The sequence below is a fragment of the Petaurus breviceps genome, unplaced genomic scaffold (genome assembly GCF_028583685.1).
Source record: "Petaurus breviceps papuanus isolate PSGF00001 unplaced genomic scaffold, PetGlider_PUasm1.0 138, whole genome shotgun sequence".
NCBI classification, from domain to species: domain Eukaryota; kingdom Metazoa; phylum Chordata; class Mammalia; order Diprotodontia; family Petauridae; genus Petaurus; species Petaurus breviceps.
Window position 1 is genome coordinate 5,829,516 of NW_027185694.1, and position 72,089 is coordinate 5,901,604.

The 72,089-nt window shown below is 35.4% G+C and overlaps 1 long non-coding RNA gene across 1 annotated transcript; it reads left to right on the forward strand.

Annotated features, from left to right (window-relative positions):
- Window positions 1-5,592: 5,592 nt before the first annotated feature.
- LOC138143244 (uncharacterized) lies at window positions 5,593-35,028 on the forward strand. The gene is made up of 4 exons (XR_011163645.1): window positions 5,593-5,700; window positions 26,688-26,772; window positions 28,029-28,131; window positions 33,941-35,028. It is a non-coding gene; the product is annotated as an uncharacterized lncRNA (long non-coding RNA).
- The last annotated feature ends 37,061 nt before the right edge of the window (window positions 35,029-72,089 follow it).

A 72,089-nucleotide genomic window follows, 5' to 3' on the forward strand; every position in this document is an offset into this window, starting at 1 on the left:
GTCACATGACTCAATGAAGTTGGCTCTTCACAGAAGTAAACAAACTTGGATGTTACATACAGTTGATTTTTATCTTGGAATATAATCTATGAGTAAATTAATAGCACTAATAATTATAAAAGAATGTATAAAATCATATACCAAACTACTATGAACACTGCCACTCAACCCAGGAATTTCACTTTAGTTGGTATTATGAGTGGGCAAAGGGAGGTAAATCAGTCACTTCTCACACATGTTCAATTCACAAATTCATCCAAGTTAGTTATCAAATGAAGAGGGAGAAACTTTGGTGTTTGGGTTTTGGCTCAGACTCTGGCAGAGAATTTTGGGTCTGGTACAAACTGGAGCTCAAAACTGCTTCATTCTTTCCCTAGCCTTGAATGCCCAGTTATTGGTAGGAATCTCTGTTTACTACTGGCCTCAGCTGAGAGGACCCATCAGCTAATCCTAGAAAGGAGCCTGGCCATCATCTTTCCCTTTTTAATGCCTCTGTCTAAGCTTGGGAGCAGTACTCTTAGTTCTGGCAATTGTGCCCCTCTTCATTTGCTGCTTATCAGGCAAATCACCAGTAATAGGGTGAGAAAGGAAGAGAGGAGCTACTATGCTCTCACTTTCAAGTAATTGATAGATGGGAGGGCTACTAGGTGGCACAGTGGATAGAGTGCTGGACCTTGAGTCAGGAACATCTTGAGTTGAAATCCAGCCACAGTCACTTACTAGCTGTGTCATCTTGGGCAAGTCACTTAACCCAGTTTGTCTCCATTTCCTCATCTGTAAAATGAGCTAGAGAAGGAAATGGCAAACAATTCTAGTATCTTTGCCAAGAAAACCTCAAATGGGGTCATGAAGAATCAGACATGACAAAAAAAAAGGCTGGACCCAACCTTCTTTTTAGACTAAGACAAGAAATGAAAAGATAAAGCACTGAGAGAAGGGAGATCTCATTTGCCCTTGGCACTGTCAGAAATCTTTGTTTTTTTACCACAAAAAGTGTTACTGTGACTCTTTTAATACATATAGGGCCTTTCTTCCTATCATTGATCTCCATGGAACATACATACATACATATATATGTGTGTGTATTTGTCTGTCCCAAAGTAGCAAAAGTTCAAAGGGTGTGAAGAGAATTTTCTATAAAACAATTTTGATATTCATTTTTAAAATTTTGAATTCCCAATTCTCTTCCTTATACCCTTTCCTAACACTTCCCTGAGATGGTAAACAATTTGACATAGATTATACATGAGCAATCATATAAAACATATTTCCAAATTAGTCATATCATGAAAGAAAACAAATCAAAAAATGAAAAAAAATAAAGGGACAAAATAGTATCATTAAATCTATATTCATATGCCATCAGTTCTTTCTCTGGAAGGGAAGAGTATTTTTCATCACAAGTCCTTTGGAATTGTCTTGGATTATTGTATTGCTGAGAGTATTTAAGTTATTCACAGTTGATCATTATATAATATTGTTGTTACTGTGTACAATGATCTCCTGATACTGTTTACTTCACTATGCATCACTTCATGTAAACCTTTCCAGTTTTTCTGAAATTCTCCTGCTTGTCATTTCTTATAGCACAATAGTATTTGTTTTCAATCATATACCACTATTTGTTTAGACATTCCCTGATTAATGGACATCCCCTCAATTTCTAATTCTTTGGCACCACAAAAAGAGCTACTATAAATTTTTTTGGCAAGTAGATCTTTCCCCTCCTCCCACCTTTTTGCTAAAATCTCTTTGGGATACAGATCTAGTAGTGGTATTGCTGAGTCAAAGGGTATGCACAATTTGATTGCGTTTTGGGCATATTTCCAAATTTCTTTTCAAAATGGTTGGACTAGCTCACAGCTTCACCAGCAATGCATTAATACACTAATTTTGCCTCTTACCCTCCAACATTTCTCATTTTCCTTTTCTGCCATATTAGCCAATCTGATAAGTATGAGGTGGTACCTTAGAGTTGTTTCAGTTTGTGTTTATCTAATCAGCAGTTATTTAGAGCATTTTTTTTCATATGACTATAACTAGCTTTGATATTTTTTTTTCTTCTAAAACCTTCCTGTTCACATTCCTTGACTGTTTCTTAATTGGGGAATGACTTGTGTTCTTATAAATTTGATTTAGTTCTCTATATATTTGAGAAATGGGGACTTTATCAGAGATACTTACTATAAAATTCTCTACCCTGCCCTCCCCTCCATTTCTGCTTTCATTCTAATCTTGGTTGCATTGGTTTTGTTTGTCCAAAACCTTTAAAACTTAATACAATCAAAATTATCCATTTTAGATTTTTAATGCTCTTTATCTCTTGTTTGGCCATAAATCCTTTCTTCTGAACAGCTGAACTATTTCTTGCTCATCTAATTTGTTTGTAGTTATCACCTTTTATGTCTAAATCATGTATGAATTTAGACCTCATCTTGGTATACAGTGTATGTTTTTCTATAACTAATTGCTGCCATTTTCTTTTGGAGTTTTCCCAGAAGTTTTTTTTTTTTTTGTTCAAGTAACGAATTCTTTTCCCAAAAGCTTGAGTCTTTGGGCTTATCAAACACTAAATTACTATGGTCATTTACCATTGTTTATTGTGTACCTAATCTTTTCCACTGTTCTACCACTATATTTCTTATCCTATAATAGGTTGTTATGATGATTACTACTTTCTAATATAGTTTGAAATCTGTTTTGGCTACCTTCTTGCACAATTTTTTCCATTTATCTTTTGATATTCTTGACCTTTTGTTCTTCCAAATGAATTTGATTATTATTTTTTTCTAACTCCACAAAATATGTTTGGTAATTTGATTGTTATGGCACTGAATAAATAAATTAATTTGAGGAGAATTGTCATTTTAATTACATTGTCTCACCCTACCCACGAGCAATTGATATTGTTGTTTGTGAATTGTTTTAAATCGATATGCAAAGAATTCTAAATGAATTACTACGGAAACATGAAAGTGGCAGAATGTGGACTAAAGACTAAGAGGGGATGGAGTTTAAGGGAATCAAAAGTGGAGAAATTAATAGGCTAACACCCTCACACATAGGGATGAACTCATCCTTAGTATTTATCTCCCAGAATTTCACAATATGAAACTTTAGGCATCCTGACCAAAACAAAGAGGAAGTAGAATCAAATCACCAAATTTAAAAGGCGCACAACAGAGAAGAAATCAAAAGAATTTTCAGAATCTACTATATAAGGTCATATGCTAATAAAACATTTTTAAAAGATGCATTCCCTACAAAAATTTAAAATACTTAAATTCCCAAAACATAAAATGAAATCTTAATCAATCCAGTTGGCTCTTAACTCCACTGTCTAATTTAAAATAAACCAAAAAAGCCCTTAATCTTATATACATTTACATGGACCATAAATATGATATGTATTATTGTCCTTCCCTTGTTTCTGGTTGTCTAGTGATTTTTTTATTCAGTTCTGACCTTTGTGTCCCTTTTTGTCTGATTTCCTACATATACATGCATATGGGGCATGTATATGTGTGTATGTGTATATATACACATATATGTGCATACTTACATCATGTGTGTGTACATACACAGAAAGATGGAGAGACATCTTCATCCCAAATGTTCAAATGGATTATTTATGCCCAATCTGTGCTAGAGTCTTTTGAGCTCATATCAGACTGCTCAGCTACAGAAAAATAAACTTTACCTTGACTCCACCATCATGATGTCATTGTTCCTCTTACTTTAATGGGAACCTGGCTTCCCTTGGGAAAGAGGAGGTTTGAACATGCCACTTAAACCTTACATGATTAGCCTGTTTGACAAGGGGTTTGGGGAATGAGTTCAATGGGAGGTAGATTGGAATCCTGTGGTAGTGGAATTTAACTGATAAAAGATCTCTCTGATAGATTGCATAGTTAACCTCTCTCAGAGTTTGAGATAGAATTTGTAACTCAATTGATTTCGTGTGTTCTTCCAGATGTCTTTCTGCTTAGGACTGCAAAGCCATAGACTTTCAGCTTCTTATACCCCAAATCCAATAAAACTGACTTTTCTATGAGTTTGGGGTAAATGTTGTAAATAGAGGAAATTAATAAATTAACTAGGCTTTTGCTGCTTGTGCTTCATATCAATTATACTAAAAAACACTTCACAAGCCCTGAATCAAGTGCAAATACAGTGAAAATTGTGGAGACATGGTATGTTAACAACAGAGGAAATTTAATGGATCTGGGGAAAAGGGTGTAAATTGTAGAAAGATGTACTTTGATCATGTAAATAACCATTCTTACTGTGCAGGGTAAAAAGCAGTAGAAATACTAGATAAAAATCTGTTTCCATGACCTGAAAATAGGATTAACATACTTGCATCCTTCACAGGGAATAATAAAAGAATTTCTGATTATTCAGGGAAAACAACCAAATAAAAATCAGGAGTAAGAACTTTTTTTGTCTTTATATATAATGAAGGATAACATCCCTCTCTCTTTTTGGTATTTGCAAAGTCAAAAGTCATTGACGTTATCATGGAAAGATTGAAAAAAAGATAATGAAAAAATAATAATTGAATGTCCCTATTTTTGGAAGAACTGGCACAGATTGGAAACTAATCTGAATTTGGAATATTATGATTTTTTTCAAGCAGCAGCCAAACATTTGTAAGTTTGTCTTGAATCGTTTGCTAAAAAATGTGACCTGTTTCAAATAAGCTGAGTTTAAGTGAATAAAGAAAAAAAAAGGAGCTACATCTTCCCTCATACATCTTCACATGCCATCTCTCAAAAATCCCATTTTTCAATCTGTAAATGAATCAAACCATATGGATTAAATCTACCTCATAATACATAAGGGTATAAAATTAAGTAAGAAGAAAGTTGGCAAAAGAATCTTTCTTTTTCTTTTTAGAATTTCCTTGGCTTCAGAAACATAGTTGATATGTTGCTGGACTGAAAATGTCACTGAATTTTATTCTCTTTGATTCATGTTTATTTGCATACACATTCTATTGCTGATTGGAATCCTAATCATTTAAGTAAGTTAAGTATTTTCTCCAAAAGCATTGCCATTTGACTCCCTCCTCCCACCCCACCCCCCACATGCATGCAAAAACAGCCTGAAAAACATGTTTAAAAATTGGTTTCTCAACATGGTGCTGAACTTCTATGTCTCCTTTTTGTATTTTTAAGGGTGTGTTTTCAAGAAAAGATTTAGATTCACAGGAAAATTTGTAGGAATAGTAATAGTAACAATTTACTTATGTATTAAACTTTGGTTTCTTAAACACTTGCAACAACTGTGTGAAGTAGGAAGCACAAAGTTATTATCTTTATATAAATTATTTAAATCATTTGTATTTAAAGTTGAAAAAACTAAGGGAGGGCTGAGGAAGTTAAATCACTTGACCAAGGTCACTGAGCTAATAATAAGTGTTGGTGCACTTAAAGTTCTATCTTACAGCTTCATGTTTATTGCTCTTTCACCACACATTGCAAGGACGTTCCATAGTGTAAATTGTCTTGTACCATGCAAGAAATAGAAGCCTTTCAGGTCCCCACCCTTTTTTGTCACCCAATTTTGTCACTCATATGTGGTAGAATAAAAATAACAGTGTGTATATGCTATAGAAGGAGTTAAATAGGAATGATATTGCAAAACTTCACCATGAATAAAAGTTTCCAGGGGCCCTCCAAGATGAATGAAGCACAGGTTAGATTTTTGGTTTATTTCTTCTTTTTAACTTATTTTCCAAAGATGCTCTTATGCATGGGAGGCTCCAGCCTTGGCATAGGAAATAAAACTATGTTTTGAGGTTTATTGGCTCAAGGGATTGATAATTAAATGATTGTCTTTTGGGTTTTTTTGGCATTTGATTTCTGGTTCAATTCTGACTTGAGTGCCTACTGATTCCCAAGTCATAATTATTTACATAATCTATAGCAGTGATGACAGTAGAAATCACTAGTTATTTCTTGAATGATAACCTGTATCATCTACTTTGGCTCTCCGTAAGAGAAGATGAGAGGTGAATGAATGAATGAATGAGTCAATGAAAGAAGTCTTTATTAAGCATTTACTATGCACAAAGTATTATGCTAAACTCTGGGGATATAAGTAATATAAGAAAATCCCAGTTCTCAAAGAGCTCACATTCTAAAGGCAGAGACAGCACATATGGAACTGTGTTGAGTTTACGTTGCATCATACAATCTTAGAGTTCAAAGAGACCTTAGAAACTCTCAAGTCCAGTCCCTAGCTTATTGATATATGTATGAATTCCTCCCATCTTCTAAAGAAGTGGTCACCAACACCACCCTTGAATACCTCTACTTGAATATTTCAGTGCCTTCTGTTTAAAATTCATCCCTTCTTGGTTATTGATATGACTGGGGAAAGAGTATGTTTGCACCCTAATATTGCTATAAAAATAAGAAAAGTTCACATGATCTTTGCAGTGAACTTCTTAAAACTGGTTTTCCTATACTTGGGTCCATGTCTGATTATATCCAACATTACTTTCCTTAGCTCTAGCCCAAGATGTCATAGTGACTTCCTCTAAAGGTAACTACAATTTGTACTATTGCCAAACCTTTCTTCATTGTTGGTCTGAAGTAAATCCAGAGTGGAAATCCCTCTTATTTATCCCCATTTTGAAAGAGCTTAGGTTGTCAACAAGGGTAGGTATGAATTTATTCAATGTTTTGTTTCTAGCAGAATGAAACTGTCAGTTGAATTCTCCCATCATTAAAATATCTTCTCTAAATTCTACTCTTGTGATTTACATTAGGAAAATATGTTCCATAAGCTCTAACTTCTCAGGTGGTTTGTAGCACAACTTTCCACAATGATGTAACTTTTTAGTTTCCCTCTTTTTATCCCTACTTAAACATACCACCATGATTCCATTATCAGGTTCATGAACTTATGTCATGATGAATATATTCTTGAAACTAAACATAATTCTATTACTCCTCCTCGATCTTCTGTATACTTTGTCAGGATTAGAAATATAAAGCAAGAAGGATGCTCAGAAGTCATCCAGTCCAACCTTCAAATTTTGCAGATAAAGAAACTGGAGCCTATTGAAGTTAAGTGGTTGTCCAAGGCCACAAAAGGAGTAAGGTCTAGCATTGAGTTTGAATTCAGTTCCTCTGCCTCCAGACAATACTCTCTCCATTCTACCACCTGGCATTCGGAGAAAAGTAATGTCACAAGTTGAAAATGTCAGCAATAAAATGCTCAACTTTTTCTAATCAATCAATGAATCAACATATCTTTACTAAGTGTACCCTTTCTACGTAGCCTTGTGTTATAGATAGGAAAAGATAAAGTACCTGTCTTCAGGGATCCTAGGATCCAGTTGGAGATAGATTAGTACATAATTGAACCTTAATCAAATAAAGTACAATAATTATATTATACTTGTGGAAGGAAGAGCTGAAACTAACAATTTTTGCACTTTAAGTTCTGTCATGAAAAACATTTTTGTTATTGGGATAGCTGGGGGTCAGCTACACTGAGCAGAGATCCCAAGATATCACATGGCCTCCATTGGGGTTAGGTCTCAGAGGATCTAAACTGTGTTGCTGTCACTTAAAAACAAAACAAAACAAAAAATGAATTATTCTTGCCAAATAGGTGCTGAGTCCATTTTTTTTTTTGCAAATTATGTCAGAACCCTCTAAATTTGGTGCCTTATATCAAAGGTCTAGCTGTTTCACCCTAGTTGGAGCCCTAGTTGAAAGCAATAAGGAAGTATTATAGATTGACAAGATTTTTGACCAGAGAAAGGGAAGGGAACTGGCATTTATTAAACACCTACTTTGTGCCAGACACTGTGCTTTCTTACAAATAGTATCTCATTTGGTCCTCATAACAACCCTGTGAGGTAGATATTATTGGAATTTTATTATAGAGGAAACAGGCAGGCAATGGTTAAGTTTCTTGCCCATAGACACAAAACTAGTAAGTTCTTTTTTTTACATTGAATATCTTATTTTATTGAAAAATTTAGATAAGAATTAACTTTAGTATAACTAAAATAACACTTTTTCTTTCAATTTTGATTTGCAGTAAAATTTAATTTATTTGGATGTAGTTGTAGGGAAGGTAAGTCTCATTTTTTTAATCTTTTTTAAAATTAATTTGTTTGTTTCCTTTTAGTTTACAGGATTCAATTCCACAATTCCTTGAGTTTCACATTTTGTCCCCCTCCCTCTCCTCCCTCCACCCATGGCGGCTTATAATCAAGTATAGGATCTGTAAATACTTTCACATTATACATTAGTCAGGTTATAAGGATGGATTGTACCAGCTGGAATGAAAAATGGTAAAGAGGACATAAAACCAAATAAGAGAAGGAAAAAGATCAGGTATTTTGCTTCCACTTGGATATAAACTTAGTTCTTTCTCTGGATGCACATATTTCTCTCCATCATGAATCTTTTGGGATTGACTTATATCACTGCATTGCTGTGAAGGGTCCAGTCTATCAAAGCTGGTCATCACACATACGTTGTGTCTGTAATTGTGTACACATTTCTCCTGGTTCTACTCTTCTCACTCAGCATCAGTTCTTTTAAGCCTCTCCTTGTAAATATGAAGACTGTCTGCTCCTCATTTCTTATAGCACAATAGTATTCCATAACATGCATATACCACAACTTGTTCAGCCATTCCCCAATTGATGGGCACCCCCTTAATTTCCAATTCTTTGCTACCACAAAAAGAGCTGCTATAAACATTTTTGTACATATGGGTCTTTCTCCCATTTCTAAGATCTCTTTGGGATATAGCCCTAGGAGTGGTATTGCTGGATCAAAGGGTATGAAAGTATTTATAGCCCTTTGGGCATAATTCCAGATTGCTCTCCAGAAAGGCTGGATCAGTTTACAACTCCACCAGCAAAGCATTAGTGTTCCAATTTGCCCACATCCTCTCCAGCATTTGTGATTTTTCTGTTTTGTCATCTTAGCCAATCTGACTGGTGAGATGTGGTACCTCAGAATTGTTTTGATTTGTATTTCTCTAATCAATAGTGAATTAGAGCATTTCTTCATGTGCTTATAGATAGCTATAATTTCTTTCTCTGAAAACTTCCTGTTCATATCCTTTGACCATTTATCAATTGGGGAATGACTTGTATTCTTATAAATTTGACTCTATTCTCTTTTTTTTTTTAGAAATGAGTCCTTTGTCAGAGACATTGGTTGTAAAGATTCTTTCCTAATTTCCAACCTCCCTCTTAATCTTGGTTACATTGGATTTGTTTATACAGAAACTTTTCAATTTCATGTAGTCAAAATTATCGATTTTACATTTTATAATGTTCTCTAATTCTTGTTTAGTCATAAAGTCTTTCCCTCTCCACAAGTCTGATAGGTAAACTATTCCTTGTTTTAGGAGACTGCTTACAGTATCAACCTTTATACCTAGATCATGCACCCATTTAGACTTTATTTTGGTATATGGTATTAGATAATGGTCTATGCCCAGTTTCTGCCATACTATATTCCAGTTTTCCCAGCAGTTTTTGTCAAATAGTGAGTTCTTATCCCAAAAACCAGGGTCTGGAGGTTTATCGAACAATAGATTACTATAGTCATTGACTTCTGAATCTCGTGTGCCTAATCTATTCCATTGATCCACTCCTCTATTCTTCAGCCAGTTCCAAGTACTTTGATGACTGCTGCTTTATAATACAGATTGAAATCTGGTATAGCTAGTCCACCTTCCCTAGCATTTCTTTTCATTAATTCCCTTGATATTCTGGACCGTTTATTCTTCCAAATGAATATTGTTACTATTTTTTCTAGCTCTATAAAGTAGTTTTTTGGTAAAATAATTGGTATGGCACTAAATATATAATTTAATTTAGGTAAAATTGTCATTTTTATTATATTAGCTCGACCCAGCCGTGAGCAATTGATATTTTTCCAATTAGTTAGATCTTACTTTATTTGTGTGAAAAGTGTTTTGTAGTTATGATCATACAGGTCCTGGGTTTATCTTGCCAGGTAGATTCCCAAATATTTTATAATGTCTATAGTAACTTTGAATGGGATTTCTCTTTCAATTTTTGCTGTTGAATTTCATTGGAAATATATAGGAATGCCGAGGATTTATGTGGGTTTAATTTATATCCTGCAACTTTGCCAAATTTATTTATTGTCTCAAGTAGCTTTTTACTTGATTCTCTAGGATTGTCTAAGTATATCATCATATCATCTGCAAAGAGTGATAGCTTGGTCTCTTCTTTGCCTAATTTGATTCCTTTGACTTCTTTTTCTTTTCTAATTGCTAGTGCTAACATTTCTAGTACCAGACTGAATAAGAGGGGTGATAGTGGACACCTTTGTTTCACCCCTGATCTTATGGGAAATGCTTCTAGCTTTCCCCCATTACATATTATACTTGCTGATGGCTTTAAATAGATGCTACCTATTATTTTAAGTAATGCTCCATTTATTCCTATACTTTCAAATGTTTTTAATAGGAGTGGATGTTGTATTTTGTCAAAAGCTTTTTCTCCGTCCTTTGAGATTATCATGTGGTTTCTGCTAGTTTTATTGTTGATATGTTCAATTATACTAATGGTTTTCCTAATATTAAACCATCCTTGCATTCCTGGAATAAATCCTACCTGATCAAAGTGCATTATTCTTGAGATAAGTTGCTGTAGTCTTTTTGCTAGTATTTTATTTAGAATTTTTGCATCTATATTCATGAGGGAGATTGGTCTATAGTTTTCTTTCTCTGTTTTATCTCTTCCTGATTTAGGTATCAGTACCATATTTGTGTCATAAAAAGTATTTGGTAGGACTCCTTCTTCACTAATTTTCCCAAATAGTTTGTAGAGTATTGGAATCAATTGTTCTTTAAATGTTTGATAGAATTCACTAGTGAATCCATTTGGCCCTAGGGATTTTTTCCTAGGGAGCTGACTGATGGCTTGTTCAATTTCTTTTTCTGAGATGGGATTATTTAAGTAATTTACTTCCTCTTCAGTTAATCTGGGCAACTTGTATGTTTGTAAATATTCATCCATTTCCCTAAGATTGTCAAATTTATATACAGACAATTGGGAAAAATAATTCCTAATTATTGTTTTGATTTCCTCTTCATTGGAATGAAAATTGGAATATCAATTTTGTTGTTTTTTTCATAAAACCAGCTCTTGGTTTTATTTATTAATTCAATAGTTTTCTTAATTTCAATTAAATAATCTCTCCTTTGGTTTTCAATATTTCTAATTTAGTATTTAATTGGGAATTTTGAATTTGTTCTTTTTCTAGGTTTTTTAATTGCATGCCCAATTCGTTGAGCTCCCTTTTCTCTAATTTAATCATGTATGCACTCAGGGATATAAAACTTCCCCTAAGAACTGCCTTTAATGCATCCCACAGATTTTGGTATGTTGTCTAATTATTATCATTTTCTTGAATGAAATTACTGATTGTTTCTATAATTTCTTGTTTGACCCACTCAGTCTTTAGGATTCAATTGTTTAATTTCTGATTAGTTTTTAGTCTGTCTTTCCCTGGCCCTTTATTGCATATAATTTTTATTGCATCATGATCTGAGAAGGATGCATTTAATATTTCTGCCTTACTGCATAGAATTCTGATGTTTTTATGCCCTAGAACATGGTCAATTTTTGTGTATGTGCCATGAACCACTGAGAAGAAAGTATATTCCTTTTTATTACCATTCAGTTTTCTCCAGAGATCTATCATACCTATCTTCTCTAAAATCCTGTTCACCTCCTTAACTTCTTTCTTGTTTATTTTGAGGTTGGATTTATCAAGTTCAGAGTGGGGAGATTAAGGTCTCCCACTAGTATAGTTTTGCTATCTATTTCTTTCTCTAATTCCTTTACCTTCTCCTCTAGGAATTTGGATGCTACACCACTTGGTGCATATATGTTAAGTAATGATATTGCTTCATTCTTGATGGTGCCTTTTAACAGGATATATTTTCCTTCCTTATCTCTTTTAACTAGGTCAATTTTTGCTTTTGCTTTATGTGAGATAAGGATTGCTACGCCTGGTATTTTTTCACTTTAGCTGAGCCATGATATATTTTATTCCAACCTATTACCTTTACCTTGTGTGTATCCCTCTATTTCAGATGTGTTTCTTGTAAACAGCGTATTGTAGGAGTATGATTTCTAATCCATTCTGTTATCCATCTCCGTTTTATGGGAGAATTCATTCCATTCACATTTACAGTTATGATTGTTATATGTTTCTTTCCCTCCATCCTATTCCTGTCCCTGTTAATGTTCATATTTTCCCTCCCTTCTCCCTTCCCCCCTTAATAGTTTTCCTTTTGACCACCTCCTCCCTCAGTGTTCCCTTTTCAGCCCCCCTCCCTTTTCCTCCCCTTTCCCTTTACTACTTCCCTCCTTACGAACAACTCCCACCCCCCCCTTTCTTAACCCTTTCCCCCTCCTACTGCCTGTAGGATATTTTTATACTTAATGAAGTATGCTATTTCTTCTTCACATCAAGAGTGACAGGAACAAATCTCATGTGAAGCTCCTCTCCTTCCCCTCTTTCCCTCTAAAATGATACTTTTTGCGTTTCTTCTTCAGAGAGTCCTATGCTTAACTGGTTGTTATTCCCTCCTTGTACCAGAACCAATGAGGGAAAAGCTCATATGCTTCCCAACTCCCTCCCTTTTTTTCCTCTGCCATACGGTTTTTAGGCCTCTATGTTTGGCATAATTTACCCTTTTCCACTTTATCCATTCCCTTTCTTCCATTGCAGGCCCTTTGTAGCCCTTAATAAGATTTTTTTAAATCGTCATTTTGTGTATTTTATAGTCTGCTATTTTGTTTTTGAGAGAATTATTCATTTTGCCTTCTATATCTCTCATTCAGTTTTCAAAGTTCCTTTTGATCTCATCTAGGAGAGCCTTCTGTGCTTGGGACCCATTCCCTGTTGAAGTTTCAACTTTGGGTGTGGAGTCCACATTGTCTCCCTTTGAGGTTGTTTCCTCCCTCTGAGGATAGTAGGACTCCAGAGTCTTTGTCTTTGTAGTCTGCTTTCTACCCATTTTGAGGCAGGGTCCTAGCCACTCCCTTCCTCTAGTATCCCAAGCCTTTACTGTAGAGGGTTTTGCCCTGGGGCAAGAGTTACTATGTTTTCAGGGTCAGAGGGGGCATTTGGAGCAAGTGAGGTTCACTCTGTCATCCTGGACTTTGGAGTTCCTGAAAGGGGCTTTTTTAAAAATTTCTGGGCTATGAAGTGGTAGCCCCAGGAGTGTTTGCTGTCCAGGACAGGGGCCCTTGTGTTTGCTTCTTACCTTGCTCTTTCCAGTCCCAGCCATTTGGTGATAGGCCTGGTAGTGGACCTTGTGGTTGATGGGAAGACTTGCCCTCCGAGTTGATCAGGCCCCTTCTGGGCCTGCCTCTGCATCTCTAGTAAGTTTCTTAGACCAAATTTGAGTTTAGGTCTTCTTGCCTGCAGGCCCAGAAGTCTATCCACTGCACCTCTTAGCTGCCTATAATGATTATGCAATTTTGTGACTAAAATGAAAGAAAGTGCCACCATGTAGAAACTGCATAATTCAAAGGAGTCAAAAGTCCTCGTCTTTTTGTAATTCCAATGTTACCAACTCATTTAACTTTTAAGTAAATCAGGTTGGCTTCTGTCAGAGAAAACTTGCTGTTTGTACACTGGGGGGAAATAGGCCTTCTACTTCTCTTCTATGCTCTGAAGGAAAAAAAAAAGTCTCCCAAGGTCATTTTCTCCACTAAGCTCCTGCATCATGGGGAGAACGCTATAATTTAGAAATTAGCAAAGAAGGCTGCTAATGAAACTTCAAAATCTGTATCACACTTACCAGGGTATAAAGTATTATATGGTCTGCCAAGAAGAAAAGAGCCATTCATTCCTAACCAGCAGATCCATACCTGCATGGCCATGTCATTGTGGTTCTTCATGACCACGGCTCTCCTCAGATGTAGCAGAAGGTCCATGTCCGAACTTGGGAGTTAGGATATGTTTACCCTCAGAATCCCTCCATAGATGGGATATTCAGAGTTTGCCCAAGGGTTAGAGTGAAGGTCTTCATAGATAATGTGACCTTGTGTTGAAACTTAGAGAGGACATTGTCTCAACTAACCCTTAGACTTGTTCTATCTCAAACCCATCCTTATATCTGCAGGAGTGAACTGAAGCATTTTACTTAGGGTATGATTCTGCTTCTGTTCTTCAGGTGTGTGTGTGTGTGTGTGTGTGTGTGTGTGTGTGTGGGCATGTACACACATACACATTTATAAATGCCAGTTTATTGATTTAGAACTGGAAGTGATTTTTGAGGTCATCTGGTCTGAACTGCTTATTTTACAGATGAGGAACCTGAGACCCAGAGAGGTCAGGTTATTTGTCATAGGTCACAGAGGCTCTCAGTAGCTTAGTTGAGATTAGAATTTAGATCCTCTTACTCTAAATCCAGCACCCTCTCTTAAACTAGGAGTACAGGGGGGAAATGGAGTTGAGTCTTAATCAAGATTCAAACATGAAGCCTGGCAAGTCTTGGTCAAGTTTCATTTTCTTCTGAAGAACACAGCCCTAGTCAATTTTTGTTTTGGAGGGGGTAAGGTGGGGCATTTGGGGTTAAGTGACTTGCCCAAAGTCACATGTCTAGCTTTGTGTGAAGTGTCTAAGGCTGCATTTGAATTCAGGTCCTCCTGACTCCAGGGTTGGTGCTTTATTCACTGTGCCGCCTAGCTGCCTGTGCCTGTCCTGTCTAGCCCTAGTCAATTTAAAAGCCTCTCTGGGTAGAAATGCTGAAGCTAGGCCTTTGGCACCTCACCCTCCTTTTCAATATTTCTCAAGCTTTCCATTTATTTTGAAATGCTAACCTCAAATACCAAATAAAAGATCTCCCTTAAAAAAAAAAAGTGGGAATCTGAAAGGTTAGACTGCTTGCTTATTTATCCTTCTCACACCACTGTCCACTTGGAGCAAAGCAAATGGTTTGACAACTGTCCATTTATAAAATGTGGCTATTTAAAAGAAAGTAAGACTTTCAACTTCAGGAGGTGGGAGAGGAGCTTTGTAAGCAATTAATATTAATCCAAACACTTGTGCCTTCACCATTTGTGGAAATGTGTGGGGCAGCGTATTTGAGACAAGGACATGCATTCAAACCACATACACTGCACATTTTCAGTCCAATGAAAAGCTATAAATTAGGCTGCCTATTTAGTGGTGCTAGAAGGTGATTTCTCAAAGGATATTCCATTTACTACCATAAAGATTTTGTTGTTCCTGGTGGTTAACTTTTTTTTTTTGGTCATAATGGCTGATTTGTGTTAAGGAGCAAAATTAACTTCACAGCAATGCCCCCATCCTCACTAAGAGCCCTAAGAACAAAAATCTTTGTAAATGTTTTTGGTTTGTTTTTTGGGGAGTGTGGTAAGGCTGGTAAGGATACTTACTGAACTACCTATCATATGAGAAAAAATACATCAAAGCCAAAGACCAATAAAGCCAATTAATAATTAGTTTGGCAGAAAAAAAAAATTATGGACTTGGAAGTCAGGTTTCCTTTATTTAGTCCAGTATTTTGACCAGTTGTTCAGTGTGGGATAGGTCTCGACTCTTTAATCTAATCCCTGAAAAAGTCTAAGGGTCCTTGTGGTAGAATTCTGTGGTAGCTCTTTACCCAACACAAGTTATATCCCACTAAACTGCATGATGGAGTTTCATGAATTAGTGTTTGCAATGTGTTTCAAGACTGTGGTGAAAAGTACCACGGAAAGGAAATAGCATTTTTGCAATGTTTAAAAAAACTATTTTCATTACAGATTATTTTTGGCAATAGAGAAGTCAAGTCTCCGGCTCTTATTCTGATAAACCCAGACTGCTACTGCAATTCATAATGTTGCCCATTCTTGCTTTATATTTATTTATCTGTGAAAAAAAATCCAAACAAACAAAAACTTGTTTTGGTGAGATGTATCCAGACCTCAGCCATTTCTGTGCAGATGAGTCCAGTATTAACTCAGCAATTCAGATGGTTATCGTCCAATCTATAGGCCACCCAGTGTAACCTTTCTAGTCTACTAAGTAAAGAACTAATTGAAAAAGGTGAACCTTAAACAGTGCCTGAAGGCCTACAGAATTGGGCTTGGTGAAACTGGGGGAAGAAACAAATTATTGAGGTCAATATCTTCCAGAGGGCAGGGAGACACCAACTTCTTTCTAGGGGGGTTTAAGTCTTTCTTATTCTCAACATAAATATGCTTCAGAGTTAAAATCGTTTCCTGCAAATTTCCATGTGTGATGCTGGTGCTGCTCAAACACTGGAAACAAGAAGAATTCCCAGTTACATATCCACACTACCTCCCACCCCCACCAACCATGTCTCCCAGTACTCTAAAGCCATTTGTTTATCATTATAAAACAAGTAGGCTTCCACTTTAATGGAGGAGTTGACATAGTTCTGGCCTCTCACAATGCCAGCATCTCAATCTGCACAGACAGTGCCAAGAACAAGCTAAACACACACCTCTGAGGTCATGGTTACCTTTTGATCACAGCCTTTGCAAACTAGCCAAAGCCTTGGGAAGAATTGTAAAGTTTGAGAAACATTTGTAGGATCTGTCAAGCTTCCAAGCTCACTGGTGGGAATACTTTTGTGTTCTTTTCCATTCTGCTGGAGCAGAGTGGTGGGTTATGGACAAGCTCCGAGGCAATTAGAATTCCATAATTCAAATTAATAACCTCATAAAACACTGCAGATTATGTATGGCATTTTTTAAACCTATAACCAAAGGCCATTAGCCTATTCTGATAGCAATTTTGAAATGACTTGGAATTCATCCTGGGCTTGCTAAAAATAAACAAAGAAAGAAATCAAACTTTCAGTGAAGCACTTTACAAGCAAAATTCATATAATGAAGTGTTTTTTGTTGTTATTGTTTTAAATTTACAATTAGATTTTCAGATTAGTGGAATATGGAAACTATTTATTTTAGTTGGTTTTGCCTTACTGGGGGACAGCTTTGAATGTCATCTCTTTCTCATGCTGACCTTTTCTTTCCCATCTGGGGAAGGGGAAATGGTAGACAGAGATGGGGAATGTAAGGTTTGTTTTTTTTTTCTATCATGTTCCTGCTATGCTTCATCACATTGTCTGGTGAAATGAATAAATTAGAGTTTTAACTCCATTCGTTGGATTATGTGTTTTATATATTTCCATACTTTTAATTTAGTAGGGCAGTGCTTTCCATTAGAAGATGGGTCTCATTAAAAGAAATGTTATTATGGAACTGTGTGCATTAAGTTTAATTTTCACTCAATTTAAAAGGAATACTTGGGAGACCAGTGCATCGAAGCACAAGAAAATGATTAGTTGGGGCTCCTTTTAAACAGAAGAGCAAAATGTGTGAAGAGTGGTGCCTCTGGGGCAAATAAAACAATCAAGTCGTCTGAAATGGGGTTGCAGGCTCCGCATAAATGACCGTCCTGCTCTATTTTCAGACCTCCTGCCTTTCTTTAATGACCACTTATCCTTTTCTTGAGGCAGCTGAAAAAAGGAGATGGGGGTGGGGTTATTATGGGAAACCCAGCCTCAACTAGGGCAGGGTCCTAAGGGGAGTGCATTTCAGAATTTCCCAGATTCTCATGAAGAAGGGGCAATGGAGTTGGTTTGCAACAATGCAAAGAATTTTATCCCTGTCTTAGGGATAACCATAAAGGTCACAACCTAATGTAATGACACTTAGCAGATGAAGGTACCTCCACAAAGATGTCCTTGGCTTGGCTCATTTACTGAGATCTAAAGAGCAAAATACTGTTGTTGTTGTTTTTTTGGGGGGGGGTCTTATAGGTAACCGGATTTTTTTTCTTTTATTCTAATATCTGGGTCCAGATCTTGCTAATCTTCCTGGTTTCAGTAAATGATTTATGCATGCTGCATGTTAGAAAGAAAAAGGCCAAAGGAAAGTCTTCTGAAAAGTGTAAGATTCCAGGGATCAACAGAGGAGAGGCAGCCCAGCAGCTTGTGTCTAAGTTTCCAGTGGCTCTGTCCTATTTCATAGTATCACAGAGCTGGAAGGTATCTCAAGAGACACCTGTAGAAGCATAATTATCTAAATTGTCTTACATAGATTAGGATTGTCTTTATCTTCAGGGACAATGGTTCTATAATCTCCTTTGGTAGACCATCCTATTGTTTTATCATTAGGTGGTCTATTTATTCTTTATGTCTAACCAAAATCTTTCCTGCTTTAATTTAAAACCATTTCCTGCGGTTGCTCTTGGTTGAACATGGAGAACATCTGTTTAGCATTTTACTGAAACAGGCCTCCTCATATTTGAAGGAGAAATTGTCAACTTTTAGCCTTCTTTTCTTTTTTAGGGGGAGTTGAGGTTGGGAGTGTGGGGGCAGAATGGAGGGAAGGATTACTAGTTATTTCATCAGCATAATGAAGCCATGATGAGGAAATTCCCTCTACCAATCAATCAATCAATAATGATTTAAACACCTACTAAGTGCCAAGCGCAGTGCTAAGAGATATGAAAGGGGGCAAAAGACCCTGCCCTCACGGAGCTCATAATTTAATGGATGAGATGATCTGAAAACAAATATATGCAACTAAACTATATGCAGGATAATTAGGAAATTATTGACAGAAGGAAAGCATTAGAATTAAAAGGCATTGGGAAAGGCTTTCTGTAGAAGATAGGAATTTTCTTGAGATGTACAGATAGACTTTATAATTTATAGTATTGGAGAGTTGCTTGGAGGTACAAATGATTTAAGCAATTTACCCATTGTGACATAGTCTAAGGTAATGCTTGAATCCAGATTCTCTTGCATCCAAGGCTCACTTTCTGTCAGAATACATCACAACCTCTCTCCTTCTCTAGGCTACCTAGCTTTAATCATTAATCTTTCTTCAGGCAGGATTTTTTTTTTCCACTTGTATTTTTATTGCTCATCTCTAGACTTTCTCAAGTTTCATGCTTTATAATACACCATGACCAAAATTAGAGTAACAGTAATCTAAAAAGTATCTATAGGATTCATCTGTAGTGGTGAGAAAATATGGATCACTAAACAAAACACCATCTCCATTACTGGAAAAGCAACTCATAGTGAAAACATAATGGTGATAGATAGCATAGTGGTTTCCTCACATGTTGCAAATATGCTGAACCACATTACTCCCACCTTATACCATTCATAACTTAATCCCTAGACAAACAATTGTAAGAATTATTTCTAATTTTCTTGAGCATTACTAGCTACACATAGTATTTGACAACCACACAAACAGCTGAACATGTTTGAAAAAAAAATGATTATCTTGGGGTCTAGGTTGATGGGAAAAAAGAAATGACGCCAAACCATATTGCCCTTGGCAGATCTATGAGGTGATGTTGAGTGATCTATGAGCCCTCATGTTTCCTAACGTAGGGTATCTTTTCCTGACTTTAGTAATTGACAGTAATAATCTAGAACAATTAAGTAATGCCCCTGATTATTCAGTAACAACCTTGTTCTAAACAAGCCTTGTAAACAAGAACAAAATACTTGTCAACCCATTAAGGTTTTTTACAAGCCTATCTTTTCCCTAGAAACTACACAAGTAATAAAGTGAATAAAATTAGCATTTTTCACTACCTCAGTTTTAATTGTTACTCTCTCTGGGTGAGTGAACTAATGGCTATTCACAGAGGTATAAGCTCTGTACAAGGGACAACTAGCTAGATGTGGTTTTTGCATAATGTCGATTTTCTCTAAGTAGATGCAGGTATGGCAAAAATAATTATAGTATAGATATAAAAGTACAAAGAAAAATATTGAACATGATAGGTGGAGGGGGCCAGTGAACTTTTTAGTTCTCAAATAAATACCTTTTGAACATCCTTAATTCCAAGACAGAAGAGGAATTTACAAAGAAGAATGGGTGTTGGAATGAGCAGTCATGCCCCCAGCCATGCTAAAACAGGGAAAAAGCCTTCATTTAGTGCCTACAACATGCCAGGCACTATGCTAAGCATTTTACAAATATGATCTTACTGGATCTTCAAAAGAACCATGGAAGACAGGTGCTGCTGTTCTTTTCCTTCTACAGTTGAGGAAAGAGACAGATTTGACTTGCCCAGGGTTACATAGCTAGGGAATGTGCAAGGCTAGCTTTGAATTCAGGTCTTCCTGGCCCCAGGCCTAGTGTTCCAACTACTATATCACTAAGCTACCTAGTAGATGCCTAGTAGAAAGCGCGTGTTGAGTAATAGAAGAGATAAAGTGGGATATGTAAGGTGAAGATAGATTATCAAGGGAATAGAACAAACATTTATTAAATATCTGCTCTATCACAGAACTGTGCTAAATCCTGGGGACTAAAAAAGACTAAAACCAAAACCAAACAAAAAACAATGGGCAAACTGTTGTGAACAAAACAAGGTATGTATGGGATAAATTAAAGATATTTATAGAGAGAAGACACTAGAATTAAGGATGATCAGAAAAGCTTTCATATAGAAAGTGAGTGATGTTAGCTGGGACTTGAAGGAGGCCAGGAGGAGATGAGTGTGATGAGAATTCAAAGAAAAGGTGACAGCCTGTGTCACTGGATCACAGAGTACATCCCGAGAGTAAGATGTAAGAAGACTGGGAAAGGTAGGAAAGGACGATGTTATGAAGTCTTTTTAAGATCCAACAGAAAATTTTTTATATTTAATCGTAGAGATAATAGGGGGTCAGTAGTTTATTGACTACGGTGCTTAATAGTCTGAAAATTCATTTGCCCAGCTTATTTTATAGTAGTTAGATCAATTTTTGTGGCGGCCTTACCCAGATCTATTTCCACAGAGCCATAATCATTACCCTTTCTGTGACACTACAGTTCCTTTTTACAAAGTTTTTTTTTCAATTTTCCTGCTCTTTCTTTTCTTCTTGTTACCCTGATTCACACCTATACACCTGTAATATATAAAGAGAATAATGCATTGTGAAAAAGAATGATAATTCCTCCAACTACCCTGAAGTCCGCTAAATTGAATTTTAAAATGTTGAGGTCACAGGACAGTCAATCAAAGATGCAAATAAGCATATGGTAGGACTAAAGAGAGAATCTAGAACCAAGAAGAATGAGAAATAAAGGTAATTGGAGATATGGTGGAAGGTTGACATTGAGCAAACATTCTGAGTTAGGAGAGACACAGAAGTCAGAGGTCAAGAGAAGAAATAGAAGATCACAGGCAGCAAGCTGTCAGGAGCTAAGACTCAAGCAGAAATTGGAGGTCAAGACAGAATAGTGAGTCAAGGACTGGCAAATGCTCTAGAGAATCAAAGCAGAAACCAAGTACAATAGACAGGAAGAATCTGAAGATGAAGGAAATCCTGCCTCAGACAGGAAGTGTTTTACACTCCTTCTGGAACAGGAGGCATCTATGTGGATAGTAGAATGCAAAGCTGCTCTCCTTGACATTCATTCTTAGCAGTGTCTATTTCCTTTAAAACTTTGTTTGAGATGTACTAGTGAGTAATTGAATGCAAAGTCTATTTTTTTTAATTCGTAAAGTTTCTATTAATATTATTTTTGTAAAAAAAAATGAAAGGCCAATGGATTCTCCTTGATTTTGTTAAAGAAAATAATTATTCATTGAGGGAAAATGGAAGTGGAATGATATTTAAAATGATCTGATAACAAAAGAGAAGTAAATTGAATGTGCTTTTTTTTCCTATTTGCAAATGCTATTGTGGCATTTTGCATAAGCAAAAAGGATTAAATTATTAAGTTTATTCGTTATGGATGAAATTTTAAAATTGGTTTTCTTTCACCCCCTCAGGCTACTTAGAGTAGTGAGGAGAAGGGAGGTGGGTATAAATAAGAAATTAGACTCCCTCAGGGGAACAGCAGGTATGATAGTCTCATAAAATGGAGACAGCCCTGCCAAATTGGGTCATCTGGCAGCCCCAAGAATCAGTCAAACAAAAACAAGCATCTTTGATCTGCTTGAAAGACTGTAGTGAAATACAAACTTGAGTGACCTCTTAACTTTTTCAGCTGAAGAGTCTTCGTCCTTTTCCTTTAAGTTCTGTTTTCTCCTCTAGATTCCCAAACACTTCAGATAACTCCATGTGGTTTTCTGATTGCCCTCTCTCTATTTATGTCCATCCAGCAACATCAAACAAAGTCCACTTTGGTCTCTGAAAGTGCAGTCCTACCAAACCAGATTTCTGATATAGCAGCTGGAAACAGCATAGAATACCACTTAGCTGGGAGTGGATGAGGGGGAGAGAAAGGAAATGGTTCACACACAGAGGGAGACACACATTCAAACTATACCTTCAGGAAGAAAATGGAACACTGGGCAGGAATACAAATGTTTTATCTACCTTGATGCAAAACATACAGACATGTGGAAATGTACACATTTTTTATTGACTTTTTCAATCATTCACATGGTGATGAGCCTATAGAAGCAATCTCAGTCTGGTGCATGGAAGAATTCTATATACACTGGAGAGATTTGTAGCATTACATTTTCTTAGAACACAGCAGAACTCAGGCAATCCAACACACAAAAAATTCATTAAACAACAACTCAGTACAAGGCCCTGTATGATACTGCTGTTTAGGAGCAGTACCCTCTTCTTCCCCATCTTAATAAGGCACTTAACCTGTGTCTGCCTCAGTTTCCTCAATTGTAAAATGCAAATTATAACAGGATTCTTGTAAGAATTAGATCAGATGTCATTTGTAAAACATTTTGCATAGTTCCTGTCACATATTAGGTGCTTAATAAATGCTCATTTCCCTTTAATAATAGCATATATACATATACATACACACATATATACACATACACACATACATACACACAAATATATGCGTGTGTATATATGTACATATATGTATATATATATATATATATGTATTTAAATGTTTACAAAGTGCTTCATGCATTGTTTTATTTTGTCCCCACATCAACTCTGGGAATTAGGTAAGTTTTTGAGGAAGGATTCAAAATCAGGTTTTCCCTACTTTAAATTCAGTGTTTCTGTCTTTGCCAGTTAGTTCCCTCACTGTTAATTTGCTTAACTAGATCAATTTTTATGTGTAGCTGGTATGTTCCAGAGGACATGGTTTGACTATCAGTATATTGAATTCCAAATAATAATAGCCAGTGCTATAATAGGGAACTCTTGTGTTTCTGACTACAGGATGTTAATTAGCCATGGCCTAATTTGGAGGTTGCTGTGAGCTGGTTGCTGTCTAATTCTTCTGCATAAAAAGAAGACAAATCAAATAGAACTACCAATGAGCCAAGATAAAATATTACATACAACTAAAGACTGGGCCACAGAATAGATTCTGCCAGAGTGGGAGGTTCAGACCAGTCAAAGATGTTATTATTGCTATTAATGACTGATATTTGTATAGCACTTTGAATTTTGTAAAGTGTTTTTCACCCATTACATTGACATCCTAACAACATATACACACACATATACAGACACATGTGTATATATGCATATGTGTATTGTGTGCACATACATGTATACATACATACTATATACACATACATATATAAACACACAATATAGAAATGTGTATATATAGATACATACATAATATATATGTAAAATCATTCTATACATCTATGTGTTCTTTGACTGCAGATAGCATCTTTTTTAGAATTCTTGATGAATGCACAGTTAATTAAAAATGATTATTGGCTCATTATGTAAAACAAATATACCTGGCAAATTAGAAAATATACTTCTAATTACATGAGTCACATTATCTAAGTCTTGTTTTCTTTTCACAAAAACATCAGATTGTATATATTCATCTAAGCATAGGGAGAAAGAGCTACACAGTGACTCAAGAACCAGAGACCAAAGTGTCCTTTGGCTTTTGGTTTTAGACACCTCATTAAAGAAACCACACTCCAAATTATGTGAAACTTGGTTAGTTTCTTACAGAGAAAACTTGTATCCATGGTCACATACTATGCATCTCTAATCCATTGTAGAAGAAATTTGTGTTTGTTTGGTTTTTTTTGTCCTAGGGTAGTGTTTTGGTAAGTTCAGACGATCATTGAATTTATGGTCATCACTGGAAATCAACCCAAATGCTTTATTGAGAGTGGAGCATAAGAATGTAGGATGAGAAAGAACCCAAGAGGTCATCTAGCTGGACCCTCTCATTTTAACAATGAGAAATATGAGGATGTCTTGAAGTGTTGTTATGACAGAGAAGCACTGTGATGTGATAGAGCACTGAGGTAGAAATTAGGAGAACTAGACTTAAGTTTAATCTCTGCCATACTAGCTAGCAAAATGGCCTGGATAAGATTATTTTATTTTTTCTAGATTTGCTTCCTCATGAGTAAAATGAAGGTGCTGGAAACAATGATCTCTAAAGTCCCTTTCATCTCTAATAATCTATGAATTTACAAGGGTAGGGAAACTCAGTTGTTCAGATTATAGGCAAGAGAAAGGATAGACCTATAATTAAATATATTGGAAAGGCTAAGACTCTAAGGACCACACCTACCATTTGATAGAAGTTGACCTTGCCCCCACATTTCAGTAGAGCTACTCTGAGAGGTCCTAACCACTTTTTGGGAACAAATGAAGTGTTACTAGGAAGGCATGGTCAGCATGAGTAATAAAGTGAAACTATGTTGGGGAAGGAGAAAAAGTAAGCCAGATTCACAGGTAAATTACCATTTCCAAATGGTGATGTTTAGCTAGAATATTTGAGGACTCTGTGCATCCTACTTTGATTGCTAATCATGACTTGGAAGGTCCCCAAATGTTATACCAGATGAGTGGAAATATGGGTAGGTGCTATTTACACAGCTTGAAAGGTTTTAATTACGTCACAGCAATAGACCATATCTGCTCTCTACAAACCAGCCTAGCTAAATATGAAAAGGTTTATCACCAGTTGGTTAATAATAAATTATTCAGCTTTGGCAACTTATGGAACAAAGAATTAAATAAAATGTCTTCCATGAATTATCTATCATATATCAAGAACTAGGAAAAAAACATAGAGACTACCTAGTTCAATACCTTAATTTTTCATCCAAAGAAATAGAGGTCCTGGGGGCTTAAATTACTTATCCAGCATCATACAGATAATAAGCATCAGAGATAGGATTTGTTCACAGTTCCTCATGCAATAGATTTAGTGTTCTTTCTTCTGTACAATGCATGCTCCCTCCTAAAGTGGAGAATGTTCTTCTGTCTCTGCAGTTATATAACAGAATGATAGAAAAGGGAGCAGAAGGTTGTGAGAATTACATCATTTTTAGACTACCTAGAAACATGAATTTAATGGTTGATAGCCAAACAGTGAGAATCATATCCAATCACAAAACAAGTTGAGATATGACTAGAGGAACTAGACTTTCTCAGTATAACTTATACCAGGAGACGTAATGACATCATAACTTAATATTATGGTTCTCCCTGGTCTTGCAAAATAAGTATTAGTAGTATTTGGTTTTGTCCTGTGCCCCCAACACAACAAGAAACATAATTTCATTTGACCTCTGTTCACCTCTCCTTGTAGTATGCATGATGAGTTTATGCAAAAGACCACCATGAATATTATTGCAGTTTTTAAGTAATCAACATCTATTACAAAATTTAATAAGATAGAGAAATTATAAGAACAACTGGATAAAATCCTCCAAACCATGTCAGTAGATAGATAGAAAGACATGACAGACAGATGAAAAGATAGACAGGTAGACAGACAACAGACATAGAAATTAGAGAGTAGATAGATAAATCTTTTATTACTTCATTTAAAGGTGAGCAAAAAGGAGGATGTTGAACAATATGTTGAAAAATATGGTTCAAGATTGAGAAATAAATAATAAACTACTAAGAAATCTTTTAACTGTAGTGAGAAAACTTTAAGATGTGACTAAGAAGACTCTAAATGTGGCAAGTACTGAAAAGCATTACAAAATGAAATTGACTCTATGCTTTGTTGGTTGGTTGTTCTTCATGCTTGAAGGGGACCAAATGATATAATTTTGTCAGGGTTAAGGTATGGTGTGTCCAACTGTGGTTGCTCAAACCATGAGAGCTCAGAAAACTCTTCCACAGGTTGGACACAAATTGTCTCTATGAGCATTTGGAGCTGAGATGTCTAAATTTGCAAACCCTTGTTTCTTTGAGGTACCGAAATTCTGATTTGCTCATAGAGCACAGTGCCTTCTTTAATGTGGACACACCATGTTGGGCAGTCCTGTAACAGTGTCTCCTATGACTCACAATTGATTTTACAGTTCTTCAGAAAGACCTTGAAAATGTTCTTGTGTAGCTTCCTCTGACCTCTGTCTGAACACTTGCCTTGTGTGAATTCTCCATGAAATAACCTTTTAGGCAAATGAATGTTTGGCATTTGAACAATATGACCAGCCATTTGGAGTTGTACTTTTTTACAGTACAGTTTGCATTCTTGGCAGTTAGGCTCAGGAAAAGACATTAGTGTCTGGTACCTTGTCTTGCCAGGTTATCTTCAGAATCTTCTTAAGAAAATTCAAATGGAAGTGTTTCAGTTTCCTGGCATGGCACTGATATACCATGTAGTTTTCTTATTTGTACAGCAATGAAGTGAGCACGAAGGCTCTGTAAGACCTTACAGTTTGGTAGGCAACCTAATACCTTTTCTCTCCCATGCTTTCCCTCAGAGCCTCCCAAACACTGAGCTAGCTCTGGCAATTCTGCATCAACCTTATCATCTATGATTACATCCCTGGAAAGTACACTGCCAAGGTAAGTGAACTTTCCACAATGCTCAAAATTCCTCCATTTGTTGTTACTAATGGTTCCATATATGGATGGTGTGGTACTGGCTAGAGGAGAATCTCTCTTTTTTTGGTGTTGTTAGGCCAAAATTAGCACAGAATATTCTGTTGCATATCAGTTTCAGAGGCTGTATTGATGCACAATCATCTGCAAACAAAATATTACACCAACTCTCCCTTCATTTAGTCTTGGCTAATAGCCTTTTTCAAATTAAATAATTTACTCTCAGTGGTAGCTGACCTAGGTGCTGTTTCTATCCTCATCAAAGACATCTGACAAAATTGCTGAAAACATCATGCTAAAAATTATAGGAGCAAGCACAGAGTCCTGTTTTGCTCTGTTTGTTTCTGGAAAAGTGGGATGGCATCATCTATCATCCAACACTTGTGCAAGCATATTGCCATGGAACTAGTATAAAATACTGATGAACTTCTCAAGGGAAACAAATTTTGCCTTGATCTTCCACAAGCCTACACAATGGACAATATCAAAATTTATTAGAGTAGTATCTGAATCAACTATGTGAGCAGTCAGATCAGCATCTAGTACAAAGGACAAAATCAGCACAAAGATTAAAAAACAAAACAAAAAGGAAACCATGAGAATGGGAGCCTATAATTAAATACGATAGAAAGCTACAGTGTGACCTATTCAAACAAGTCATTGACAACAAAACTGGGAAATGGTTAAAAGATATTAATTCCAATTATCATTATTTCCTATATAAGTTCCACTGATGTATAGTTATCACTAAGTTGTTGCTTTCATAGAGGAAGTCCTATACAGCATCCAAATGACTAAAAATTCCTTATAGATACTGAGATCCTCCAGATGTAATATTTGTAAAGAACATCAAAAACCTTAAAGTGCCGTATAAACACTATTATTATAATAGATGCAGCCACAATACAGTGAAGAGATTGTGCTATTATGGCAAGGTCCCTTAACTTAAGGTCAAGAATATTAATAAACAAAAATGTATTAAAAGTAAAAATTGTGTACCAGAAATTATGCTAGGCATGGGATATGTTTTCAAGTCATGACTTTGACGCTGAATGGCTATGAGCAATTTGTTTAACCTCTTTGAGTCTCAGCTTACTTATTTGTAAAAATAGGTAAAATAATACAAGGATATTTTACTACCTCTCATAGGTTTCTTTTTAATAAGAGAAGGATTAGCATGATGGAAATGTGAGCTATTGTTATTGTGATTATTATTGCAGATTAATATTGAAGAAACATGTTCTGTGTAAGCTTTCAGCGTGGGGAAAAGTGTGCAGACTTACTGGAAAAGCAAGCAGAGGAAGTAATGTGTGTCTATGTAAAGTAAGTGTCATGTTTACTGTGATTATGTATGATACCACCTCATTTCCAGAGGCGGGTCACCTCCCTCATGTACCTAACCTCTTCCTATGTAACCAAAGCTTATCTAGACAAATCTCTCTCTTATTTCTAATACATTTCTGCCCAATGACAACGAAATTGTGGTTAGTCTTTACCTACCAACAATAGTAGTCATCTTCCTTTTATCTTAAAAACAAAACAAAACAAAACAAAAAAACAAAACACCCCACCTAAATGCTATCTCTGGTTTTGAAATGGCATCTCAATTATTTGTGAAGTGGGTTCATTTATTGCTTTCTCTCTCCATGTCCAGCTCAATGGTTCTCTTTCTCCCCAATCTCCAGATATTCTGCTACCACAGAAAGGTTAATTGAGTTTTCCATGACTAAACAGGTAGTAAAAGGACTAGGATAAGGATTCAGGTCTCTTTGCATGTGGCATTGCAAATTATGAAAGATTAAATTATGTTTAAACAGTAGCAAATATCAGTCCTTTACATAGCAGTTGTTTTAAGTGATGGTGGGGTGCTGTGTAGGAAATGTAATTTCAATATGCCAAAATACAAGAAAACAATTTTGAAAATGATTAAACTGCATGGTTAAGGAAAAAAAAAAGATACCAAGACAACTATTAGAATGTATATGCATATTGGTGTTCATCATGCTGTAGATAACAAGCAGTAGAGAGCAGACAAACCTGATACTTTTTACAGAGAATAAGTAATAAAAATAGGTGCTGAAGATTACATTGGAGACTAGTGTAATAAGAACATCTACTTGGAATTTACTAAAGGATTCACGTTAGTGGGATAGATAGCCCATTTAGCTTTTGCCAGTTTTATTTTTTGTGTGTGTGGTTCCAGGATTTGAAAGTAAGAATTTTATGTAAGTGTTAAAAGATGATTGAGAATAATAAAATCTTTCCTCATGTGTTGCACTAAATCAAAGGCCAGATGTGAACCCATTAGTAGCTGTAATGCTTCTGAAATATTGCACATAGAAGAAACTTCAACTTTCTCTTGACTTTATTTTCAGTCTTTGGAATGATTAAAAAAAAGGGAAAACAAAGACAAAAAAAAATTTGTAGAGAGCTGTTATTCTGAGAACATGGATAATCTACCCTCACTATAATGTTCTCCAGACTGTGGAACTTTAAAAATAATTTATATTTTAGGTGATACAGTGTTGTAACCAGGTCCTTATGGTATTTCCAGAAATTAAGCACTTTGGAGGGAATCCAAAGTGGGTATGTGCCTTATATATTGAATCCATATTATCATGAGGCTACAATGTTTTTTTTATCTCTATGCCATTTAAGTATTCTATTTTTTAAAGTAATACCCATTTATGTTAATTTTTTACAGATGTTAATTTGGTGTTTTACTGTACTTCAGTTCAAATCCATGTGTTCCTTCCTTCCTAGCCCTTCATTAATTACCCTAAAGGAAGAAATGTCACCATGCCCCCGTATGTCAGGGGAAAAGCAGTTAATGTCTAAATACTACAGATTTTATTTTCATTTTGTCCATATTTACCTGGACTCTCATATAAATTGGTTGTTCTCTCTTTAAAATTATCTGTTAACTGAATAGGTAACAATAAATGATTCATACATAGATGAAATTATCTTCTGGAAACCACTTTTCAGTCTTAACTATTTTGTGACACTCCTCATTTAAAATTCACATGGTTTCTTTTGGAACTCTTTCTACATTTAGTTAATTGTGGTATTTTATATGCTTTTTGGCATTCTGATACATTAAAAAAGAAAGCTTTAAAATGATGATGAAAATGTTGTCTAAATATATATCCTTGTGTAATGTGATTTACCAAAGTAATACAAAGTGCTTTTCAGTAATTTATAATTCTGAAAATGTAAAAATGCCACTAAAATGAAGAGCGCAATTTATGCTTTTAAATTGTAAATGTGCCAATTTTCATAAAAAAGATTGCTCAACTCTGGCATTTTCCAAATTTATTTTGTGTCTATGTGTGTGTATGCGTGTGTGTGTTATGCTAAGTTCAAGACTCCTTAGCGCCACCTGTGGAATTTGAGGTCTCCCTTTAACCATAGAACTTACATAGAGACCCAAAACATTGAGCAGTGTCTCCTAATAAAGGGGAATCAGGTTCTGGGAGAGGTTCAGATCCATGGTTCTTAGAGCAAGAATGCAAGCTGTGTCAATGGTGCTCAGAGCCATTGGATAAATCTGTCTCCTGACTGCAGGGCAGCACAGTGTCCAGCTTTGGACCTTACAAACCATCTGAAGAAAATGAATAGCCAATGTAAACTTTTGACTGCCTTTTCAAAGGTGTAACAGCCATGATCATGAACAACACTGAAAGAAATGGGAAAGGAAAAATGTGTGCCATTATATCCAAACTACCACAAACAAAATATTTTGTTCACTTCCTTAAGCTCCCATATGATGTATTTGGAAAGGATCGGCTAGTCTGACCAGGGTCTACAAGCAGAGAAAACAGATTAAAATTTGTTTGTTTTGTTTTTTTTTTCCCCAAAAGTAGGTATGAGAATCTATCCATGAGATTGCGAATTCCTTGGAGTCAGGGACTAATAACAACAACAAGATAATAATAATAATTATTAACATTTATGTAATGCCTACTATGTGCTAAGTACTTTACACATATTATTTCATTTTATCCTCATGACAACCCTGGGAAGTGGGTGCTATTATTTAAGAGATGAGGAAACTGATGAAAACAGAGGTTAAGGGATTTTCTCAGGATCCCAGAACAAGTAAGTGTCTTAGGCTGGATTTGAACTCAAGTCTTGAACACCTGATTCTTTATCTGTTGTGTCTCTTAGCTGCACACTGGTACATATAGCATGTGCTAAATAAAAGCTCATTGACTGACTATGAGTGGATTCTATGTTGTTCATCTCAGTAATACTCCTAGTTATACTTCTCTGTTGCTGATAGAACTGAGGCTAAAGGTCTTGAAAATTGAGAAGAAACTGAAGTCGATAAAGTGTAAGCAAACTGTTTGAAATAAATAAGGTCAGGGCGTCTAGGTGGCGCAGTGAGTAGAGCACCAGCCCTGGAGTCAGGAGGACCTGAGTTCATATCCAACCTCTGACACTTAGCACAAAAACTAGCCATGTGACATTGCGCAAGTCACTTAACCCCAATTACCCAGCCTTCCCCTCTCCAAAAAAAAAAAAAGAAAGAGGGAAAATTAAATAAGGTACTATATGGAAGAGTAAAAATATGAGTCCAAATCTAGTAGCCTTTACACATGTTAATTTGGTGTTTTACTGTACTTCACTTCAAATCCATGTCTACCCTCCTTCCTAGCCCTTCATTAATTAACCTAAAGGAAGAAATGTCACTACACCTCTGTATATCAGAGGAAAAGCAGTTAACATTTTTAAATATTACAGATTTTTAAAAAAAAATTTTCCACATTTACCTGGACTCTGATAAAAATTTTTTGTTTTCTCTAAAATTATCTGTTAACTGAATAAGGTAACAATAAATGATTTGTACATAGATGAAATTATCTTCTGGAAACCACTTTCCACTCTTCTTAACTATTTTGTGACACTTCTCATTTAAAATTCACATGGTTTCTTTTGGAACTCTTTCTACATTTAGTTAATTGTGGTATTTTATAGGCTTTTTGGCATTCTGATACATTAAAAAATAAAGCATTAAAATGATGATGAAAATGTTGTCTAAATGTATATCCTTCTGTAATGTGATTTACCAAAGTAATTAATACAAAGCCTACCGAGTAGCTTGCACTCTGCTATTTTATCATCATAGATTTAGGGCTAGAAAAGGTTTTAGAGAGATCATCTAGAATTCTAGATAGATCTTCAACAACTCCATTTCATTGATGCACAAACTGATGCTCTGAAACCAAATCCTGATTCCAAATTTTGTAAATATGCCCTGCTGCCTAATCAAACCAGGAAGAGGAAAGTGTTGATTGCAATTCTCAAGAGAATACATGGAATAACAGCCACAACAAAAATAGCCAACACTTACATAGCATATTCAAGCTTACAAAGTTGTGTGTGTGCTTGTGTGTGTGTGTGTGTGTGTGGCTATCTATCCACTATAAGTGGATGAGGTATAGAATTAAACAAAGCGGAAGAGCTGAGTATATTCCTATCAGGAGGAAAAACATAAAGAAGGAAATCCTGTAGAAATAAGCTTAGCATGGGGGCAGTAGGGACACTGGCTACAGAGGAGTATAGGGGAATAATGATTAATAAGAATAACTGGGATGAAAAAAGATCACTAAAGACACTTTTAAAAGACAGGAACAAATTGAAATGTGTGGTTTCAGTGATATGGTATTAGCCCTGTTTATCTCTATTCCAACAAATTTCCCTTTCATAACCAAAATATATCCCGGTCACTTAGAGGAACAGCAATTCCAGATCTAAAAGAAAAGACTTTGCTAGGCACTTATTTCCAACAATTTCATTAGTTACTCTAATATAAGTTAGATCATGGCCTTCCTTTTGACCAGGGGCTAGACTCAGCAAATCAGGGACTCTATAGATCAACTTTATGATTTTACTTCAATTTTTTTTTTTTAAATAATGAACTGCAACCTTTTAAGTGTTAGGATACAAGCTTTCTAAAGAAGAAGAAGAAAAAAAGAACAGACCAAGAACATGCTAGTCACACTAAAATGCACTTGCAACTTTGACAAATGTTTCATAAGCTCCAAAATACAATTTGACCAAAACCTGGCCAGCTTAAGTTTTACATTCAGATTGAACTCCAAGTGAGTTTCACATGGTTTTGGGTTTCACTATGAATATATCTCACTGTTCCAAAAACAACTAATCTGTGCGTAATATGAATTGGATGGAAATTTAGCCAGTACATTTAAAGTAAGTTCTTGAATTCCCTTAATATTATTAGTTTGGTTGTTATTTGAGAGGTCTGGTTACACGCCATGATTTTTTTTTTTGGTGGGGTAGTTGTTAGTTTTGTTTCCCAAAGAGACATGAGCAAAAAAGATCCTGTTGTCAATCCCTGTTTCAGAAACAGACTTTAGCTCTTTCTTTATGGAAAAAAAAATTGCTTCCAGTGACCTACCAGTTAAAAAAAATAGTATTATTGACCTTAAGTGTTTTGCCATGAACTAAAAGTCTTTCTAAACATTATTCTGTTTAAGAGAACACGATAGCCCTACTATAGCTGTTACTAAGCTAAACTAAAAGTTTCCCACAAATCTAGTTTTGGGAAAAGAGAATAATCTCTCTACTTGCTTAGTTAGCTCTAGAAATATAATTTGCCTATCTGAAACAAAGTGAAAGAAAAGGAAATAGAAAGAAGGAAGGGGAGAATCTGTTAGTTATTTCTATTTTTCTCAGTCAAGGACAAGCGTTAGCCTGCTAACTACATCAAAAACAGTAACTTTTTTATTGGGTGTTTTTCTTTGATGGGTGGGGGAAGAAACCTAGCTTTTTTTTGGGGGGGGAAGGTTTTTATTTGATTGCTTTGCACTAGCATAAAGACTATTGGATCTCTTCAAAAGAGAGCCTGGTTTCAGTGTGAACTGGCCCAATAAATTAAAAACATAACAATCTGATTAATGCCACTTATAATAGCAAAGCATCTCTTGATTTATCCTTGATATGAAAGCCAAGCAAATATGCCATTAAAACTCCCTCCTCTTTCTCTCCCCATCTTTCTTTTCATTCTCTCCCTCCCTCCTTTTTTTTTTTTTTTGGTTCCTGGAACATTCTGTTTCTTTTACGAGCTAACAAGTTTGATGTGGCCCTGTGTCTTATTCCCTTCCAGGCTTGCAGCTGTTTTGGCAACAGAAGAAAAAATCCCCATAACAAATCAAATAAAAGCCCATTCTGTGAAGAGGAATTGAAAACAGCAGGCCTCAAAGAGGACTGCACATGAGCTGCCTTGTTCTGGCTTTCAACACAACTCAAATCAGAAACACATTACCATAATCTGAAACAGCCCACTGCTAACACAAGACAGATGGTGGGTAATAACCCATGCATCATTAATAAATAAATTCCAGCATTAAAGGCTTTACAAAGTATGACAACATTATCCGGGCACAATTACTGCCCCTCTCCCACCCCCAACATCATTTCAGTGTGTTGTGGGCTGTGAGGGGGGTTTTTCATTTAATTATTTATTTATTTTGGAGTTCCGCAAATGTGAAGGAAGTTTAAATACAGCACAAGTTCTAACCAGATGAAACCCATCTCAGTGTACAAGACAGGTCTGAAACTCCAGAAGGGAAAAATAAAATAGCTGCCAAAGTGTAATAGCTCCCATGCCCTTCCTCTGGATCAACAAACGGCAATTTATTGCATTGCACTCCACTGGCACATTTTGCCCTCTCTGGTACTCCACTGTTCATATATCTCACTACACACTTCAAGCAAGAATTTTGGCATCAGATTTGCCACAAAGCTGAAAGATATATGTGTAATTTCTCAGCTTTCCTTTTGCAAATGATACCATCTGTCTCTCCCCCCCACCTCACCACACCCCACTCTGCCAACCCTCCTTTGTAGGTTGAAAAAATAGTAATAAAAACTTAACTTCAACAAATGTTGGAAACGGAAAATGTTTACCATTCACTCACCAGCTGCCCAATGAAATCAATTATTTTGCTACTTTTGTTTTTCATTTGGATAATGTTATTCTAACCAGGTATGAGTGGAAATAGAACGGACCCTATGACCAGTCGAGGTGATGATTCTCTATTAATAAGCAGCTTTAAAATATTTAATTGTTGATCTTTCAAGAAAAAAAATAGAACAAAACCAAAATATCACTGTCAGCTTTCCAATGATTCCTGTACCATCCAATACAAACTTGCTAGTAAGAAAGAGCTGTTAAGAAAAACAAATTAATACATTGACTGCAAATGATTTTTTTTCACTCATTCTGCATCTATATTCCACCACCTCTCTGCTGAGAGACAAGAGGCATGTTCATTGTCAACATATTAAAGTCACTGCAATGATCAGAGTTGTTTTCTTTTATGTTAATGTGAACATCAAGTAAAATTGTTCTGCTAGTCTTGCTAAATTCTCTCCACATTAGCTTATACAAGTCTTCATAGGATTATAAAATAGCAGATCTAGGAACAGGAGGGGGACAGCCTGATTGTCTCATTTTGTTGTTGGTCAGTCACTTCAGTCGTGTCCAATGCTCTGTGACCCAATTTGGGCTTTTCCTTGCAAAGAAACTGAAGTGATTTGCCATTCCTTCTCCAACTCATTTTACAGATGAGAGAACTGAGGCAAATGGGGTTAAATTACTTGCTTAGGGTCATACAGCTAACATGTGTCTAAGGCTACATTTGAACTCATGAAAACAAATCCTCCTGATTCTAAGCTTAGTGTTCTATCCACTGAGCCAACCAGGAGCAAATATAGACCCAAATAGTTTAATGAATTGGTTAAGTAATAAGAATCCAACATGCAGTATGAATTCTAATCCCTCAACTCCAAATTCTGTACTCATTTCACTACACAGTTCCTCTGAATTTTTCATATTTATCATTTAGTATATGTAAAAATACTCTATTACATATACCTACTATAGTTTGTTCAATCATTTCCCAGTCTATGAACACACACTTTCCTTCTAGATATTAATAATTAGCTTTCCAAAGACAGTCCAGAATTCTACAGTTGGGTCCTATCCAGGTCAATCTCTCTGAGCCCAACATGGAACAATGGCCCTGGGAATAATTTCCTCACAGTGGTGATATTTGAAAGACTAATATCATATCAAATTTCTGTCTAGAGCTGTGTATTTTTCTGTAACAATAGGTGAAGAAACTGCCTGACAAATGCTCCAAAATCAAAGAAAAATTAATTGTGAGAAAGGAGTCATATTGGAGCCTAATAAGGAGTGGCAAAACATGGAATCAGAGATTATCCACTTTTTACTCTTTAATGATCATTACCGCGGGTCAAACTTGATTTATATTCCTTGAGAAGTGACCAACTTCTTCAGATCCCACGCTTTATACAAAACAATCCTCCTTCCTGTAGAAGATCTTTTTTATTCGTTCAATATATTCTCTCCTACTTCTCCCTTTTCTGCATTGCCATCCACTTCCTCAGACTCCAATGCCTCTTCCTTTCCATATTTAAGTACTTTATTTTTACTTGCATATATATTCATTCCTTGCTTCATATCTCTGGACCCAGAGGTACCACTAATAGACCTTATACCCTCAGAGGTTTTTTAATAAAAAGAAAAAGGACCCATATGTGTAAAAATATAGCACCTTTAAAAAAATCATAGCAAAAAAACAGAAATTGAGTAGGGAGATTTGCTTTAATAATGAACTTAACAAATGTCAAATAAAGTGAATGCACATGCAAAGCAGGACAGAGAAGGAGGGTTGCGTATGAAACTGCAAATCTTTCTTAAGTGCAGCTTACTTTTTCTTTTAATTATACTCCCAAAGAGATTTTTAAAAAGAGGAAAAAGATCCATATTACAAAAATTTCAACTTCTTATTTTTAAAGTTAACATGTTTGTTTCTTTCTGGATTTCCAGATGTTTTCTTCTGTGAAATTAAAAAAAAAATGTCTCAATGGCCTCTTTGCTTTTCCTCTTTTTAAATTGTTTTTTGACAAACTATCACTAATTCTCCTTTCCTTCTCACTTTTCTCCCAAGTTGTAATAAATGTGTTAGTCAAGTTAAACAAATCACCATACTGACCATGTGTGAAAATGCTATATCTCATTCTATAATCTGAGTTCATCATCACTTTTGAATGAGTAGGTGGGTAGGTAGCCTGATTAAACATTGGTCCTCTGGAATCCATGGCTGGTATCTATCAGTCAGAATTCTTAAGTCTTTTAAGGCTGCTTTTCTTTACAACATTGTTGCCCTTACATAACCTGTTTTTTGTGGCTCTCTTCACCCTGCATGTTTGCATAAATTGAAAATGATTCCTTTCATTAATTCTTTTACATTTAATTTTCATCTTACTTTTCTCCATTCAATGTAAACATTTTTAACATTCATTTTTTAAAAAGAAAAATGTTGAGTTACATGTTCATTCACTCCATCCCTATCCTCCTTTCTCCTTGAGAAGGTAAGTTATTTGATAAAGATAATATTTGCATAATCACCTTTCATTAATTCTTAAAGCACAATAGTTTTCCATTATATTCAGGAACTAAAATTTGTTCAAGCATTCCTTAAGTGAACCCAAACTCCCACCTCTTCACTCAATTTCAGTTTCTTTGCTATGATTTGTTTTAAGGTGCTATAAATATTTTTACACATATGGGTCCTTTTTCTTTTTATTAAAAATCTCTGAGGATATAAGGTCTATTAGTGGTATCTTTGGGTCCAGAGATATGAGAATATTGGTGATTTGAGGGCATGCTTTCAAATTGCTTTGCAGAATGGCTGGGTCAATTCATAGATCTACTGACACTGCATTAGTGTTCCTATATTCCTCAGGCCTTCTAACAATTGTTATTTTTCTTTTTCATCATCTTTGCTAATACGTTTGAAGTGGAATTTCAGATTTGTTTTAATTTGCATTTCTCAAATTTTTACTGCTTTGGAATATTTTTCCTACAGCTATCGATAACTTGGACTTGTTCCTTTGTGAACTGTCTGTTCATATGCTTTGACCAATTATTTATTGTGGTATGGCTCTTGTTCTTACATATCTGAATCAATTCCACATATGTGTGTGTGTGTATCTTGCATATGAGGCATTTTATCGGAGAAATCTTTGCTGCAAAGATATTGTTCCCAATTGTATATTTCCCTTCTTATTTTAACTGTGATAGGTTTGTGCAAAACATTTTAAATTTTATACAATCAAAATTTTCTTCTTCTGTTAGTTTGTCTAGCACTCATTTGACCTTGAAGTGGTCATGTCATGTTAAATGTCAGTTATGTTTGTTTTATTTCTTATATTAGACCATGAAGTCCTTGAGGACAACAATAATACCTAATCTAGGGGTGGCCAGGTAGCACAGCAAGTAAGAGCACCGGCTCCAGGGTTGGGATGACCTGGGGATCGATTCCAGGCTCAGGCACTTAGCACCCACCCAGAAACACCTGGCCGTTTAACCTTGAGCAAGTTACTTAACCCCAATTGCTTAGGGGTGGGGGGGCAGGTGGCTCAGCAAGTAAAGAGCATCAGCTCCAGTGCCGGGATAACCTGGGGATCGAATCAGGGCTCAGATACTTAGCACCACATGCAGAAATAACTGGCCATGTAACCTTGAGCAAGTTACTTAACTGTGATTGCTTCTAAAAAAAAAAAAAGAATAACACCTAATGTGCACCGTTAGTTTAAAGGAAATGAAATCATAGTTCCAAGTCAGTCATTTCCAAAAAGTCTTCTTTTTGCCATTTCTGTAGCTTTCTTTGGAGAGAGCTGCTGAGACGTGGTCATGGAGTGAGCATGGTTTTAATTGGTTCCTAAAATATGTGGTTTCATTCCATATTAGAACTTAACTGGTGACTGCAATGAAAACTTGTAATATGGGACATTTACTCTAGCTATATTATGAGATAGGGAAATGTGATAATGTGCTCCATTTGGAGTCAGAACCTGGGTTCAAATTCCAGCTCTGCTTCTTATCACGGGAATGTCCTTGGTATGGGGAGGTACTGGCAAATGTTTAACAATTGGATCTCTGAGAAAACTACATGGAAGACATACTTTTAAATTTAATATTCATTATTTACATTTCCTCCATCATTTTATTAAAATTAGACAGTGTAATGGTAAGGGGAATTTGAAGATCTTCCCTGCTTTGAAAATATTCCCTGCTGCCTAATAGGATGAATGTAATCACATGGAGTCTTTGGTTGGAGGAGTTTGCTGAAGAGTGGAGTAGAGCCCACAGGAAGCTGGGAGTCAGAGCAGTTAGAGTTGGAGGGAGGAAAGGAAGCACCCAGGGAGACAGCTAGGTTTGTGAGTGTTGGTTTATGGGAAGGCTAAAGGATGGTGTGGCTTCATGCTATCTATAGTGTATTAACTTCTTTGCTACTATGACAGATTTGGCTTTCGGGTTTGGGGATTCAGTTTTTTGGTATCTAAATAAATTTTTTGCTTCTGTCTTCTTTACGGAGAATCTGTCATATTTTACAATTGAACACTATGTCGGCATTTTTACACTTGCTATCAGTACTGTAAATATTGCATTGGCACTACAGACAGTCAACAAAACAATGAATCTTCCTGATCAATAGTGTTTGTCAAGTTCTGAGATATAAATACTCACACTTAAAATTTAACAATCAGCTCTTCCAAGCTAGTAAGTGTTGTCTCCCCTTGTGTTGGTCAAAACACTCACACTGTTAGCTTCAAAATATTAGACCAGTTGATTTCAAAGATTTCTTCCAGTTTAAAATAAATGATCCTATGACCCATGAGCTTTTGAAAAGCTTAAGACAGAAATCAGGGTGTTAAACGGGCCTTATTGTTTCACCAGGGAATGAAACAAAAAAGATCTTATTTAATCTGAGACATATTAAATGACATGTTCTATAAACATTATAATCTTCGATGACCTTTAACTTTTTTGTTTAACTTTCTGATATCAATGTTTTGATTTATTTCAATTTTATTCTCACTATTCTGCAATGTAGCAGGATGCCAATCAGTCAATCAACAAGCATTCATTAAGCATCTATTATATGTACAATGATAAGTGGGAAATAAAGACAAAACTGTACAATAATATAAAGGTATGTGTATATATATATATATATATTCATGTATACTCTATGTGTGTGTATGATAAATTTAAAGTAATTTGGAAAAACAGGCAGTAGGAACAAGGGAAAGGTAGTAAAATTATATAAAAGGTAGTACTTGACCTGAGTATTGAAGAAGTTAAGTAATTCTGTGGAACTAAAGTGAAGTGGGCATGCATGGAAGGCATGGAAGACTTTCAAAGGAAGGGCCAAGAAGTGGGACAACAGATGTCACAAGAGAAACAACATAGCCAGTTTGCTGAACCATAGACTTTGGCAAGGGAAGGAATCATAGACTATTGAGGCTGGAAAGATAGGTTGGGGCCAGGTTGTAAAAAGCTTAAAAGCCTAACAAATAAGGTTCTATTTTATTCTAGAGGCAAGAGGAAGGCCTTGGAATTTTTTGATTAAGAGAGTGACTTGGTATTTCTGAAAACACTGATCTTGGCTTTAGGAAAATCATTGAGTAACAGAATTAATTTTACACCTGAGTTATTCTGTTATATAAGGTAGCTTGCTATATGCCATTAATGGCAGCACTGGGGCTATGCAACCATATGACAATGATGTCACTTCCAGGCTTAATTTTATTCCTGTGCTTTTTTCCTTCCCTATTTGTTTAAATGGGACTAGGGTTGAAAAACCAGGGTGACCCAAATCTAGAGAGACCTTAGCAGTTTCACAGCAAGATAGCCCCTAAACTATACTTACTGTATACAACATAGAACTTACAAGCTATGAAGGGAGTCATACACATTTCTAACTTTAGGTCAGAGTATGTCTTAGGGTAGAGATGTTTTTGGTGTTCTGGAAGACAAAAATTTTCAAAAATATTTTTAAGCAGGAAGATAAGTCAGCTGAAGGGCAACCCTCATTTACAAATAGTGTGGTAACTAAAAAATGGAGTCTTTCTCTGCATGAGAAGTAATAATTAAAAACAATACTTTAAAAACAATCAATTAAAAACCTTGATAATTGGTCAGACATTATGGAGGAAAATCCACTGAGCCTTATGATGAGGTTTTAAGAGTCTATTCTAGTAATTAAGTGTGTTAGGACTTAATTCTTCTAAAGTAATAGTGACAAAAGGTCTCTGAGATTTAGATTGACAGAATAATTGCAGGGGTCACTCTTCTTATGGTGTAGAAGTAATGCCTTATCTTAAGGCTTCAACTGAAGCCCATAAGAAAAGAGATAGAGTTCCACAAGCTCATGTGGAGAAGAATTGTATCTGGCAGCAGCCTTGAGTACATCAAAATGCCACTAATTAGTGGCCAGGAGACACTAGTAGCAAACAATATCTGGTAGAGACTACACACGCAAGAGAATCTACATGCCAGTCATGAGGACCAGACCTACCAAGAGTATAAACACATCACTAGAAGACATCAGTAGTTTTGAAGTTTCAGAAGTGGGAGTTGCTTGATTCACACATATAATCTGGCCAGATGTGACCTCTATTGGTTTGTCTCTCTTCACATGTGCACACTGCTGACATATGTCCCTTAAATGTGTGCTGTCCCAAATAGATCCCTAATGAACATTAATTATTCCCATTGATTGTGCATATATTTCTGGGTCAGCATGATCCAGGTAATTGTGTCCTCTAGATGACTGGAAAATTTTAATTCATTAGTGGGAGCTCATGAGTTGTGGTTTTAATCCTATTGACAACCTTCAATTTGGGCTAGATTACCTGTGAGCCTAAGGCTCTGGATCAACATCTTTATGAAAAACAAAGTTTGAATAAGGTTTTACAACCCATGGTTCCGAGTGCTATACAAATGAGCCAAACAGAATACTAGGTGTTAAAAAACTAAACCTTCCACAGAGACAGACATGGTAAAGCACTGGGCCTGAAGTCAGGAAGACCCGAGTTCAAATACAACCTCAGATATTTTCTAGCTATGTGTCCCTGGGCTAATCCCTTAAACTCTATTTGCTCAGTTTCCTCATCTGTAAAGTGGGACCTACCTCCCACAGTTTTTGTGAGGATGAAATGAGATAACAATTGTAGAGTTATTTGCATAGTGCCTGGCACATATTAAGTGCTTTATTAATTTAGCTGCTATCTATCTATCTATCTATCTATCTATCTATCTATCTATCTATCATCATTACTGTTATTATTATTAAAGTCCAAAAAAACCAGTACACAACTGTGCACAAATTATGTGAAAACATTATTTTTACTAGAGCAGTGAATGGAATGTATTGGGGAATAAATAGGTCTTGAACTCATGTCTGCCCTCTACCACGTCCTTAGAGGGTGGGGATCACAGGGTCACATAGAGACGAAGAGCTGATTTCTGCCCCTTGATAGATTTTGTTGCCTCCATGAGCCTGGCAGAAAGGATTCCCACCTATCTGTGCTATCCATTTTGCTTGATTCAAGATCAGGCAAGACATCTTTATGATTTCACTGTCCCTGCCACCGTGAGACTCTCCTCGTAGACTCCACCTTTTGTGGTACAGTGGAAATAATGCCAAGTTTGGAGTCAAGAGGACTTAGTTTTCAAATCCTTGCTCTGCCAGTTAATATCTGTATGTGATCTTGGGCAAGTTCCCTCATCTGTAAAATTGGATCTTTGAACTAAATGACCTTTCATTTCCTTTTCAGCTTAAATCAATGGTTCTCTGATTCTTCTCACATACTCACAGTCATCAGCCCCTCATAATTATTTTCAACTTTTGTCCCTTTTCTTGTGCATTTGGTCCTTTCCATAATGTATTTAAAGGAAGTTTACCTGGAAGGTAGTTGGTATGCAGTGTTTTGGTCTTTGAGACCTTTGTAGGCATACCCAGTTGGCTTACACATAGATATTCCACTTGTTGGGCTCATGATACACCATCTGACTGACCATGAACACAAGAGAAGTTGTATGTAAAAATAGTAGTAGCCATAGTAGTCATAGTAGTAGTAGTAGTAGTAGTAATAGTAGTAGTAGTGGTGGTGGTGGTAGTAGTAGTAGTAGTAGTAGTAGTCGTAGTGTTGATAGTAGTGGTAGTAGTAAATAAATCATCTAGTGTTTACTATGTTCCAGGTACTGTGATAAGTGCTTTATAATTATCTCATTTGATCCTCTTGATAATCCTGGGATATAAGTGCTATCATTATAGCCATATAAGGAAACCAAGACAAACAAAGGTTAAGTGACGTGCACACAGTCATATACATCTAGTAAGTATCTGAGATCAGGTTTGGACTCAGATTTTCCTGACTCCATGCCAAGTACTCTATTCACTGTGCCCCATCTGTATATTCTTTCCCTATAGATGAATCTTTGGCCAGACACGTGGTTTTTGTCCCTTTAAGCTTCACAGGAAACCCTCTTATGTTTTAAGATGACCCTTTTCCTCCCAAGAACAAAAGTTGGGGAAGATTCACAACCCCTTTTGCTATTAGTGAGGAAATGATGTGTACTGAGACCCTGGTGAAGTCACTTAACCTTGTCCAGTCCTAGTTTCTACATGTATGAAATCTACAAAATGGAGATAATAATACCACCTCAGAATTTTGTAAGGAACAAATATAATATGTATAAAGAAAATCAATCAACTAGCATTTAACCATCTACTATTCATGAGACACTGATCAGTATTGGTATTTTGTAAACTTTAAAGCACTGTACACATCAGGCCTGCACAACATATGGCCCATGGACCTCTTGCTACCAAAGGATTTGGTGGCCTGCTGAAAAGTAGAGCTGCCACTGCGCACTATCTTGTTTGTCACATGACCCACAGCAATCAAACCATTGTCAGTCTGTCGCTAGTATAAATCTGTGACCTGAAGAAGAATGTACATGTTATCAGCTAGGTTAACTATTATTTCAGGCTTCTTGAAATGTTGAGAGGGGAAGGAACCTGATAAAGTAATGAGTGCCTTTTCTGAGATGAATAAGATAAGGAATGAAAGTAAATATTTTGACAAAGCCTAGAAAGGGGCTTTGATGTAGAGGTGGTATACTGTAAGCCCTTAAAGAGAGGGAAGATCCAGTGAAGGAGCAGCCACTGTATGATCTGGCCAGTTATTTAATAGGAGGGAAAGGTCAGAAGAAAGATTCTTTATCTTTTTGTGTCATGGATCCTGTGGATTCCTCAGAACAAATTAAAAAAAAAATAATTGAAGGAAATACTAAATTTCATTTAGCCATTAGTGAAGATAAAGATATAATTTCCCCCCATTTTCCATGGACTCCCTGAAATCTATAGGATTAAGAATTTTGGATTACAACATTGGAAGGTGAGCAAAGAAGAATAGATATTGGTTTACAAAAATGGAAGTTATTTCTTTTTTGAAAATTGTATTCATATTGAACTTAAGCACAAAAAGACAAAAAAGAAAATAACATTTCCATGCATGCAGACCAGCATAAAAAGAGGATTCAACATATAACCATGAATTTCAATTTAACATTTACTTTTAAAAAAAATTATGTAATAAATACTACATATCATTTTCAAAGCTACTCTGCTTTTCTGTGCTTCCTTCTGGGTTTTCTTTTGTTCTCTGCTGCATATTTTCTTTCCCCCTTTCCCCCATTCCTATCCTGACCTAGTGAGGGCTACCATTTGACATCAATGTGCCTGTGAATGTGTGTATGTGTGTGTGTGTGTATGTAAAACCATACTATGCATACTTCTATTTATCAGTTCTTTCTCTGGAAGTGCATAGCATCTTCCTTCATAGGTCCTTTGTAGTTGATTTGAATATTTATAATGCTCAAAATGACTGTGTCATTCAAAGTTTTCCTAGAACAATATTTCTGTTACTATGTACAACATTCTCTTGGTTCTGCTCATTTCACTTGTCATTATTTTATGCAAATCTTTTTATGTTTTCTCAAATAAACCAGCTCATCATTTTTTATAAGACAGTAGTATTATGTCACAATCATATACCACAACTTTTTCAGCTATTCCCCAATTGATGGACACCTCCCCCCATTTCTAGTTCTTTGTCACCAAAAAAAAAGTTGCTATAAATATTTTAGAACATACAAGTTCTTTTCTTTTTTTACTGATCACCTTGGGAAACAGACCTAATAGCAGTATTGCAAGGTCAAAGGATATACACAGTTTTATAACTCTTTGGGCATAATTCCAAATTGCTCTCCAGAATGTTGGATCAGTTCACAACTCTACCAACAGTGAATTAGCGTTTCAATTTTTCTGTATCTTCTCCAACATTTTTTGCTTTCCCCTTTTTCATTTTGGCCAATCTGATAGGAGTAAGTTGATATCTCAAGGTTGTTTTAATTTTCATTTATTTCTTCAATAATGATTTAAAGCATTTTTTTCACATGATTATATATATATATGCATTTGAATTCTATATTGAAAAACTGCCTGTTCATATCCTTTGGCAATTTATCAATTGAGGAATAACTTGTATTCTTATAAATTTCACAAAATCCTTTGCATACTTTAAATATAAGATGTCTATCTGAGAATTTGTCTATAAAACTTTTCTTCCCTTGAGGCAGAGCTAAGATAATGGAGTAAAGGCAGGGACCCCCAGAGCTCTCCCTCAAACCTCTGCAAATACCTCTGAAAATGACTCTAAACAAATTCTAGAGCAGCAGAACCCACAAAATATGGAGTGAAACTAATTTCTAGGTCAAGACAACTTGGAAGGTTGGCAGGAAAGGTCTGTCGCACCAGGCTGAGAGAGGAGTAGAGTTCAGCTCAACTGTAGGCCTCAGGTTGATTAAATCAGGATGGAAGCCATGGTGATTTCCAGACTTCTCAGTCCACAGATGCCAAAGACAGCTTAGATAGTCAGCAAGAAAGCTCCATTGCACATGGGTAAGAGTGGAGCTCAGTCCTGTGCTGGCCCCAGCCCCAGCCCCAGCAAACCAGGAGCAGGCCTTGAGATGACTGAATCAGCAGCAGCAGCTACTTCCCAAGCTCTCAGCACCCAGACTCTAAGGGGGTTTAACAACTGATCAGAAGGAGATCACAGGGGTCTTTTTGCTGGCACTGAGGCAGGACTCTGTTGCTTTGCCCATCCTCAGGTCTGGGTGGCAGTTGCAGAGTAAGGAGGAGCAGAGCTTGCAGAGTAGAGCAGAGCTTGCAGCAGCAGTGGAGGAAGAACCCTCCTCACAGTTCCAGAAAAGAAAAAAATGTGCTTGTAGTCACTCACAGATCAGAGCACAGGCCAGGAGAGGATAATCCCCTATCCATAGGTCATATCACCTTGGAAGAACTAAAAGCTTATAGTTCCCTAGAAGTATCTCTCAAAACAGCTACACAAAACTCCTGAAGCTTGGGAGAGTGTGTCCTCTATCCTGGAAGCAGAGCCCTACTCTAACAAAATGTTAAAAGTCAAGCAGTAGGCTGGGAAAATGAACAAACAATGGGAAAAAAAATTGGACTCTTAAAAGTTACTTTGGTAGCAAAGAAAAAAATTTTAAAAAGTCAGGAAACAACAAAGTCAAAGCTCCTACATCCAAAGACTCCAAGAAATATGTGAATTGATCTCAGGCTATGGAAAAGCTCAAGAAGAATTTTGAAAATCAAGTAAGAGAGGTAGAGGAAAAATTGGGAAAACAAATGAGAGTGATGGAAGAAAATCATGAAAATCAAGTCAACAACTTGGTTAAGGAGACATAAAAAAATATTGAAGAAAATAACACCTTAAAAAACTGACTAAGCCAAATGGTAAAAGAGGTTTTAAAAAGTGAGGAAAAGAAGACTTAAAAAAACTGGCCAAATGGAAAAGGAGGTCCTAAAGTTCAGTGTAGAAAATAATTCCTTAAAAATTAGAATTGAGCAAATGGAAGCCAATGACTTTATGAGAAATCAAGAAACAATAACACAAAAAGGCAAAAGAATGAATAGAAGACAATGTAAATTACCTCTTTGGAAAAACAACTGACCTGTTGAGTAAATCCAGGAGAGATAATTTGAAAATTATTGGACTGTCTGAAAGCTATTTTTTTAAAAAAGAGTTTAGACATCACCTTTCAAGAAATTATCAAGGAAAGTTGCCTTAATATTCTAGAACCAGAGGATAAAATAGAAATTGAAAGAATGCAATGACCAACTCCTCAAAGAGATCTCAAAATGAAAACTGCCAGGAATATTGTAGCAAAATTCCAGAGTTCCCATGTCAAAGAGAAAATATTGCAAGCAGTGAGGAAAAAAAAAAAACAAACAATTCAAGTATTCTGGAGCTACTGTCAGGATAACACAAGATTTAGCAGCTTTTACATTAAATGATCTGAGGGTTGGGAATATGATATCTGGAGGGCAAAGGGTTAGGATTACAACCAAAAATCACTTGTAAGGCAAAACAGTATAATTCTTCATGGGAAAAATGGATATTCAATGAGATAGAGGACTCCCATGCATTCTTGAGGAAAAGATCAGAACTGAATATAAAATTTGACCTTCAGATATAAGATTTGAGAAAATATAAGAAGATAAACAGGAAAGAGGAATCATAAGGGACTTAATAAGGTTAAACGGTTTACATTCCTACATGGGAAGGTAGCTTATTTATAACTCATATGACATTTCTCTTTATTAGGGTAGTTAGAAGAATTATATATAGTCAGAGGGCATAGGGGTAAGTTGAATATGAAGGAATGATATCTAAAAAAAAAGTAAGGGGTGACAAAGGAATGTACTGAGAAAGGGAGAGATAGAATGGGGTTAATTATCTCATATAAGAGAGGCAAGAAAAGTCTTTTACAATTCAGGGGAAGAAGGGGGAAGTGAAGGGGAATGAATTAACCTTATTCTTATCAGAATTGACTTAAAGAGGGAATAACATATGCATGCAATTGTGTATAGAAATCTATCATACCCCCTATAGGAAAATTAGAGTGGAAGGGGATAAAAGAAGGGTGGGGAATGACAGGAGGGCAGATTGGGGGGTGGGGTGGGTAATCAGGAGCAAAACACTATCAAGGATTGACAGGATGAAAGGATAGTAGAATAAATGGGATGGAATGGAGGAAAATACAATTAGGAATAGTAACTGAAAAAAAATTTTGAAGCAAGGTTCTCTGTTTAAGGTCTCATATTTCAAACATAGGGAACTAAGTCAAATTTATAAAAAAAAATAAGATCAATTCCCAAATTAGTAAATGATCAATGGATGTGATCAGTTTTCAGATGAAGTAATCAAAACAATCTATAGTCATATAAAAATATTCTAACTCAGGGTGAATAGGAGGCACAGGGAATAGAGCACAGGTCCTAGAGTCAGGAGGACCTGGGTTTGGATTCAGCCTCAGACACTTAACACACAAAAAAACGAGCTATGTGACCCTGGGCAAGTCACAAGTCACTTAACCTCAATTGCCCTCCAAAAAGCAAAAAAACAGAAAACCAAAAAAAATATTCTAACTCATTACTGATTGGAGAAATGCAAATTAAAACAATTGTGATGTGTTACCTCATACCAATTAGATTGGTTAATAGGACAGAAAAGGTCAATGACAAATGTTGGAAGAAATGTGGGAAAGTTGAGACATTAATGCACTGTTGGTGGAGTTGTGAAATGATTCAACCATTCTGTAGAACAAGTTGGAACTATGACCACAGGGCAATAAAATGATGCATATATGTCCTTTGACCTAGCAAAACCCTTACTAGGTCTGTATCCCAAAAGAGATAAAAACAAAAAGGAAAATCTCCTTTATATACAAAAATATTTATAGCATTCTTTTCTGGGGCAAAGAATTAGAAATTGAGGGAATGTCCTTAAATTGGGGAATGGCTGAACAAGTTGTGGTATGTTATTATGAGGGAATACTACAGTACTATAAAAAATGATGAACAGGACACTCTCAGAAAGACATGGGAAGACTGGCATGGGCTGATGCAAAGTGAAATGTACTGTTTACAAAGTAGCTGTAATGTTGTAAGATGATCATCTGTGATTGACTTTAGTTATTCTCAGCAATAAAACAATCCAAGACAACTCTGAAGTACTTTGGATGAAAAATGCTATTTATCCCCAGAGAAAGAACTGATGGGGTCTGAATACAGGTTGACGTATACTTTTAAACTTTCTTCATTTTTCCTAAGGTTTTTTTCTTGTCTGTTTTCTTTTACAGCATGACTATCACGGAAATGTTTTTGCATGACTACACATGTGGGGCTGGATAGGGAAGGAGGGAGAGAATTTGGAGCTCAAAATTTTAAAAACAAATGTTAAAAATTATTTTTACATGTATTTGGGGAAAAACAAAATACTAAAATCAAAAAAAAAGTTTAAAAATTTTTCTCCCAGCTTTTTGTTTTCCTTCTAATCTTGGCTACCATAGTTTTATTTGCATAAGAATGTTTAAATTTAATGCAATTGAAATTATCCACTTTATACCTCACAATGCTCTCTCTCTCTCTCTCTCTCTCTCTCTCTCTCTCTCTCATTTATTCCTAAATTGTTCTATACATTAGTCTGACAGGTAATATACTCCACGTTCTTCTAATTTTCTTATCATAGTTCCCTTTATTATAGGTCATGCATCCCCCTTATCTTGGTATATGGTATAATATCCTGATCTTTACCCAATTTCTGCCAGACTGATTTCTAGATTTCCCAACATTTAAAAAAAAATGAAATAATGAATTTTTATCTCCAAAGCTTAAATTTATACATTCACCAAACACATGGTTACTATAACAATTTGCTTGTATGTCTATTCTGTTCCATTAATTTACCTTTCTATTTCTTATACAGTAACAGGGAGTTTTAATAATTATTGCTATTTAGTATAATTTAAGATCTGGCATTGCTAAACCTCCTTTTTTTTAACTTTCTTTTTCATCAGTTCCTTTGATATTCTTGACCTTTTGCTCTTCCAAATGAATTTTATTATTTTTTTTCTAGTTCAGTTAAATACTTTTTATTAATTTAATTGGGATGGCATTGAATAAATAGAATGGTTTTGGTTAAAATGTTGTATTTATTATATTGCTTCTGCTTAACCATTAACAATTGATATTTCTCCAATTATTTAAATCTAACACTATTTACATTTAAAATAACGTTTTTATAGTTATGTTCATGTATTTCCTGAGTTTGTTTTGGTAGATATACTCCCAGTTATTTTATACTGTCTACAGTTATTTTAAATGATGTACTTCTTTCAACTTTTTTCTTGAGGGTTTTGTTGGTGATATATAGAAATGCTGATTTATTTTATTTAAATGTGGATTTATTTTATATGCTTCTAATTACTAAAATTATTCATTTTTTCCACTAACTTTTTAGTTGAATCTTTAGTATTTTGCAAGCCTATTAATTATATTGTCTGAAAAATGAGATAGTTTTGTTATCTCATTGCTCATTCTAATTGTTTCCATTTCTATTTCTTCTCTTATTGCTATGACTTTTAATAAAATATTGAATAATATTGGTGACAGTGGGCATCTTTTTTTCACTCTTGATCTTATTGGTAAGGCTTCTAACTTATCTCCATTATAAATAATGCTTGCTAATGGCCTTAGGTGAAGGCTTTTTTAAAATCATATTTGGGAAAAATCTTTTTATACCCATGCTTGCAAATGTTTTTTTTTAAATAGGAATGAATGTTATATTTTTTATCAAAAACTTTTTTGCATCTATTGATATAATCATGATTTTTGTTACTTTTTTATTGATGTAATCGGTTATGTTAATAATTTTCCTTATGTTAAACCGTCCGCACACACCTGGTATAAATGATGCTCAGTCACAATATATAATCTTTGTAATATATTGTTTTGGTATCTTAGCTAGTATTTTATTTAGCATTTTTTACATCCATGGTCTTTAATTTTGCTTGTCTTTGTTTTTCCTGGTTTAGGCATCATTACAATGATTTCTTTCATAAAAGGATTTTAGTGGGGCTCTTTGTCATTCCAAATAATTTATTTAATATTGTAATTAGTTGATCTTTAAATGTTTGGCAGAATTCCCTTGTAAATGGATCTGATCCTGATGCTTTTTTCTTACAAAGCTCATTTATGGACTTTTCAATTTCTTTCTCTCTTTTTTTTTAATTTTTGGAGGGCAATTGATGTTAAGTGATTTGCCCAAAGTCACATGGCTAGTAAGTGTGTCAAGTGTCTGAGGTCCCATTTGAACTCAGGTCCTCCTGACTCCAGGGCCAGTGCTCTATTCACTGCATCACCTAGCCGCCCCTCAATTACTTTTTTCTAACATAGGTTTATTTAGATAATTTATTTTCCCTTCTGTTAATTTAGACAGTTTATCTTTTTGTAATTCTTCTATTTCACTTATATTGTTAAATTTATTGGAATATAATTGTTCAAAATAAACTCCCCATAATTGCTTTGATTTCTTCATAATTTGTGGTATATTCACCTTTTCATTTTTAATACTAGTGATTTGGTTTTTTTTCTTGTTAAAATTATGTTAACCAATGTTTTATATGTTTTATTGATTTTTCATAAAAACAATTCTGAGTTTTATTTATTAATTCAATGGTTTTATTGTACTCAACTTTATTAACCTCACTTTCAATTTTTAGTATTGAAAAATTGAATTTTTAATTTGGTTTTTAATTGGGGATTTTTGATTTGTTTATTTTCTAGTTACTTTTAATGGCATGCCCAATTCATTGGACTTTTTTCCCTCTATTTTATTGATATAAGCATTTAGAGATATAAATTTTCCTCTGATTACTGCTTTTGTGGCATCCCATAGATATTGATGTTATCTCATCATAGTCATTCTCTTTAATGAAATTATTTTGTTTCTATGATTTGTTCTTTATCCCATTCATTCTTTAAGAATATATTGTTTAGTATCATATTAGTTTTTAATCTGTGTTTCTTTATTCTTTTACTGAATATAATTTTTATTGAATTGTGAACTGAAAACAATGCATTTAATGTTTTTGCTTTTCTGCATTTAAATGTAAAGTTTTCAATATCCTTATATATGGTCAATTTTTGCAAAGGTACTATAAACTGTTGAGAAAAATGTGTATTCCTTTCTATTTCCATTTAGTTTTCTTCAGATATCTATTATATCTAATTTATCTAAAGTTCTATTCATCTTCTTAACTTCTTTCTTATGTATTTTTTGGTTAGATTTACCTAATTCTGTGAGGGAAAGGTTAAAGTTCTCCATGATTTAGTATTGCTATTTCCACCTGTAAGTCATTGAACTTTCCCTTTTAAAATTTTGATTCTATAACATTTCATTCATATAGGTTTAGTATTGATATTGCTTCATTATCTATGATGCTTTTATCATAATGCAATTTTCTTATTTATGTCTTTTAATTAAATCTATTTTAGCTTTGACTTTGAGATCATGATTACTACTACTACCACTTTTTAAAAAATCTCAACTGAAGCATAATACATTTTACCACAGCCCTTTATTTAAATTCTGTGGGTATCTCTCTTTTTAAAATGCTTCTTTTAAACAACATATTGTTTGTCAGATTGTGACTTTTAATACATTCTTCCATCCATTTACATTTTATGGGTGAGTTCATCCAATTCACATTTAAAGTTATAATTACTAGTTGTGTATTCCTGTCATCTGATCTTTTCTCATTATCATACTTCTCACCCTCTCTTTTTACCCTATCCTTCACAATATGATTTGTTCCTAAACACTACCTCCCTAATCCTCACTCTTTTAAATAATCCTTCCCTTATCTTCTTCCTTTACCCTCAGTATTCTTTAATGAACCCATTGCTTTAATAATCATCACCTTATCCTCTACCCCACCCTCCTACTTCCTGATCCATACACCCTTCTAAAAATCACTCCCTCATCCTGTCCCTTCTTCATTCTATTTCTTTAGAAACTTAGAAAACTTTTATATCATTCTAGATGCCTGTTATTCCCTCTTTAATCTAGTTCTGAAGAAAACAAAGTTCCAGCACTAGCAGTCCACCATTCCCACCTCCTTTCACTGTAACAGTTCTTCCATCCACACCTCATTTGTATGAAATAATTGCCCAATCTTACCTCTTCATAGACAATTTCTTGTTCTAGGATCATTCCATCATAATCAGTTAAGCCTCAAGCCTTCTACCTGTCTATGCTCTTTCAAACTACCCAAGTAATGATAACATTCTTAAGAGTATAGATGACATTTTCCCATATTAAGAAGTAAACAGTTTGACCTTATTGAGTCCCTTGTAATTCGTCTTTAATGTTTACCTTATGTTTTTCCCTGGATCTTATATGTCAAATTGTCCATTGAGTTCTTTTTTTTTTTTGTCAGAAATCCCTGAAAGTCTTTCAGTTCATTAAGTACTTTTTTACCCCATTCAGGATAATATTCTTGTTGTGCGAGTTATTTTTGGTTTTAAACCCACCTCCTTTGCTCTTTTAAATATAATTTTCCTTTACCATCAGCAGCCAGACAAGGTAGAAGAACACTTTATAGTTGTTTCCAGTTAGATATGGGAAGTTGGATTGCTTTGAAGCCTCAGCACCCCTAAGACATGTGTGTCCAGTCACTACCTGGTGGTATAGAATAGGATAATGTATGTATGATACGTATATTTGTATTTGAGCACATTTATATTTCATAGAACACATGTGTTTTGGATGATCAAGTTGCATACTAAAGTGGAATAAATTTTATTTTTATTAAAATATCTCAGCTCCTTGAATAGTCTCCTTCCCCCCTACACATATAAATAGATACACACATGCATATATACATACACATGTATGTATATATGCATGTGTATGTCTTTTTGGTCTTTTAATGTAATAACAGTAGATCTTGTGTTATGCTGACTGTAACTTCACAGTAGTTAAATTGTGTTTTTTTTCTTGTTGCTTACATTATTTTCTGCCTAGCTTAGGAACTTTGAAACTTGGCTATAATGTTCCTGTGAGTTTTCATCTTGGGATCTCTTTCAGGTGATGACTGATAGATTATTTAAAATGTCTAATTTACTCTCTCATTTTAGAAATTCAGGGCAATTATCCATAATGATTTCTTATGATATTGTCTCTCCTTGATTTGTTCTCCAGATCAGTTGGTATTTTTTAATGTTTCACATTTTCTTCTATTTTTCCATTTAAAAATTTTTGTTCTATTATTTCTTGTGTCTTAAAATGTAACTTTCTCTTGCCCAGTTCTAGTTTTCCTTTTCTTTTTGATAAGATTTCAGCTTCTTTTTTTAAAATAGTGCTTAATTTTTTATCCAATTACATGTCAAGACAATTTTTAGCATGCATTTTGATAAGATTTTGACTTCCAAAATTTTCTCCCTTCCTCTTCCCCCTCCCCTCTTACAAAAAGGTAAGCAATTTGATATAGGTTTTCCATGTGCTATCATGTAAAACAGAGTTCCTTATTAGTCACTGTTGTGAGAGAAAAAACAGACCAAAAGGAAAATGCACACACACACACACACACACACACACACAAATAAAGTAAGTGGAAAAAATACTTCAATCTGCATTCGGAATCCATTAGTTTTTTATCTGGACATGGATAGCATTTTCCTTCATGAGTCCTTTTTACTTTTTTTTTATCTGGACATGGATAGCATTTTCCTTCATGAGTCCTTTTTACTTGTCTTGTATCATTGTGTTGCTGAGAAGAGCTGAGTCATTCATAATTGATAATCACACAATGTTGTTGATACTGTGCACAATGTTTCTCCAGATTCTGCTCATTTTACTTTGCATCACTTCACACGAGTCATTCCAGGATTTTTTGAAATCTGACTGTTCATCACTTCTTATTGCACAATAGTATGCCATTACATTTGTATACCACAGATTGTTTAGCCATTTTCCAATTGATAGGTATCCCCTCAATTTCCGGTATTTTGCCACCACAAATACAAATGCTATAAATATTTTTCACATGCAGGGGCTTTCCTCTTTTTTATTATTTCTTTGGGATAAAGACCTAGTAATGATATTTATGGATCAAAGGATATACACAGTTTGATTTCCCTTTGGGCATAGTTCCAGATTGCTCTCCAGAATGGTTGGATCAGTTCACAGCTCCCACCAACAGTGTATCAGTGTCCCAATTTCCCCATATCCCCTCCAACATTTATCATTTTCTTTTTCTGTCATATTAGCCAATCTGATAGGTGTAAGGTGCCCCCTCAGAGTTCTTTTAATTTGCATTTCTCTAATTAATAGTGATATAGAGAGTTTTTTTCATATGACTGTAGACAGCTTTGATTTCTTTATGTGAAAACTGCCTGTTCATATCCTTTGACCATTTATCAATTGGAGAATGATTTATATTCTTATAAATTTGACTCAGTTCTCTATATATTTGAGAAAAGTAGCCTTTAGCAGATATACTTGCTATAAAGATTGTTTCCCATCTTTCTTCTTTCCTCCTAATTTTGGTTTCATTGATTTTGTTTGCAGAAAACCTTTTAAATTTAATGTTATCAAAATGTTATATTTTACATTTCATAATGCTCTCTTTATTGCTCTTGTTTGGTCATGAATTCTTCCCTTCTCCACGATCTGACAGGCAGACTATTTCTTGCTCTCTTAATTTGCTTATGTCACCACCCTTTATGTCTCATGTCAAACCCAATTTGACCTTATCTTGGAAAACAGTGTGAGATGTTGGTTTATATTTAGTTTGTGTCCTATAGTTTTCAATTTTCCCAGCAATTTTTTTCAATTAGTGAGTTCTTCTGCTGAAAGCTGGGGTCTTTGGTTTTGTTAAACACTAGATTGCTATGATTTTTTATTACTGTGTCTTGTGTACCTAATCTATTCTACTGATCTACCACTCTATTTCTTAGCTGGTTCCAGATAATTTTGCTGATTACTGTTTTAAAATATAGTTTGATATCTGATATTACTGGGACACCTTCCTTTGTACTTTTTTTTCATTGATCCTCTTGATATTCTTGGCCCATTGTTCTTTTAGATGAATTTTTGTTCTTGTTGATTTTTCTAGTTCTATTAGATAATTTTTTGATAGTTTGATTATTATGGCACTGAATAGATAAAATAGTTTACTTAGAATTGTCATTTTTATTAAGTTGGCTCAGCCTACCCATGACCAAATGATTTTTTCAGTTGTTTAGATCTGACTTTATTTGCGTGAAAAGTGTTTTGTAAGTGTGTTCATATAGCTCCTGGTTTTGTTTTGTCAAGAAGACTCCTAAATATTTTACACTGTTTGTAGTTATTTTAAATGGAACTTCTCTATCTCTTGTTGCTGGGCTTTGTTCTATGTCAATGATTTATATGGGCTTATCTTATACCCTTCAACTTTGATAAAGTTATTAATTATTTCAAGTAGTTTGCTGTTGTTGTTGTTGATTCTTTAGTGGTGATAATGTGTATCCTTACTTTATCCCTGATCTTATTAGAAAGACTTCTAGCTTATCCCACTTTACAAATATAATGCTTGGTGTTTTAGATAGAGACTACTCATCTTTATAAGGAATGTTTCCTTTATTTGTATGCTTTCTATTGTTTTTAAAAGAAATGGGTGCTGTACTTTGTTAAAAGCTTTTTCAGCATCTATTGGAATAATCATATGATTTCTGTTGTTTTTTATTTTATTTTTTGCTTTTTGGAGGGGGGAAGGCAGGGTAATTTGGATTAAGTGACTTGCCCAATGTCACATGGCTAGTAAGTGTTTAGTGTCTGAGGCTGGATTTGAATATTTCTGTTGGTTTTGATATTGATATAGTCAATTTTGTTGATAGTTTTCTTAATACTGAATAAATCCTGCATTATTGGTATAAATCCCACCTGGTCTAAGTGTATAATCCTTGTGATAAATTACTGTAACCACCTTAATAGTATTTTGTTCAAAATTTGTGCATAGATATTCATTAGGGAAATTGGTCTAGAATTTTCTTTCTTTGCTTTAGCTCTTCCTGGTTTAAGTATCAGACCAGATTTGTGTAGTAAAACAAACTGTGTAGGACTCCTTCTTTGACTAATTTTTCAAATAGTTTATGTAGTATTAGAATTAATTGCTCTGTAAATGTTTGGCAGAATTCACTTGTGAACACATCTGGGCCTGGAATTTTTTTCTTAGAGAGTTCATTAATGGTTTGTTTAATTTCTTTTTCTAAGATGGGGTTATTTAGGCATTCTATTCCCTAATCTCTTGATCTGTGTAATTTATATTTTCTTAAATATTTATTGATTTTTGCTCAGATTGTCATATTTATAAAATTGGGCAAAATATTACCTAATATTTTCTTCATTGGTGGTGAGTTAGCCCTTTTCATTTTTAATACTGGATATTTGGTTTTCTTCTTTCTCTTTAAAAATCAAATTAAACAATGGCTTATGTATGTTACTGGTTTTCTCATAAAAGCAGCTCCTAGATTTATTTATTAGCTCAATAGTTCCCCCTCACCCCCAATCTTATTTATCTCACCTTTGATTTTAAGGATTTCCAATTTGGTGTTCAATTGGGGATTTTTAATTTGTTCTTTTTCTAGGTATTTTTTATTGTTTGTTTTTGGGTTTTGGTATCAAGCCCAATTCACCAATTGTAAACATTTAGAGAAATAAAATTTCCCCTAAGTAGTGCTTTGGTTCCATCCAATAGATTTTGGCATGTTGTCTCAATGTTGTATTTTTCTTTAATGAAATTATTGATTGCTTCTATGATTTGTTCTTTGACCCACTTATTCTTTAATATTAGATTGTTTAGTTTCTACTTAATTTTAATATCTCTTCCCACTGCCCTTTATTGAATGCAATTTTATCGCATTATGATCCAAAAAGAATACATTTAATATTTCTGCTGTTCTACATTTAATTTTGAGGTTTTTAATACCCTATTATATAGTTAAGGTTTGTGTAGGTGCTATATGCTGCTGAGAAAAACAAAAGGTATATTCTTTTCTGTTCCCATTCAGTTTTCTCCAAAGGTCTTTCACATCTAACTTTTCTAATATTCGATTTACCTTAGTTTCTTTCTGGTTTATTTTCTGGTTGCATTTATTGAGTTGTGAGAGGTGACAGTTGAGGTCCTCCACTAGTGTAGTTTTGCTAATTTCTTCCTATAACTCAGTTAACTTCTCCTTTAAAAATGTGAATGCTAGGAGTAGCTAGGTAGTGCAGTGAATAGAGCACTGGCCCTAGAGTCAGGAAGACCTGAGTTCAAATATGGCCTCACACAATTGACACACTTACTAGCCATGTGACCTTGGGCAAGTCACTTAACCCAATTGCCCTGCCCTCTCCCCTCCAAAAATAGGAAAAAAAAATTAATGCTACTATTTGGTGCAGTATTTAGTACTGATATTACTTCATTGTCCATGGTACTTTTTGGCAAGATGTATTTTCCTTCATTATTCCTTTTAATTAGGTCTATTTTAGCTTTTACTTTGTCTGAGATTAGGATTGCTACTCCTGCTGTTTTTTTCTTTGTACTTCACCTGAAACTTAATAGATTCTGTTTCAGCCCCTTACTTTCACTCTGTGTGTGTGTCTCTGCTTCAAATGTGTTTCTTGTAAAAAAAAAAAAAGTAGGATTTTCATTTTTGATCCACTCTGCTATCTACTTCCTTTTTTTTTATGGGAGAGTCCATCCTATTCACATTCACAGTAATGATTACTAACTGTGTATTACCCTCCATCCTATTTTTCCTCCTGTTTGGCCCTTCTCAATTTTCACCTTTTCCCTCCTGCTTCTGTCTACCGCCTCCCCTGATCTGCCATTCCCTTCTGTCAGTCTCTCTTTCCCTGCCCCTTTATTTAATCTTCTCCCTCTTACTACTCTGTCAGGTAAGATAGATTTCTATACGAAACTGATTGTGTATATTATTCTCTCTTTGAGTCAATATTGATGAGAGTAAGTTTCAAGTGATATCTATGGCCCACTCTCCCATCTTCCCCTTCTCTGTAATAGGTCTTTCATGTCTCTTCATGTGAAATAATTTACCTCATTCTACCTCTCCCTTCCTTTAACACCTATTGTACTCCTTTTTCTCATTTCTTAACTTTTTAATGTTATTCCCTCAAATTCACCTTATACCCACACTCTTTATGTACATTTCTTCAAGCTGTACTCTTAGTGATACAATTTTTAAGAATTCTAGGTATCATTTTCTCACGTAGGGATGTAAACAGTTTAGCTCTTTGGAGTCCCTTATCTTCTTTTCCCTTTTTACCTGTTTATGCTTCTCTTGGGTCTTGATATTGAAGATAAAAATTTTGGCTTAATTTGTTCTTCTCCTTATGAATGCTTGAAATGAATGACCATTTTCCCAATGGATAGCCATTTTTTCCCCTTGAAATGTTATGTTTAGTTTTGCTAGGTAAGTGATTCTTGATTGTAGTCCCAACTCCTTTGCCTTCTGGATTTTCATATTCCATGACCTCTCATCTTTTAATGTAGCAGCTGCAAATCCTGTGTAATACTGATTGTGACTTCCCAGCATTTGAATTGTTTCTTTTCTGGCCACTTGTAGTATTTTTTCTTTGACCTGATAGTTTTGAAACTTGACTACAATGTTCCTTGTAGGTTTTCTTTTGGGATCTCTTTATTGAGGTGATCAGTGGTTTGTTTAAATGCCTATTTTGCCCTCTGCTTTCAGGATATCAGGGCAGTTTCCCTTGATAATTTCTCAAAAGATGCTGGCCATGCCCTCCTTTTGATCATGGCTTTCAGGAAGTTCAATGATTCTGACATTGTCTCTCCTAGATCTATTTTCCAGGTCAATTGCTTTTCCCATGAGGTATTTTATATTTTCTTTCATTTTTTCATTCTTTTGAATTTGTTTTATTGATTATTGATGTTTCATGGAATCATTAGCTTCCCTTTGCCTAATTCTAATTTTTAAGGAGATATTTTCCTTAGTTAGCCTTTGTAGTTTCTTTCCCATTTAGCCAATTCTACTTTTTTTTAGCAGTTGTTTTCTTTTTTCCAAATTTTTGACTCTTTTTTTCATAATTCTCTTGCATCACCATCCTTTCTTTTCCCAATTTTTCTTCCTCTCTTATATGATCTTTAAGCTCCTTCTTGAGCACTTCCATGAGTTCTTTATTGGCTTGAGAAAACTTTCCATTTCTATTTGGGGCTTTGCCGATAGCTGTTTTCTCATTGTTATCCTCTTTTGAGTTTGTGTCTTGGTCTTCCACGTCATCAGAATAACTACCCAGGGTTAGATTTTCCCCTCTTATTTTCTGCTCACCCTCCCCCACTTTGGGGGCCTTTTCCCTTTCTTTTAAATTTGAGCTCTGCTTCCAGAGGAGAAGGAGCACTGTCTTCATCTTCTTGTGTGAGTGGCTGCAGGCCCTGGCTATTTACCTCTCTTATTTGATTTTAAAAGTCCCTTTTAAGCTCTTAAAATATCTCTTTTTGGGCATAAGACTATTTGATAGTTTTTTTTTTTTCTGACATAGGATTAGCTTTTTTAACTTCACTATCTTCTTCTGAGTATGAATCCAGATTTTCTCTATCCTCATAGTGAATATCTATAGTTGTACTCCTTCACCTTTGCTTAATCTTCCTCCTCCTCTTATTCCTCCTCTTCCTCCTCATTTAGCAGCATATTATTATGGTCAGGTTATAGTCCAAGATGTACAGGTTGATTCCTCAGGCTTCAGGTTTTTTATATTGTTGTTTTCTGAGTTCAGTCTGGGGGCTTGACTTTGGGCACTCTTTGCCACCCCTGAGTCATGGCTCGGTCTCCCAGTCACGCTATTACTGCAAATGTTCTGGCTCTCTGAAATCCATCCTATGACTGCAAACTTCAGTTCACTTCTATGCCATAGAACTGAAACTAGGGACTCTGCTCTCCTGCAAATGTCCCCAGGCATCAGGGTTCATGGTCCTCTGCTATGCATTCACTGGATGTTTACTTTCTCCTCTTCACTCACAGTTACAGCCTGGGACCACATCTGGTCAGCACAGCTAGGCCTGGTTTTCAGCAACATTTTAGGGTCCTTTAATGTTCCTCTGCTCAGCTGTCCAACTTCTGCACTGTCTGTGAGGTGAAAGTTTTTGAAGTCTAGGTTGCTGCCTGACCCAGCTGCCCCAGGGCTTGTTGTTTGTTGATTCATTAGGGGTGTGCCTGGAGGTGTTTGTACCTCAGTCAGTCCAAACCTTCCCATTGGAGGTCAGGTTTTTCCTGAGGTCCTCAGAAGTTGTCTTAGGAGAACAACTGCCTTACCCTGACTTTTAACTATTTCTACTGTTCAAAGTTCCTTTTGAGGTGATAGTTTATCTTATTTGTCGGAAAATTTTGGAGAGCCTGGCATTTCCTGACTTATTCTACCATCCAGGAAGTTATTTCTATCTTCACATTGTGCTCTACTCTTCCTACTGTTGCACCATCTACCAATGAATTTTAGGGTGTTCTCAGCTATTAAATAAGAGATCACCAACAGAGATCAATAGGGAACCACAAAGATCCTGAATACAGAAGATCTCTAAGAGCATAGGACAAAGGAAATAGCATTCTTCAGAAATATTCACATCCATATGATAACCTTCTGAATTGTAGTTCATTGGAGTTTGGATGGAAACTCTCATAATTTCATTTCCATGGTTTCATACTTCTTTACTTTTTTTTATTTTGGAAGTATTTTAGGGTTGAAAACATGGGAACTAAAATGAAGAAATTTTTGTTTTCATGAATTTTGCCTTATTCTTTCTAAATATTTGTTGGGCCTACAACCATGCCATTTCTTGATAGCTAAAGGCACAGATGATATCGTTTCACTTCTTCTGACATTTTAGTATGCCTTTATGGGAATCTGGAAAGTCCCTGAAAAATTTTTTGAATCTTTTATCTAAGTTTCCTTCTAGAGTCCATATTCAATCATTGGTCAAGACCACTGAATTGGCCATAAAATTTCTAGCATCTACCTACTCTTCACTCATACTGATCTTACCCTAGTTGAGGCCATTGTCATTACTTGCCAGAACAGTTGTGATGGCCTATTTTACTTCTCTGGCCTCTCAATACCCTAAATTATCCTTTATATAGTTGCCAAAATTGTCTTTCTGTCATAGATCTGATCAAATTAATTTTGTTCCAATACCGTAAGTAGTCTTCCAGCAGAAGATAAAACTCCTTATATTGACCTTTCAGGCCATCTACATCTGGCTTGAACCAACTTTTCCAGTCTTTTTTCTGGTCACTCCCTTTTATGCACTCTATATTCCATCTGAAATGGATCACTAGCTGTTACCGAAGTTCAACAGACCATCTCCTGCTTCCATCTGCTATTCCTTCTCCTTTCTCAGATATTCATTAGTTACTTTGTCTGACTTTTCTTCTATCACCTTTACTTTATACATTGTATTGTTATTATTATTATTATTAGGCAGTTAGGTACCAAAGTGGATAGAATGGTGGACCTGGAGTCAGGAAAACTCATTTTTCTTAGTTCAAATTTGGCCTCAGACACTTACTAGCTCTGTGACCCTGGGTGAGTCACTTAACCTCATCTGTAAAATGAGTTGGAGAAAGAAGTAGCAAACAACTCTGGTATCTTTGCCAAGAAAACTCCAAATGGAGTCACAAAGAGTCAGATACAACTGAACAACATTAGTTGTAGTAGTAACATTTATATATCCCATTAGTTATTTATATAATCTCATTTTATCCTCACAACGACCCTGTGGGTAGATATCCTTATTATACCCATTTTTCAGATAAGGAATCAGAAGGCAGGGTAAACAAAACAAAACAAACATTTATATAGTGCCTACTGTGTGCCAGGTATTGTTCTTGTTTGTTTACAAATATTATCTTCTGACAATTATGCAAGGTTGGTGCTGTTAGTTTATAGTTGAAGAAATTGAAGTCTACAGAGGCTAAATGACTTACCTCAGGCCACACAGCTAGCAAGTGTATGAGGCCAGATTTGAATTCATCCCCCTGTCTCCATGCACAGTGGTCTATGCCACCTAGCTTCCCTTATAAGAACAGAGGAAAGGGAAAGGAAAAGGAATGAAATAAGCATGCATGTAGAGCTTATTGTTCATTGTTCAGTCATTTCAGTCACATCTGACTCTGTGACCCCTTTCAGGGCTTTGTTGGCAAAGATGCCAATATGGTTTGCTATTTCCTTCTGCAGCTCATTTTACAGATGAGGAACTGAGGCAAACAGGGTTCAGTGACTTGCCCAAGGTCACATAGCTAATAAATGTCTGCAGCATAGTCTTGGTCATTTGTACTTAGGGTTCCCTCCAATTAACAGTGCAATTAGCAGTGAGCTAGCATTCTTTTGACTGGAAAACACATTACACATGTAAGCATGTGTAGTAGGGTGCTATTGCTGTTAAAAAATATACAACTCTGTAGGACAAGCGTAGCAAACTGTTCAGATTAGAAATGCCATCAGCTGTTTCATTAAAGCAAATGTAAGGAAGATGTATAAAGCAAATGCAGCTTAATGAAAAGTATATCATGCTGAAAACATGAAATATGCTTTGAAAGTATGACTCTGTTACCATCCTCCCCCCCCAAAAAAAACCAAAAGTGTCTGACAGATTTATTTTCCCTCATTATAGACTTCAGAAGGTTTTTGCAAATATATTCATGTTTATACACTAATTCAATAAAAGAAGAGTTTCTCATAGACACATATTTTTTATAATCTCCTTCATATCTATCCCTTTGGCTCAGTTCTAACTAGTTCCAGCCCAGCCTACCTTAGACCCTTATTAATTTTCATTGAACCATTATAATTCCCTTCTTTTATAATATACTTTCTGTCTTACTTCTAGTCCATCAGTGAACATCATGACCTGATTAATTTTCCTAAGATGCAATGTTTCTGATGTTCTGTTGCTCAGAGATCTTAAATGGCTGTCGTTTGCATATAGGATGTCCAATTTTTTTTTAATTGGCCTCTGAGCTCCTCCAAACTCCTCCTCCTGACCAACCTCATGTCAGTTTTAATTCAGTGAACATTTATTAAATTCCAAGTCTTTAGCTAGCATCTTCCCAAGCTCTAAAGATTTTTTTTTAAATTCAGAATTCTGATTTTGTTAATGTTGTAATCTTTTAAGATGAGAGTTGGGTGAAGGTGGATACCCAAGCTGGATGAGTAGCCCTGAAGAGGGCTTGCCAAGCCCTTACACCAGACTTGCTAGTCCTCTCTCAACACCCCCCCCCCCACACACACACACACTCGACTCTCACCTGTGACTCCAAGAAGCTTTCGCATGTATAGTGTCCACACTCCAGTAAAACCATCACAACAAATGGGCCTAAACTGTGTTGAGGATAATTGACAGGTCATAAACCCCAAACATGTGAATTCGTCCCCCCCGGCAGAATCTGTAGATGGGAACAATTTGTTCCAGTGACCATGAAGGAGTCTGATGCAGATGTTGTGGAGTGCTTACAGCTGAGTCAGACATCAACTGTATCCCGGGCCATTGCCAGTTCTCTTGACTGTTATCTTGCCACTGGACTTTGGCTACTCTGGAAGACACTGATAACTTTATGTGACTGCCTCACTTAAATTCAATCCACAGGTGACTCAAGACATCATCCTTGTGATGCCATTGGTCTTCTTTGAAATGAAGTACAAGCAACAATACACTCTTAGGGTGGAAATTCCCTCTGCAGAAGAATTGAGTATCTCTTTTAATTTTGATGCCTGGGGCATTTGTCCAAGTTGAGTCACTTGTTGGTAGTCACACAGTGTGAGTAAAGGGCAGTATTTGAACACTGACCTTTCTGATTTCAGCATAATCAATAATTCTGCCAGCATGCTACCACTGAGAATACAGGGGGAAAAAGCCATAAACAATTAAAAAGAGGAAGAAACAGTTCTAAACATCAAGAAATAAATTCTTCTGGAGGAATTTAACATATATATGCAGATAAGTAAGCACAAGATCCTTTGAAGCCTTTGCTTTTCTAGGCTCCAGCATTCTAAGTTTTAAAACGAGCGGGCTGGACTAGGTGGCCTCTGAGATAGAACCCTTCCAGCTATAAAATTATCATCCTATGACAAGGGAGAGAGCATTAGCAACTTTTGGGAGTGGTGAGGATCCTGCATGGCCTTGGTTGTTTAAAGGAATATAAGCATTCAAAGCAAATGTAAGGAGCAGGCATATGCCAGGCATGGAAAACAGCTTGAATGGAAATATAGAGATGAGATATGGAATGGTTCATTTGAGAGAACAGCTGATTATCCAGTTGGCTGAAATGTTGAGTGTATAAAGGAGAGTAATATCAAAGACTTCCCTAAAAGAAAGCCTTTCTTCTCCCCATATTAGTTCCCTAACCACTTCTCACCTGTGTGGCTTTGGTTGCCCATTCTTTCAGTTTCTATTTCTTAACATTCTATATTCTTCAAGACCCAACTCAGTTCTAAGTTTGCTTCATGAAATAAATGGTTTCCCAAGTGGAAGTAAACTTCTGTTTCTCTGAATTATCATAGAATCTATTTTTCTCACTCGTCTCACACTATCTTATACCATAGTTATTTGTGCATTATGTCTCATTGGTGCTAATTAGATCGGAAATTTCTTGAAAGTAGGAACCACATCTGAAACTCTGTATCACCCCTAGCATGTGGTATAGTCCCTTATACACAGTAAGCACTCAATATATAGTTGTTGAGTGAATGAAATGTATGTCCACCCATCTTCCTATTTTTCTTCCACAAATATCAACTTACAACTTGCTTTTCCCAGTAAAGTCCTCCCTGTGATGATTTAAGAAAAACCCCTTAGCTTATTAGGCAGGATGAAGTGAGAATATGTTTTATAGCAGACAAGAGAAAAGATTTTAAATGAATACTTGTACTTTGTCCCAAGTAATGGAGAAATATCTGATATGAGCTGGCTAACATAATGGTCTGATAACCTAGTAGATGGATTCTGCTTCCCTTAAATCTGTGAACATCTTGGCTCTCTGTGACGTGGTTCATGACTTCAGTGAGTTTATAGTCTAGGAAGAGAAGATAATAGGTATACACAAGGAAAGCATAAGACATGTACATAAATAAGAACTACAATGAGATAAGGCACAGATATTATGTACTATATTGGCCCATAGAGAAAAGGAGAGGAGGCAGTTATCAGATAGCTGTTTATGTGACTCTTATGAAAGGCATATACCCTACTCCTATTTCTTCTGCCAAAGTCTAGGAGAGATATAAAGGCTCATGATCATCTTGGTGAAGTTAGAATCTGAGATGAAAGCTGAGTATATAAACAGAGTGGCAAAGGCAAGCCAGAACTCCATCAGCAATATTCATCTGGAACAATCAGTTCTGGACTGTCTACACAGAGCGAGTTCTCAGTAAACAATGAATCCAACTCTTTTTTTTTTCATTTTTTCACTTTCTCCACCTGTACTTATTTGGTACATGGTATTTGTAGCACTGTTGGGAACATCAAAGACACTCAATTAACACGTCTCCCAGAGGGAGGTCCAAAGCTCTTCTCTCTCAGTTCCATCACCAAATATGTAGTCCCAGATTAGGTCAGACATTTAGGTAGTTGCACTCATAGGACTACAAGGTTTTAGAATTGTAAGGGATACATGGTCCAACCCATTCATGCATAGGCACAAATCCTCTCTGTAATATACCCAATAAGAGGCAATCTAGCCTCTGCTTGAATACAATGAAGAGGGTCCCCATTACCTTCTAAGGCAGTCCATTCCACTTTAGGGTAGCTCCAATTGCTTAGGAAGTGTTTGTTTTGTTTTCTCAACATATTCAGCTACCAAAAGGGTATAGTAGTGAGATGAGAAACAGAATTCAATTCAACAAATACTTATAGATCACCTACTCCATAAGCAGTACTGTGTTAAAGACTCAGAAAGATATGAACATGCAGAAGAGCTCTCTTCCATAAAAAGCGTACATTCTTGTAAGGAGTATATGGAAAATTCATAGATAACAAGTCCATTCCACTCTAATTAAATCAAAATACCCAGCCTTCTGACTGAATTAATCAATCAAAATTATAAACTAGGTTGGAACAAATCCCTAATCAATTTGAGAGGCCAAAATAACAATAATAATAGCTAACAAATATGTATCACCTTAAGTTTTGTAAAGCACTCCACAAATACTACTTCATTTGATCCTCACATCAAGGTGCTATTATTATTTACACCTCACAGATGAGGAAACTGAGGCACATAGTAGTTAAGCACCTTGCCCAAGGTCATACAGCTTGTAAATTTAGATCTTTCTGGTTTTGGGTCCAGTGATTTATCCACTACTCCACCTAGTCGTCAAAATCAAACTATTTTGATCATTGGATGAATTAAATGAAGACACACTGGAAACTTATCAGTATTGGTTAAATCAGACTCGACTCTGATCCTATTAATCCTTCAGCAAGATTGCAGAAACAGATTAGTCTAGTAATAGTTGAGACATTTATACTGGTAGTAGCACTGTTTTTTTCTCTCCTCTTACCTTTCTCTCCATTGATCAGGTGAATGACTTTGTGAACTTCAAAAGTCAAAGTGAGAGTTCAGTGTCCACCAAAACCAGAGACACTGGCTGTGAGACAGACTAAATGCATACTAGACAATGAAGAAAGGCAGCTTTAAGAGTCTAAAAGGACACTGACCCTTGGTACCTAACAGAGGGCTACACTTAAAGGAAATATCATAAGTACTACTTGAAGAAAAAAAGGACCTAAACTAGTTTGAAGTTATGACTTTATACTTCCACCACACGAATTCCCTAAGTTTGAACACATTCTCCCCAGAGAACTTTTTTGTGGATAACTGGGGAGTATACTCCCAGTTTGGGAAGATGTTTTTGGTAACAACTCTCCTTATTTAATAATCAGCTTAATAAATACCTTTTTGTTAAATGCTGATTAAGTCAAATTTACTAAGTGGAAAACATGTTAAACTGTAGTTCGTGGATGGTAGTAGAATAGAATCCTGCTAGAAGTTGTCAAAAATCTTTTGGGATTTCAGATCACTAATTTGAGCAGAAGCTTAGGAAGTGACTTGGAAGAAAGTGATACATGAGACAGTATATGATAGATACGGAGCATAAAAGAGAAACAAAGTACTATGAGGCATCATAAGATCTCATCTGTTTGGAGGGATCAAGGGATCATACTTCTAGAAGTATGTTTTCGAGCTAGACTTTTATTTATGAATACTATTTCTCCAGATAGGACATCCTATTACAAAGAAAGGAGAGATAAAACAGTCTGAAAGAAGTCACAGAGGTGGAAAAAACAGGATATTTTTATTTAATAGTGGATAACATTCAACTAGAATGTAGAGTATCTGTAGGAGACCAGTGGACAATCAAACAGGAAATATAAATTGGACCCATATCATGTAGGGCCTTTAATACCAGGCTACCACATTTAGACTTATTCTGTAAGTAAGAGGAATCACTGAATGTTGTTAGGTGGGAAAAGGGAGGATACAGGGATGTGGAGGAGGAGTCACATGATCAAACACAATCTTTAGGAAAATAAATCTTGTGGCATCATGTAGGAAGGCGTGAAGGGGTTGAGGCTAGAGATAGAAAGACAGAAAGAAGTCTATTGTTTTGGTTCAGACAAGAAGTTCTGAGAATCTAAAATAGGGTTATGTTAATGAAAATTAAAAAAAAGAAGTGACAAAAGAATAATATATATGATTTAGCAGTCACCTGAGATTTGGAGGTAAAGGAGGAAGGAAGTTAAAATATATATTGGGGTGGCTAGGTGGCACAATGAGTAAGAAAGCTGGCCCTGGAGTCGGGAGGACCTGGGATCGGTTCTGGCCTCGGATACTTAAAACCCACACAAAAAACTGGCTGTGTAACCTTGGGCAAGTTACTTAACCCCAATTGCTTTAATATATATATTTAATATTTCAATCCTGAGACTTGTCCTAGTAGTATCTTATTGTAATTTATTTGAAAGTCACTTAGATTAATAATGTACTTGTTCCTATGTGCATATTCTCCTGGTCTTAAGAAATCCATGCCCTGAGAGATAAGTGGTCAAAAGATATGAAGTTTTTCAAATAAAACTGCAAATCATTCACTAATGTATGAAAAAAATCTTTAAATCATTAATAATAAATAAAAAATTTAAAAGAAATGTAATTTAACTTTATACTCATCCAATCAAGTCCACTGATAAAAGACACAATTGGATTGTGTTGGAGACGCTGTGGGAAGACAAGTAAAGCAAAGTACTATTGATGGAGCTGTGAAATAGTCCAACCATTCTAGAAAACAGTTTTCAATTATGTGAGAAATGTTCATACCTTTTGGTCCAGTAATACCTCTTGCTAGACATTTACCCTAGGCTGGAAAAAGGAAAAACAAAGGTCCTGTACATAACAAAACTTACCAAAACACTCATAGTAGCACTTTGGGAAGAAGAAGGAAAAACAAAACACCTAGAAATAAAAGAGGTGTCTATGGATTGGGAAATAGCTGAACAAGTTGTGGTATGTGAGTATAATGGGACATTATTGCATTAAGAAAAAAATGAATTAGGAATTCAGAGAAACTTTGGATGTCATGTGAACTTTTGGAGATGGAAGAAAGCAGAAGAAAGAGAAAAATATACAAAGGCACTAAAATATTGCAAACAAAAATGAATTTAAAAGGTGGCTGAACTCAGATTGATCAATATTAATAATGATAATATTAATATTGATCAATATTAATTCAACAGAAGAGATGATGAAACATAGAGGTTGATAGTATCACAAGATTGAAGGTGTAGCCAGTATTGATTCCAGAGGACAGATGATGAAGCATGTGTTTTCTCTCAGGAAATAAGTGGCGGTCTATAGGTGTGCATTGTTGCATACACTGCCACACGTAGTTGTGCTTAAAATTGTTTTACTTTTGGCAAGAACTGAATTGGGGTTATAGGAAGTGGGTGATATCAAGAAAGTTTTGTGATTCACAAACCAGAAAGTGTTAATAAAATAATATTTTCAGACCACTTGGGCATTCAACCTAACCCTTTGAATGGCTTTCCTAATCTCACAGGTTTGGTTAGTTGATGAATCTTAGACTTATAATATAGAAATTTCACAGATAATCCATAATTAGATTGAAAGAACAATGAAACAACTTCCCTTGCTAATATGTATGTGCATCTCAATATCAATACATCAATATATCATTATACAGATATATACATACAGTTAACAAGTTCTTAATAAATTTGAGAGTAGTGAAGTAACAACAGCTAGCATTCCTGTAGCAGTTTAAGGTTTCCAAAGAAATTTACAAATATTACCTTATTTAATCTTTAAAATAATCCTGAGAGGTAGTACTATTATATATATATATAATTTATTATTATTATACATTATAATATATATTATTAACCACATTTTAGAGATGAGGAATATGAGGTACACAGCAGTTAAGTATGTGATATATTGATATATAACTAGCTACTAGATAGGGATATAGGTAGATATCTTTAGATATGTCTATATCTTCAACTATATGTAGACATACATCTTTATGTCTGTTTATATATGTATATACACACACACATATTTCTAGGTAGCACAAAGCTATACAAAAGAATGCCATGTATTATGCCAAATGCATACAACTTCACTGATTATTAGTGGTCTGAAAACTGCATGTGGCCATTACATAGAATAATGGCCAAAGACATTTTTTCAGTCTGACATATATGTAAATGTTATTTCTGTTAAATTAATATGAACCTCAAAGACTTAGGACAGACAAATATTGACATAAAGACATAATTTCTTATATCAAGGATTATAACTGAGCAAAATGAGTGAGTTTACAGTTTTATTTAATCTGTTGTAATTCTGCATTTTGATTGATTAGTTTATATACATCTTTTAAGCAAATATGTCAGGACATGTCAACTTCCTATTGAAATACCAAGAAATGGAAAACAATAAATCTAACTGGATTATGAAAATAAATTGCCACATAAATGAAAGTGGCATGTACCTCTTACACAGAGACAATATAGCATATTGGATGAAGAGCTGACTTAGTATCTGAGAGTTCTGAGTTCAATTTCTGTTTCTGATACCTGCTGGCTATATGTTCCAGCCTGACAAGTCACTTAAACCTCTCCATGACCTCAGACTGAAACTTTTGTAAAAGTAATATAAAGCTGGTATTGGTAAAGATAATTCCTCACCAGGAAACTACTATATCAATGAAGCTACAAGTTCAGTTTAACAATGTTAAATATGGAAAACAATTTTAAAAAAATTTCTAAATGGGACAGCCAAAACAGATTTTCCCCTATTTTATTTCAGGATGGTCTCTTCTGCCATCACTGCATAAGTCACAAAAAAATAGTTGAGTTCATGGTGCTGTGAAAATGTTCATACACCCAATAGTCTGGTAGATGTACAAATTTGTGAGTTGACATATCAGTCATGTAGATGACTTTGAAGACTGGTAAGGATCTAGAAGTACTGTCCTGGCTAACCCCTCATTCTCTCCCTCACCTCCATCACACAGTATGTTTGACCCTGGATAAGTTCAGGAATCAACGCAAGGGACCTGCAAATATACATGTGCCTAGGCAGTTAGGCGACTCATAGATAAATCACTGGATCTGGAATCAGGAAGACAAGCACAAATCCAGTCTTAGACATTTATTGATATTGTGACCCTCCCTGGTCAAGTCATTTAACGTTTGTTTGCCTCAGTTTCTTCATCTGCAAAATGGGAATAGTAGCACCTATCTTCTAGGGTTGTCGTGAGGATAAAATGAAATATTTGCAATTTGCTTTGCAAACCTTAAAGCATACAAAGGTTAGTTGTCATTGTCACTGTCGCCATCATCACCAGCATCAGCATCATCTCTAATGTCACAGATAGGTAAAATTATTGGTTAAGTAACTTAGGAAAAACTCTTAGACTGGGAGTAGAGTAAGGAGGAAAAATATATTGTAAGGAAGAAAAAAGTTTGTATAGATGGAGTAGCTCCACCATCAGTACTATATTGTCATAATGTCCCCAAATTTCCCACCCCAATTAATTATATGCCATACTGATAAATGGAGTTTAGAAAGTAAAATCAAGGTTTCCACCAAACAATACTGACCACTTGAAAAATGCCTGCCTTGTGTCTACATGGCCCACATGTCTTATGAGAAAGGATGCAAAGATATACAGAAATTAACAGTTCATACCCAGTTCCTGTGCCCATAATTTTTACTTGATTGATTTAGCAGGAACTGGATAAGAGTTAATTATGCTTTCAATCCCTGTTGCTAGACTGGAAACTAATCAGGGGAAAGTAAGCCAAAGGTATTTCTCCAAGACTTTTTAAAGGAAAATTTGGCTCTACTGGATCAGCGCCCACCAGCCAGATG